The sequence below is a fragment of the Eretmochelys imbricata genome, chromosome 3, assembly GCF_965152235.1.
Source record: "Eretmochelys imbricata isolate rEreImb1 chromosome 3, rEreImb1.hap1, whole genome shotgun sequence".
Lineage (NCBI taxonomy): Eukaryota > Metazoa > Chordata > Testudines > Cheloniidae > Eretmochelys > Eretmochelys imbricata.
The window spans coordinates 46,080,715-46,152,803 of record NC_135574.1 but is presented as its reverse complement, the minus strand read 5'-3'; the positions used below and the strand labels follow the sequence as shown (position 1 = coordinate 46,152,803).

Below are 72,089 nucleotides of genomic sequence, written 5' to 3'. Positions count from 1 at the left end.
TTCCAACAAGGGGTTTCTCCAGTGCTTAGGGTGACCATATGTCCCGTTTTGGCCGGCACAGTCCCTTTTTTAAGCCCTGTTCCGGCCATCGCAACTTTTTTGGCAAAACAAAGTTCACCACATGAACAACTGCTTAATTGCTGCACTAAAACCTGGCCTTCTTGTCCCTGAACCCCCCATCCCAGATGGTGACCACCACCAGAACTCTAGGAATAGAATCCTTCAAAATTCCAGACTCCTTCCACTCATGGGCACACCAACACCCCCTAAAATACAAGCCAAAACCTATCCCACTTGTTGTGTCCAAATAGACCTGCAGGTTGGCCTAAAGCACGTAAGCATCCCTCCATACAGACGCCCATTTATAATGAGTGAGGAAATGGTGCCAGATTGCCTGGTCTTCCTTCATCTCTGCAGTGACCCTTACAGTTGGTGTCCCCCACTAGTAGCAGTAGTGAACTGCACACAGAAGGTGTGCAAAATTCAAATGGCTCAACAGGGATTGGCAATCCCTCAAACAAACCTTTTTTTTGGCCCTGGTGACACTAACAACCATGAGCTTGTCCAGAGGAAAGTGTTATGCCCCTGTACCATGTCAATCCAAATGCCCAGGAATGTCAATATGGTAGCAGGGCCCCAGTTTTTTCATTAATTGGGGGAACACCCAATTCGCCCGTCAGCTCTTGAAAAACTCAAAGCAGCCCCTCACACTCACCTGACCTGGCCTTCCCTGCAAACAGAAAATCATCCAGTTACAGTTACCTGTTGCCATCCTGCACACAGGTGCTTTTATTTTTCTCAGTCAGTGCTCCATCCCTGCTCCACCCCAAACTCCGCCCCCACTCTGCCACTTCCAAGGCCCAGCCCTTGCTCCACCTCTTCCTACCCCTGGTCTGCCCCCTCCCCAAGGCTCCACCCTCGCTCTGCCTCTTTCCGTCCCCACTCCCCCGAGGCTCCCTGCCCGCCCACCAATTGCTGCTCTCCTCCCTCCTGCGGCCAAACCGTGAATCAATGGCTCTGCCAAACACTTGTGGCTGGTGGGTACTGAGCATCCCATATTTTTTTCTATGGGTGCTTGAGCCCCAGAGCACCCACAGAGCTGGCACCTATGATCCTGTACACCTCTTAATCCCCCGCCCAGCACTGTACTGAATTTTAAAAGGGACAGACACAAAATAGCACAGCCCATGGGCATTGCTTTGTCCACCTAAAACTGACCATTGGAGGAAAAATCCAAGAAGGCCAAGTCCACTGGGTGGACCAAGAGGAGGTGGAAGGCCAAATTTATGTTGCTCTTTGAAAGCCAGGCAGCAGGACCATATCAGTGTACCTTGCCACGTCAAATGACACATAGTGCACAGAGCACAGTTTGGGGTCGATCACATTGTTCACTGATTCTCCTTTTGGGTATGAGAGATGGTGAATAAGGCAATACTCAACAGGTGCTTTCTTAGCTAATAAAGCCCCAGCGGGAGATACAGAGATTAGGCAACAGCATTTGCCAGAAAGGACCCACAACCCCTCTCCCTTTTTATTCTCATGTACTTATCTTTGTTAGTAAGCACTGAAGCTGCAACTGTCATTTTCAGCCTAAGCAAGGCCAAAATTCTTGCGATCCACGATTATATACCACAGGCAACTGGTTTAATTAACAAAGTACCTATGGTTGGTTTGTTGAAAGTACTTATTCAAATTGCAGGCAGCACTTTGTTGAGCCTGTGACTGGATTGCCCCCAGAGTGCCACCTAGAACTGGGTTACCACTGAGCCCACTGACCCACCAGCCTGGGCTCCCTCTCACACTGTATTGCTGTGACAAGCCGCAGAGCCCTCCAGCCTGCACTTTCACCAGCATTCATACAGGTAGGGACACACCCAGCTGCAGTTACATGCAGGCTTATTGACCAGCCCCTCCACAGGAAGGCTACAGTTAAGGCAACTCTCAGCTCTCCAGACATGCACCCCCTCTGGAGTATAAACCCAAAATTATACTGTCTTGTGCTGCACAGGGAACTGTACAGCATAAGCTCATAAAGTTCACCCCCTCCCTCAGTGTGGAAAGGAATATGCAACAACCTTTGCCCCTGAGCTATGATTCCCATACACGTCACCCCATACACATCACTACAACTCACTGGTTTAGATAAAGCAAAAACAAGTTTATTAACTACAAATGATAGATTGTAAGTGATTACAAGTGATAGCAAACAGACAAAAGCAGATTACCTAGCAAATAAACAAAAAATGCAAACTAAGCTTAATATACTAAATAGATTGGATATGAATTAGCAGATTCTCACCCTAAGAGATACAAGCAGGCTGCAGATTCTTAAGGGGCAAGCTTCACTTGCTTTACAGCTTGAAATCCCTTTAGCCTGGGTCCAGCACTTCCCACAGTTCAGTCTTTGTTCCTCAGGTGTTTCCAGGAGTCTTCTTGTGTGGGGAGTGAACATCAGCTGATGTCAGTCCCTGACTTATATAACTTTTGCATATGGCGGGAACCCTTTATTCCCAAAGCTTTGTTCCCAGACCAGTCTGTGGAAAAATACTGACATTCCAAGATGGAGTCCAGAGGCATGTGGTCTCATCACATGTCCTTGTAGAGTCATCGCAGCCATTACTTGGGGCATTGCTACACTTGCAGATGTAGCGCACTAAGTTAAATCAGCCCTCGGAGACTGCAGCAGGGAAAGCGCTGCAGTGTGTTCACACTGTCAGCTGCAAGCACGCTGGCATGGTCACATTTGCGGCACTTGCATTGGGAGCGGTGCATTATGGTCAGCTATCCCACAGAGCACCTCTTCCCAATCTGGGGCTGTGGCTTGTGGGAAGGAGGCAGGGGGGTGCAGGGCATTCTGGGTCCTGTCCCAACGCCCCGTGATGCATCGCTTTGCATCCCAGCAATCCCTGTGCTTCTGTCCACATTTGGTGCCATCTTTCAATGGTTTTTGTACTGTGCGCTCTGTCTTCCCTTTCGGTCTGTGGCAATGGATCCCGAACTGCTGAGGAATATGCTGATGGGTCTTGCCAGCACATCACAAACTGCAGTCAAGTTACTCCTTAAACTACAGACTGACAGAGAGGAGTCTGACGATGATGTCAACTTGCATAACGCATACGACACGAGATTGCTTGTGGCATTCACGGACATGCTCACCACAGAGGAATGCCGCTTTTGGGCTCAGGAAACAAGCACTGAGTGGTGGGATCACGTCGTCGTGAAAATCTGGGATGACGAGCAGTGGCTGCAGAACTTTTGGATGAGAAAAGCCTCTTTCATGGGACTGTGTGATGAGCTCAAGCCCCACCTTGCAGCACAAGGACATGAGATGGAGAGCTGTCCTACCAGTGGAGAAGCAGGTGGCTATTGCAATCTGGAAGGTGGCAACTCCAGACAGTTACCGATAGATTGCTAACCAGTTTGGAGTGGGAAAGTCAACCGTTGGAATTGTGTTGATGCGAGTTTGCAGGGCCATTAATCACATCCTGCTTAGAAGAACCGTGACTCTGGGTAACATGCATGACATTGTGGCTGGCTTTGCACAAATGGGTTTCTCTAACTGTGGAGGGACGATAGATGGCACTCATACTCCAATTCTGGCACCACCCCACTTAGCTTCTGAGTGCATAAATTGGAAGGGATATTTCTCTATGGTTCTCCAGGCGCTTATGGATCATCATGGCTGTTTCACTGACATTCACGCAGGCTGGTCCGGAAAGGTGCATGATGAATGCATCTTTCGGAACACTGGCCTGTTCAGGAAACTGCAAGCCAGGACTTTCTTCCCAGACCAGATCACCGTAGGGGAAGTTGAAATGCCCATTGTGATCCTTGGAGACCCCGCTTACCCTTTAATGCCGTGGCTCATGAAACCCTACACAGGAAGCCTTGACAGCAGCAAGGAGCGGTTCAACAACAGGCTGCGTCAGTGCAGAATGACTGTGGAGTGTGCTTTTGGCTGCTGGCGCTGTCTGTATGGAAAGTTGGACCTGGCCAATCACAACATCTGCATGCTGTACCCTCCATAACATTTGTGAAGGGAAAGGTGAAAGATCACTCAGGCGTGGAACTCAGAGGTTCAACACCTGGAGGCTGAATTTGAACAGCCAGAGAGCAGGGGTATTAGAGGGTCCCAGCGTGGGGCTGCAAGGATTAGGGATGCCTTGAGGGAGCAATTTGAGGCTGAAAGCCATCAGTAATGTTTGGTGCCCTGCACGGGAGTGAAGTGCCGTGGTTCCAATGTTAGTAGGAATCTGTGTTTGCTACGTATGATGCACTGACCTTCAGTGCCCATTGCTTTCCTGGGCTACGGTATCTTTTACTTAATTCAATATTAAAGAATGTTTTCAAAGCCAAAAAATTCATTTATTGAAAAGAAATACAACTGCTTGGGAAACAGAAAGGTCATGACACATCTGTGCTGTTTGGGATGACGGAAGAGGGTGGGGTGGGGAATGGGACAATCACAGATTTGCATGTGCCCTGTTGTTATACTCAGCCTTCCTGCCTGGAGTGCCCTGCAATGAGTGCTACACTTCAGGCTGGCTAAAATGCATGGTAATGGGGGTTGAGTGCTGAGGGTAAGGGTCGTAGTTTGCAGGGCTAGGTGAAGCTACAGGTGTTGGAGGCAGCTGGTGGCTATAAGAACCCAGATGTTGTAGAAAGTGGGTTGGCGGTGACATGGGGGCACAAGGGAAAGAGTTTTGGGACAAGGGCTGCAGGGGAGGGGGGCCGGGAACAGATGTGCTCCATCTGCATTGCTATGAGCGCCTGTATCAAGTACGCTTGGCACTCCATGATGCTTAGCAGCTGCTCCGTGCTTTGGTGCCGGCAATCCACATTCTGCTGGCGGACCCTTCTTTCACTCTCCCGCCACTTTTTGATTTTCATTAAGGGACTGCTGCATTACTTCATGCGGCATGTCCTCTTTGCTTCTACACGGCCGCTTCCTGGTTCTTTGGAGTCTTACAGACAGTGATAAGAAGGATGCCTGGGATCTCCAGGTTGCATCTGTAAAGCCAAAATGCAACACTTAACAGAGGCAGTATTGTTCACACCAGACAGAGCAATGATTTGGCCGTACTTAAAGACAAGCACAGTGTACGCAATAGCAGAAATTGCCTGTCCCAAAGTGAACACATAACGCACAGGAGCCCCAAAATGGTGAGTAAGCACAGGGGCAAGGGAAACTGATTGTTTCACAGCCATACTATCCTCTGGGGTTCTGTGCCTTGGGGAGAGCCAACAGCTGCAGGGGGCTCCATACTGAACACTGTCCCCACATTTTCCACAGGATGAGTTTGCAGTACGCATTCCACAGCTCCTTCACTTTAACCCTGCACTGCAGTGCCTCCCGGTCATGGCCCCTTTCTATCATGCCCCTTGATATCTACCTGAAGGTATCGTAATTCCTACAGCTGGAGGGCAGCTGGGACTGAACAGCTTCCTCCCGCCAAACACTAATGAGGTCCAGCACCACGCCATTGCTCCATATTGGGGATTGCCTGGTGCGTAGAGCCATGGTCACTTGGAAAGATTCGCTGAGAGCCCTCCACGCCTTGCTGAGCGAACAGGAAGGGGATTTTCAAAATTCCCAGAGAATTTAAAGGGCGGGTCTGACAGGTGGTCACCTAAGGGCAGCACAGTAGAGTTCAAAGTGATGACCAGAGTGGCTAGAACAGGCATTGTGGGACATTTCTGGAGGGCGATCAGAGTGCACTAACAGACCAGGGTGTCCACACTGGCGCCGGGGTGCTCCAGCTAGGTGCAGCAAGTGTTATGCTTTTCATGGAGGTGGATTACGAGGAGCGCTCCAGCCATGGAGTCCAAGCACTCTATGTGCCTTGCCAATGTGGACGCATCATGAGTTAGGGGGCCCGGGGCTGCTTTAATGCACTCTAACTCCCAAGTGTAGTCAAGCCCTTGGAGACTATCTGTAGCGTTTTCAGGAAGGCTTCCCCGATGGGCTTCTCCTAAGGCCTATTGCTTTTTCTTAATAGCCCATTGCCCTGAATAGGCCCTTCCCCACCCACGATCTAGACTGAAAGCATCTTGTCTAGTAGGCATTACCCAGGTGTAACTACATTTGAAATACAGATACATAGTCAATATTCATAACTTCAGATACAAAAATGATACAAATAGGATAATCATATTCAGCAAATCATAACTTTTCCAATACATCTCACATGACTTCTCTTGCATGAAATACGTTATAAATATGTCAGAATCATATCATAATATCACTATGAAGAATATGGGGTGCAGTGTCACATATCCCAAAACACATTTGTTTCTTAATGTGGTATGTACATCCTTCAAAATCTCTTTAAAACCAAAACAATTAACCAAGCAGCCCAGTTTAGGAAAAAAGAAGGAGTCTGAAAAGCATAAAGATGATGGGGTTCAGAGTAGCAGCCATGTTAGTCTGTATCTGCAAAAAAGAACAGGAGTACTTGTGGCACCTTAGAGACTAACAAATTTATTTGAGCATAAGCTTTTGTGAGCTTCAGCTCACTTCCTGAGGAAACTACAGTCCATCAGTGATCTTCCTGAAAACACCATCCTAGCCCCTATGGATGTAGAAGCCCTCTACACCAAACATTCCACACAAAGATGGACTACAAGCCGTCAGGAACAGTATCCCCGATAATGTCATGGCAAACCTGGTGGCTGAACTTTGTGAAAAGAGGTACTTGTGGCACCTTAGAGACTAACAAATTTATTTGAGCATAAGCTTTCGTGAGCTACAGCTCACAAAGTGAGCTGTAGCTCACGAAAGCTTATGCTCAAATAAATTTGTTAGTCTCTAAGGTGCCACAAGTACCTCTTTTCCTTTTTTATAAAGATGATGATGATTTAAAGTGCTTTTAGTCCAGTAACTACTGGAGCATTGGTATTAACACTTCAATAGGCCCGAATAGATTTATAGGATTGTCAGCTAACTCACTGAGGAAAATTTGGTGAGATTTGTTTTTTATAAATATTTTTTTAGCAGGAGGCACATTTCTGCAAGACTAAACTCTTTGCTAGAGTGTTACGGAAGCAGCACATCAGTTTACACTGGAAATGCTATCTTCTTCGGAATGGAAAGACTAGAGAGGTGGGTTTTTTTTTTTGTTTTGTTCTAAGTGAAAGCTTTGATTCTATGAGAAAAGAGCCAGTGCAAAACTGGCAAACAAAAGAATTACAGCGATGAGCTAGAAATTAAAAACTAGGTCCATTTATGGGCCACTACCTTTCCATATAGGTACTTAAACAAACAATCGGTAACACAAATGTTTAGAATAAGGCACAAACATTTCATCACTAAAGGCCTAGCAAGGGAGCACCATACCCTAAAACAAAAGCTATAAAATGAACAAAGCCAAACCAACCAAATAAGTATGTGCTTCTCTTTGTCTTTGATCACACCTGGCTTAATTTACATTAGAGACACAGTCCTTTGTCTGGAACAGGTGTGGCTTAGGTACTGCTTGCCCGATACAGTTAAAGAACATATTTCCAGAACATATGTATAAGTCCTTTGTGGGTTTATCATGCATGCATCACACAAGAATATTAATGTTCAGTACATTATTAGTTTTTTGGTGATATATTACATGTCACCTGCTGGGTATATATCATGTCCACAGTATGCCAATTAGCACTGATGTGCTCTTAGAGGCACACTCTTATATAGCATTTTGCATCAGTATTTCAAAGTGTTTCATGGTCTTTAATGTGTTTCTCCTCACCTGTGAGGTAGGGAACTATTGTTATCCCCATTTTACAGAGGGGGATATGGAGGCACAATTAAGGCTAAATGACTCGCTCAAGGTCACACAGGAAGTGTGTGGCACAGCATGGAATTGAACCCAGGTCTACTAAGCCCTAGGTTCCCACTAGAAATGGAATCTCCAGTCTCCTATGGAAACTAGATGCAAGTAACAAGGATGAGAATTTTTTTTCAAACTGTTGCTGTTCTCTCGCTCATCTTTCTCCTCATCTGCAAGAGCCTTTATTGTTGGTTCTCATAAGTGCTGTTGCCATACTGCATTCTAGAACTGTGTATATATCAGGCATGTAAACAATATCCAACAACATGTTCATGTTAAAGAACACAATTTTACAGTGCCCTTACTTAGCTCCCCTTAGGGGGTTGGGTAAAATCACTCACAACAACGTGCAACTGATGAAAAATCAATTGGAGCACATTTGATTTGACAGTTTGGGATGTGGGTGCATGGGGCCAGAAGTCATGGGGAGCTGAGGGTACCCAGCACTTTGCAATCCTTCCATAGTCTTTCCATAACACTGAACACTTTCTTACTGAATGTGTCTCAGTCAGTCTGTACCGTGTGTTTGTATCGTGCATTATGGACTACATTGTTTGTATTGCTTGTGAAAGTAGTGGGCATCACATTCAGTCAGAGCACCAGCAAAACTCCCATTGACTTCAGTGGGGCTAGGATTTCACTTCAAGCTCTGGTTTGCAGTTTACGAAGTTAGCCCCTCTAAGCAGAAAGATCTATTGTATTTTAAAAATTTAACAGTGATTTTAGAGCTACAGTCGTTTGTGGTCCAAACATTAAAATATCATACCCAACACAATGCATTTGGAGTTACAACATTACAACCCTTCCTTCTTACCACCTATTTACTTGGAATGTAAATATATTTTAATTACTTAACTTTCAAGGCCAGATCTTGAGGTGCAGCTAAACTGCAGAGAGCAGGATAGGAGTATGTATGCTAAAGTTGTATAAAGCTCACCTTTGTACTGCCACGATCCTGCTGGCATTCCCTGTAGGCTGATTCTCCGGTACCATATTAGAGCAACCTAACCTTTGCTGTGCTGCAAAGGCCACAGGGCAATGATAAAGCCGTTGAGGACTGACAATGCAGAGGAATGTCATGGCCATGACCCCTCTCTTGTCCATCCTTTGCCCTTGCTACACTGGCAACAAGATGGGTGATTGGCATAAGAGTCCTGACATTGATCCTCTGGTGGCATAGAGTCATTCTGAGACTGGGCAGATCTTAACTCTTAAAATAGCATTATGAACAGATTATGCTGGCAGTGTGGCACTGGAGGATCTAAATTGGTTGAATTGACTATAAATACAGCTGCGAAATTTGTACCCATTCCTGAGGGGATTGCCTCAGATGATATGCCAGCCAGGTAATTCTCCCCACTACCATTTTCACATGTCCAACAGAACAGAAAGTTGCAGCATTTGCCTACCCCGCCATGGAAACAGCAAGACAATTGTCATTAGTTCCTGCTAGTAGGAGATTTAATTGCATATGCAATATTCATTGTTAAATGGCCACCCTCAGCTCTGAGATACAAGGGGAGGGGGGCGGTGGAAGAGATCCTCCTACTGTTCACTAAGAAAAAAAATGTTATATCATTAAACAACATAAGCAAAAACTCAGAGCAAACAGTAGCAAATGCTTATTTCTGAATAGTCTGGAATTTACGTAGGCATCATTGCCACCACTGTATAGCAGGTGACCAAGCAATTCTCCTGTAGGTCATTTAAATGTGCTCTGGAAGGTTCACAATAAAAATCTGTACAGCATGCAGATCTGTATCTTCCTGAAATATGGAACAGCCCCATGTCTCCTTTTACATTAAATACTACAATCTCATTAATTTCTCAGTGCCTGACTAAGCTAGGTATCTGGCTCAAAGCCAGCTAGCTGCAATAAGATCAAAGTAATGTTCGCCAGTTGAGGGAAGTGTTAGAAAGTGTACACTGCCTCACTCCAGTCTATGTAGTGAGATTTGCCTAATTTTCACCTAGGTGGTTTGCAAGAGTCTTATTTAGATCCTTTTTTTTTTTTTTTTTTTAAAACTTACCCCCAATTTGCAGACAGATGTGGTGGCCTGTAATGCCTTTTTTCACCTTCATTGGCTGGCCATGGGTTTATGAGGAAAGGTCGTAAGAACCCAATTGCAGTTATTCATACTTTTATCCAGCCTAGACTCCTGCCAGGTGCTCTGTTTAAGAATACCAATGAGATCACTCAGAAGCTATCATCTAGATGACCTGCCTTCTGGATGTTTCTCTTATCACAAGAGTTCAGATTTGGTGGTAGCTGTCAGATCTTGAAATTGAACTTTCCAGGATGAGCAATATAGTGGGGTTTTTTGTTTGTTTGAAGAGAGCCCTCATTGGTGAAACTCTGTCCCTAGCGATAGCCTGCAGAAGGCATGGGTTGGCACCTTTCCGAGTCCAATCTAAGGTGTGTTTATTCAGTTCAGTGACTGGAGACTAGCTTACAGCAGGGATAGAGGATTTTGGGTAACCTATTCGAGATAGCATTGTTTTTGGTATTTGTATCATACTGAGTGAAATTCACACATGCACACAGTCAGCATGAGTCCCACTGAAGATTAGAAACCAGAGTTTAAGTGAGATTCAAGTTGTGCAGGGGCCTTGCAGTGGTCCTCTGCACAGGGGTGAATTTCATCCTGTGAAATATTTTACATTTGATTGAGGTTTAGGAAGAATTTTAGTTTGCTACTTTGTAATTTTTAGTATGATGGCAGTTTGTAAAAATTATTCTTTATCACTCAGCTCTATTAGATAATTACAGCTGTGCAAAGTTTTGGCACCTACCTTCTCTTTTCTCCAGATACTCATCTGTAGTGTTCCACGCAAAGTGAGTAAACTTCTTCCACAGATTAGAGTAGATCCTCTTCCCCCTTTTTCTTGAAATCCAAGCTTACTATAAGCGTTTCCCTGATTTTCAGTGTGATCTACCTGTGGGCTATGTAATACATTTTTTTTGATAAATGTTGATAGTTTTGACACACTGCCCTTTTGCTTGGTTGCAGCTGGGTTGGTTTTGCCTACTGCATCATCAAGGCCATCCATTTATCAATATTTTAACAAAAATAGTATTAAAATAGCTTTATTCCAGAGTAGCCAGCTTGGATTTTGCCATTTGACCAGTTATGAAATTTATTAGATAAAGAATGCAGAACAAATCAGAGATGATTATTGTTCCAGAGTTGTTCAGGATGGGATTTCTTGCACTTTCCTGTGAAGCATATGGCATTGGCCACTGTCAGACAGTATCCTGTTTAAATCATTTAAACAGGGCAAATCCCAAATGCTGAAAGTTAACAGGTCTAACTATCCTAGCTTGCAATTACCAAAAACTGAGTGGCTGGATGGATACTACGACAAGCTGTTGTTGACTTTCCATTACATGGAGACTTTTTTCATTTGTCAGGAATACCAGCACTGCTACTATCCATCCCAAAAATGGTATACGTGGCACACTGTTCAGAAAAAAAGATTTTGAAGAGCTAATACTTTGTAAAGTGTTTTTTCCAAGTGAGATCTTACATGCCCTCCTCAGTCTAGCCCACTGCTATTTTCAAGAGGTAACATCTTTCCCCAGATTTATTCTCCAATCAAAGTACAAAGGACTTACATGGGTATCTCCTATTAACACTCAAAGCAAACATTACCATCTCAATGTTCTGGTGGTATCAGGCTTCCCTAACCTTCTGAAGCATTTATATTACCACGTCTTAAAAAAAAAAAATCTCCTAGTTGTTCTGGCAGCTGTATAACACAGTATTTTATATTGAACGCAGGTGGGAAGATGAAAATTAAGACGGGCTGGTGTTGCTCCCTCTGAATAGAAGCAGTGAGTTCTGCAGTTTGCAAAACAAACAAACAAATGCACTGTGACATTTTTGAAAGCTTCCTCATGCTCTTTCAATTTTTTGCGCTTACTTTTTCCATAAATGGAAAGTGGCAGTCCATTGTTAGAACTCACAAGTGACTGGTTAACACATCCTGAATGAAGGCTGGTGTACTTTGCCCATGGTCCAGCCCCATTGTAAATCACTGGATTGTACAGAAAAAATTGATGTGACTATTAGCATGATGTGATTTTAGATTCCTTAGATATAAAATGATGATCCCTGAAAGCCTTTTAAAAATTCTCCCCTCTAGCAAATCTTCCTCTAATTTAACGGGTGCAAGCAAATGACATGGTAACAGCTCAACATGGTACCTGATTAAAGATATGAGTTCAGACATTAATCTCTGATCCTGTGTACTGCTACAGGCATGGAAAAGAACAAGAAAAGCCAAATGTGACTGGCCCATGAAGTGTCAGAGCGGAGAAGCAGCTGCTGTGCCGATTTGCTACTGAAGTGCACTTTTCCACAACAGAAATAGCACAGAAGACAAAATTAGTTGTTTTGGAAACCTGAAAAGAAACATCAGATTCCCTGTTAAATAAATATATTCCGGTAATTCCATTAGTTTCTAAACAGGGACTTTCCAACCAGGAAAGGGATTTGGATGTACATCTTAGGGCTGGTCTACACTGAAAAGTTATATCAGCATAGTGATGTTTCTCAGGGGTTAGAAAAATCAACCTCCCTGCAACACGTAGTTAAGGCAATCTAACCCCCATTGTACATGGAGCTAGGTCAACAGAAGAATGCTTTCATCAACCTAGTTACGGCCTCTCAGGGAGGTAGATTACTTACAGCAATGGGAGAGCCTCTCCTATTCGCATAAGTAGTCTTTACATTGAAGTGCTATAGTGGCACAGCTGTAGCCCCTTTAGCATTCACGGAGCAGCTGCATAAGGTGGACTGTTGCTTTTGGGCTTGCAAAAACAAACACTGAGTGGTGGGATCTCATCGTTATGCAGGTCTGGGATGATGAGCAGTGGCTACAGAACTTTCAGATATGGAAAGCCACCTTCCTGGAACTGCACGTGGAGCCTGCCTCAGCCCTGTGGCTCAAGGACACCCAAATGAAAGCAACCCTCTCAGTGTAGAAGCACATGGTGATTTCAGTGTGGAAGCTGGCAACTCCAGACTGCTACTGCTCAGTCACGAATCAGGTTGGAGTGGGGAAGTCTACCATTGAATCAGCATTAACACAAAAGTGTGCAGGGCTATTAATTGCATATTGCTACAAAGGACCATTACTCTTGGCAACGTGCATAAAACAGTGGATGGCTTTGCAATGGGATTCCCAAACTGTAGCGAGGCACTAGATGACACACAATTCTGGACCCAGACCATCTTGCAACAGAATATGTCAATAGAAAGGGGTACTTCTCTATGGTATTGTAGGTGCTTGTTCATCAAGGAGGGCATTTCACTGACATCAGTGCAGGGTGGTCTGAGAAGGTGCATGACGCCTGCATCTTCAGGAACACTAGTCTGTACGGAAAGCTGAAAGCAGGGACTCTTTCCAGACCAAAAGATTCCAGTGGGAGATGTTGAAATACCCATAGTGATCCTGAGAAACTCAGTGTACCTCTTACTTCCCATGAAGCCTTACATGGGAAAACCTGGAGAAGAGCAAGGAGCATTTCAATAATAAGCTGAGTAGGTGCAGAATGACCATGGAATGTGCCTTTGCCAGATTACAAGCATGCTGGTTCTGCCTTTATGGTAGGTTATATCTAAGTGCGGGAAACATTCCAATGGTCAGCTACCTGCTGCATGCTCCACAATCTTTGTGAGGCTAAGGGTGAAAAGTTAGCCCAGGAAGTGGAGTGCTGAGGCAGATTACCTGGCTGCTGATTTTGAGCAACCTGATGCCAGGCCCATTAGAGGGGCACAATTCGAACCAGGGAGGCTTTGAGGGAACATTTTGAGAGAGAGCACGAGAGCGCGAGAGAGCGAACACACACCAGTAATGTGTGCTTGTATACAGAAATCTGCCACGCTTCATTAATTGGAGTTTTGTTTGTTTGACTAACAGTTGTGATGATTCCTGAGCAGGAATTGCAGTAAGCAAAATGATTAAACTGCATGTATGTGTTTTGCTATGTGTAGGACATAGAGTGTTTATCTTTCAGAGAGTTTGCTTTTATTAAACAGCAATGAACACACACTAAAGACTTGGTGGGAAGGGAGGCAGCAGTGCAGAGCATTGAAGGCTCTCATAGCTGTGCATAAATCCAACTATCATTTTGGAAGGGGTCTGAAGGGGTGGAGTGAGCGGGATAGCAAGATGTTCCAGAAAGTTGACAGGAATATGTGGAAGGAGTTTGGGGAGGACATTGGAAAACAGTTCTGTATCTGTGTGGGTGGGGATGAGCATGCATCTGTTCTGACTGTAGCTTGATTAAGGACTTAAGCATCCATGACTTATCTGCTCATGGGCCTTTTGAATGAGCTCCTGACTCGGTCCCGCCTTCCATTTCTCTCCACTCCCTGCATTCTTTGTTCTTCCTCAGAGGATTGCAGCACCTCTTGGAACATGTCCTCCTTGCTACACTTTGGTCACTTCCTTATCGGGCGGAAGCACTCTTCCTATGTGTAGGGGGTTCCCCTGAAGGCCACATCTGCAGAATACACAGAAGCATGATTGTTAGTTCACGCACAGCATCGAATCATTACAGTAAAATACTCCTCTTACAACACACCAGTCACTGTCCAACTGACTCTTGCCAATCACACATCTCAGTGAACACCCTAAGCATGGTGAGTTTTGCCCAGGTGGGTGGAGGGTGTTCAAGCTGGGGAAAAAAAAAAGAGTGTTGCTGATGTTTCAAGGCGATCGGTGCAGGCTACTAGGGACAATATAGTAAATTCTGCCACCAGTTTCCACAGGTGGGGGAGTGGGGGTGTCCCTGAAGCAGATCTCATTCCTGAGAGTTCATAACAATGCAAGAGTGCATCTACTGCACACATGTGGCTTCAGACCTGGTCCTATGCTGTTTGTCAGGGACCAAAGCAGTGCACAGAACAAGTGATTGCCCAGTAGCATGGGAAAGTTTCCTAAAATGGGGGAAGGAACAAAGCAACTGTGTCAAGGAACCTCCAGCTCAGGATTGGCAAGTACCTCCAGGAAAGTTTCCAGAAAGCTCAAAGAGAATTCCCATTAAATCTTGGCGTGCAACACAATGTTCTGCCGGACTGCTTAGCTGCAATGGGGAATTTGGAGCACGCTCAAACACAGCTAGTATTGCACATTTCTATCCCTTCACCCACTTGTTCAGTATACAAAGCAAACTTAAAGTTGAATGTCATTTAACAGAGCAGCAGTAACTCAAAAAGATCACTTACCAGGAATCTCCTCTCCTTGCTCACCAGACAGGGACTGCTGGGACTGGCTAGACACCTCTGGAGTGAGGGAAAGTTCCTGACTTGTCACACCACCAGATAACCCTGCCATGGGCTCCACATAGTCCAACTCTACCTCCTCATCCACGACTTTGTCCTGGGTGTTAGGTCCACAGTCTGTTGCCTCCAGCCCCACCAAAGCATCCATGGGGCTCTTGGCAGTGGAGATGGGGTTGCTGCCAAAGATGGCATCCAGCTCCTTATAGAAGCGACAGCTCTTGGGAGCAGCACTGGAGTGACAGTTTGCCCCCCTTGCCTTCTGGTATGCCTGCCTCAGCCCCTTTATCTTTGCTTGGCACTGCACAGTGTCCCATTCGTAGCCCTTATCACATGAGCCACGAGAAGTCTGCATACAGGTATCAAAGTTCCTACAGGTGGAGCGAAGCTGGGTCAGGACAGCCTCCTCCCCCCATATACTCAGCAGATCCAACAGCTTCACAGAAGTGGAAAAGCATTTGCCGCATGGAGCCACCACAGTCACCTGGGAAGATGATATATGAGCTCTCCATACCGAGCAAACAAGTGGAATTTCAAAAATTCCAGGGCCTTTAAAGGGGGGAGAGGCGAATGCTTGTTTACCTAGCAGCAGAGTTCAACTGCTGACCAGAGTGGTCAGCATGGGGATTGTGGGACACCTCCTGGAAGCCATTTATAGTGACAAAACCAATGTGATGTCTACACTGACACTTCATTGATATAACTTTGCCGCAAAAAAGCTCTATGCCTCTTTTCAAGGGCGGGGGAGGGGGGGAGAGAATTATTTTGTTATCCAAAACAGGAGAGTTTTGCCACTAAAAGCAGCATTGTAGTGTGTACACCTCCAATGTTTTGTCAGGAAAAGCAGCCTTTTGTTAACAAAACTCTGTAGCGTAGACAAGGCTTAAGTCTACTGCTGCCACAGGCTGGGAGATAAGGCACATAGAGGTCACATTTTCCAAAGCACCTACGTGAGTTAGGAGCACAAGTCTCATGGACTTCAAACTGCAAAACCGTAAGGGAGGTTTGGTCAAATCTCAGTTTACCTGGTCAAAGAATTTCAACTTTTCTTCACTTGGTCGTTCAACATATTGGAAGGTGGTGTTGGTTGCAACTATATTATAGGCCTATTTGCTTATCAATTTTGTGCTTGAATTTATGTTGTCTCACAGTAAGGATGTTAATGAGGTCATGAACTTATCATACATGAGCATTAAGTGTGAAGCTTCTTAAGGTTAAAAAAAAATCTTAAATTTGCCAACGATTAGGACAGTAAAGAAACAAGTCCAAAACATTCACTTTAGCAGAGTGCAAAATCGGATAAGTGAAGAACTAGCAACATATAAATAAAAATCTAATTGAAAAAAATCTACATAAAGAAATTAAAAAAAACAATTTAAATCATGATTGACCCTGATTTAAATGTTATTTACTATTGGAATTCTGTTGTCATGATTATCTGGATGTTTTAGAATTTTACCAGCATAGTTTCTGCTAAAAAAAACAAAAAAAAACAAGGCAAAAAAACACGCCTCATTAATTATGTCCGACCATGTCAAAGTGTCAATAAAGGAGAATTGGTTCATGTAATTCACTCACAGTTTCAGAAAGCTTTTGAGTGATTAGCCTCCAGGAGGAAATATGGAAATTGAGTGGCTATAAATTGACATGTAGAGTTCTGTAATGGATTAGAAACTGGTTTAGAAATAGATTATGTATGCACTATGAGCTAGGGGTATGATTTCCTCTGCTCACATGCACATACCCACACTAAGGCCTGGTCTACACTAGGGGGGGTGTAGTGAATTATGTAGCTGAAGTCGACATACTTAGACCTACTCACCGCGGTGTCTTCACTGCGGTGAGTTGACTGCTGCCGCTCCACTGTCAACGGGAGAGCGCTCAGGAGTCGATTTATCCACCCTCGCTGGATCGATCGCTGACCACTGAGTAGTATAGATGTACCCTAGCTCTCACGGACAGCACTGGCTTAGCCATGCTGAATATAAACCCACCTGAAACTGGTGGGTACGTACTTGGCACAAATAAGCTCTGCCTCTGCTGCTGGCACCCATGCTACCATTGCTGCACTTCTATTGATACTTGCACTAGCTTCGCTCCTCCAACTTCAAACCATAGACCCCAGCAGAAACCAACACATCTTTCAACTAGATGTTTTTCTTGGGTTTAAAGTAGCAAGTCTCATGACAGCTCCAACTCCAGACACTTCACTCCCCATGCTGAGGCTGTTGGGGTTGCCAGAATTCCTGCAAGCTCCTCAAGCACCATCCCTAACAAATGGTACAAGCTCAAGTCTTCTAGTTCTCTGCTCTTGCTGTAGGTCCTTTGTGTGTTTAAAGGGCAGTATTACAATGGAACTAATTCCTATTATTTTTCATGACACACAGGTCCAGATGAAAACTAAAGCGGTTATCCCAAAACTGGAAAGTTGCAATTTTACACAGAAAAAGCAGACACATTTCACACAAAAAAATTTAGAAATTCCTTTTTCCCCAAGAATACTTTTGATAGAAAGTGTTCTACCAGCCATAGCTGGGACACTCTTCATCTGTCCATGCAACATCAAAATGCAAGTTATTTTTAATAGTACTTTTTGGGGCAAGGAGCAGCACTAATCATTTCCTCTGAGTTACCCATTTACTATCTCTATATTTCATGCAAGTCTAACCTTGCACATTTTCCAGAGATGTTTAGAAGCTACCAAAAGATTTTACTGTGCAGCATTCAAGACTATAATGGAATTTGGTCTACTTAAGTTTTTATTTTAAACAAATAGAAAAATGGGATAAATATTTTAAGTTCTGCATCAGTCACTGATGAAAAATAATGAAGTTCATATACAAGTCTTCATAATCTACAAAGGTCATTTATGAAATCGGCATGAACTTCCTTGGCTACAGATTGTTGATACTATTAGACTCCTGTGAAGTTGCCTTATTTCAATTCACTTTTGCTAATTTGTTCATGGATACAAAGGAGTGAGCAGGGGGTTGGGGATAGGGGAATAAAGGATTTAGATTTTATTCTAAATCACAAACCACTGTGTGCATTCTGCCACTTTATTTCATTGAAGAGACTATTTTAACTGAATGCAGGTTATATTCACAATTCACTAATTTATATTACATAGACATAGCATAGAATATGCAAATGTTAACATAAGTTTAAATCAGATATGCAAGATCCTGTTTTATCGTGGTCCAACTCTATTCTTGAATGCTTTCAAAGATTTTCTCATCATTGGTGCAATTTCTTCAAAGAAAAACATTTTAGTTAGGATTATAGTTGTATAATACTCAAACTCAAAGTGACTTTAAAAGTAATACAATTAACGATATTATCAGCCAAATAGTAAAGGAATTATTCTGCAGCTACTTACTTTTGACAGTTTTTTTTATATCCTGACTTACTCCACTTGAGTAAGTGCTGGAGCTTCCATTTGTTACATTGCTAGTGGTTGCGTTTTGGCTTGGTGAGGTGTTATTTCGGTCTCTGCTTTCTGGATTCTTTGTTCTATTAAAATAACCAAAATGGGGAGGGGGAGGGGGAGAGAAGAGAAGAAGAGTTCAGCTTAAAAACCTCACGGGATTTAAGTCATTAATACTAACCTGTTTAAACAACACAAACACAAACACCTTAAGATTATGAAACAGAATTTTCAGAAAAAAAGTCAGATCATATTGTTTGCAATAATCTGACCTACCTTGTCTTCAAGGGATTATAAGAACCATATTTTAACAGGAATGTGTTTCATCAGTACTTCATTCTTTCACCCACATTTATTTTCCACTCAAAGTTAATGGTAAATACAGGTAAAACCAATCACACTTCAATGACCACAGTTTATGTCAGACTGTGCAAAGATATTTAGCAACAGAATCACTTATGGCTTGTCATTAAGTCCTTTAGAACTAGTGCTTCAATTTATCATTCTTACAGTTTTTTGAATTTGGTTTTTTGCAGGTACTTAGTTAAAAGCAACTGTACACAAGTAACCCTATGCACTAGAAAGGTCAGTCCACAATGCTAAATGAAAGCTTTCCCTTTAGTGCCACTTTCTTACCAGCACCAACTTTAAATCAGTTTCAAATGTTAGACAACCTACAGAACAGATGCTTATTTTTTAGGCTGAAACCAATATGTTGCTAGAAAGGATATAAAAATAGAAAACTCAATAATAATGAGGGATTTCAACTATCCCCATATTCACTGGGTACACGTCACAAGCAAATAAAAGTTTGACACTATAAATGACTGCTTCTTGGAACAATTAGTTAGTCCTGGAACACACAAGGGGAGAGGCAATTCTTGATTTAGTCCTAAGTGCAGCACAGGATCTAGTCCAAAAAGTGAATATAGCCAAACTGCTTCGTAATAGCAACCACAATATAATTAAATTTAACATCAGGGCGGAGCGGAGTGTGGGGAAGAGGGAACACCAAATAAGCTCACTGCAATAGCATTCAACTTCAGAAAGGGGAACTATACAAAAATGAGGAAACTAGTTAAATGGACATTAAAATGTACAGGCACCATTGTGAAATGCCTGCAAGCCGCAGAGAAACTTAAAAAAAAAGCCATAATAGAGGCTCAAAATTAAATGTACATCCCAAATTATAAAACAGAGGACCAAAAATGTACTTCCATCATTAAAGTCAAAGAAGTGGTTATAGGCAAAAAGGCATCCTTTAAAAATTGGAATTTAAATCCTACTGAGGAAAAGAGCAAGGAGTATAAACTCTGGAAAATCAAAGTATAATTACACAGGACCAAAAAAAGCATTTGCAGAACAACTAGCCAAAGACCCAAAAATTAATTGAAATTTGTTTAAGTACATCAGAAGCAGGAAGCCTGCCAAACAATCAATGGGGCAACTGGATAATCAAGATTTTGAAGGAACACTCAAGGAAGATAAGGCAACTGCAGGTAAGCTAAATGAACTCTTTGGATTAGTCTTCACTACAGAGGATGTGAGGGGGATTACCACACCTGACCATTCTTTTTAGGTGACAAATCTGAGGAACTGTCCCACATTGAGGTATCAATAGAGGTGGTTTTGGAACAAACTGATACATGTAACTGTAATAAGTCACTAGGACCAGATGGTATTCACCCAAGAGTTCTGAAGGAATTAAATTGTGAAATTGCAGAACTACTAACTGGTATCTAACCTATCACTTTAATCAGCTTCTGTACCAGATGACTGGAGGACAGCTAACATGACGCCAATTTTTAAAAACAGTTCCAGAGGTAGTCCTTGCAATTACAGGCCAGTAAGCCTGACTTCAGTACTCGGCAAATTGATTGAAACTATAGGAAAGAACAGAATTATCACACAGATTAATATAGGAGATGTTGGGGAAGAGTCAATTATGGCTTTTGTAAAGGGAAAACATGCCTCACTAATCCATTAGAATTCTCTGAGTGGGGAGTCAAACATGGGGATTAGGTTGGCCTAGTGGATCTAGTGTACTTGTTCTTTCAGACAAGGTCCCTCCCCAAAAGCTTTTAAGCAAACTAAGCAGTCATGGGATAAGAGGGAAGGGCCTCTAATGAATCAGTAACTGGTTAAAAGAGAAAACAAAGGGTAGGAATAAATGGTCAGTTTTCAGAATGGAGAGAGGTAAATAGTGATGTCCCCCAGGAGTCTCTATTGGGACCAGTACTGTTGAACATGTTGATAAGTGATCTGGAGAAAGGGGTAAACAGTGAGGTGGCAAAATTTGCCGATACAAGAACTATTCAAGATAGTTCAGTCCAAAGCAGAGTGTGAAGAGCTACAAAGGGATCTCACAAAACTGGGTGACTGGGCAACAAAATTGAATTTCATCTGCCATGTTGATAAGTGCAAAGTAATGCACATTGGAAAATATAATCCCCACTATACATATAAAATGATGGGGTCTAAATTAGCTGTTAACACTTAAGAAAGATCTTGGAGTCATTGCAGATAGTTCTCTGAAAATATCTGCTCAATGTGCAGCAGGAGTCAATAAAAGTTAACAATATTTGAAACCATTAGAAAAATGATAGACAGAAAAATATATTGCCTCTATATAAATCAATGGTACGTCACTTTGAATACTGCCTGCAGTTTTGGTCACCCCATCAAAAAAAAGATATTAAAAATGAAAAAATTACAGAGAAGGGCAACAAAAATCATCAGGGGTATGAAACAGCTTCTATCAGAGGAGAGATTAAAAGGACTGGGATTTTTCAGTTTGGAAAAGAGATTATTAAGAGGGGATATGTTAGAGGTCTATTAAATCGTGACTGGTGTAGAGAAAGTAAGTGTTATTTACTCCTTCACATAACACAACCACCATGGGTCACCCAATGAAATTAATAGACAGCAAGTTTAAAAACCAAACATAAAGAAGTACTTCCTCACACTAGGCACAGTCAACCTGTGGAATTTGTTGCTAAGGGATGTTGTGAAAGCCAACACTATAACAAGGTTCAGAAAAGAATTAGACAAATTCCTGGAGAATAGGTCCGTCTATGTCTATTAGCTAAGATGGTCAGAGATGCAAACTCATGCTCTGAGTGTCCCTGATTGCTAGAAGCTAGGAATAGGATCATTTGATTGCCCGTTCTGTTCATTCCCTCTGAAGTACCTGGCATTGGCCACTGTTGGAGGACAGGATACTGGGCAAGATGGATGATTGGTCTGATCCAGTATGGCCGTTCTTATGTTTCTATTGACAAAAACCCTGGTTTCTTATAAATATAATGCAATAATACATAAAGAACATTTAATTGGGGAAAATTGAGCTATTGTCATATTGACATCCATCTGACAACAGTATTAGTCATTCATCCAGGTCAGAAACCGAAATATAAGGCCCATGGAGCAAAACGTAGAGTTGCAGAAAATCATCTTTGAAGGATCCTGTTTCCACTCCTTCAGTGATGAAAACAGTCCATCCCTACTGATTGGTAGTTCCAGACATTCCCTTAGCTACCAAAACAGCAACCTGTAGTCAAGGGCATCAACATCTGCTGTGGTCCAGCATAAATCAGAGCTGCCAGCTGAGTTAGCTTTATAACAGGAGATCACTTATGATTATTATGTAGGGTCATAACATAAAAGGAAGTTTGGACTCTATACAGAATATCAGGTAACACCAATGTGATCTGCAAAGAACAGACCCACTCTCCAGCTAGAGGAAGGGTGACCTCAGCACTGGAGTTTGAGGGAAAGGGATGAAGTTGGGGCACACTGCAGACACAATTCCTAAAATATAAGTTTATATTTCCTGTAGTTGAAATACTAAACAAAAAAACCACACACACCCCAAGCAATAGTTACAGTTTAGTTGCATTCTTTCATACAAAGGTTTTGCTGGTAACATTCATTTACTGACATGACCAGCATGAAGTCATCCAATATCAAATCACGGTGCAGCAACAGCGTACTTACTTGCCCTTTTCAACAGGGTGCAGCTGAATAATAGGTCCAGCTGTCCCATAGATCTCTTGCTGCCGCCGAACATTTCTGGGTGGTTTTGCCACACTGTGTATGTAAGCCAGTTTAACCTGTCGCCCTAACACAGAAACAAGGGGAAGGGCGTTTTTAAAGTTAAATATCAAACTTGACTCTTTCCAAGACAAGAAAAAAAACATTAAGATAACGATTGTGTGGCAATGTGATTTCCAACATTTAATGAAAAATGTTAAATATAAGAAAACAGTGAAAGGTTTACAAAACTTTACATCAAGGTACCCACTGAACAAGGACAAAGTAATATTACAGAACGTGCACACCTTTCTTCACAGAGACAGTGTCTGGGATGGCTCTAGTGATGGCCCATACAATACAGGAAACAGACAGCCTTGGCTCCCGAGCTCTAAACCATCGAGATCAGACATGGTCTAAAGCATGAATCAGTTACATGAATGAATCTTGTGTGCAATCTTTAAAAGCATTTGAACGCAAAGGAATAGCAATCACCTCTCCCTGAGATGAGTTTTTATTAACATTCAGTGCAATTAAAATAAAAGTCACTAAATCCCACACATTGCATTTCTGAAAATTAGAAAATTGGGAAGGGGGGGTGGTATTCAAGGAAAAGTTACCTGTAGACTTTACTTACCTTTAGGTTTCTCAGACTGAGCTGAAATAATGTTTTTCGTGAGGGTCTTCAGTTTTTCTTCTCTCTGACTGAAGAGCCGCACGTACATTTCACGCCATGACTCATATTCCAGGAGATGCTCGTTTTTAAAATCCTTTTGGCAGTGTTTCTTCCACAAATGATCAGACTCTTCTATAAATGTCTTGGTTTGAAGCAAAAAGGTATTTAACAACACTTAAAGACTTATGGTAAAATTTTCAAGAGCACCTATGGGACTTAGGCACCTAACTCCTATAGATGTTTAATGATAGTTTAGGATCCTAAGTCACCTAGGCACTTTTGAAAATGTTATCCTCCGTTTCAAGACTGAGGAGCAAGCCAAAGGAACTCTAGTAAACATCTCTTCCCACCATGTGCCATAATATTCAGAAGCCTAACAAGCCACATTCAGCAACATCTAATGTATCCATTGGTCAAAGATTAGATTAGGTTTCATTATACTGTAGACAAAGACGGTTATTAGTCAAAATTTTCAAACTTCAGTGCCTAAATCTAGGCACCTAAAGAAGCATGGCCTGATTTTCCAAGAGTACTAAGTATCCACAAATCCAGTTCAGAAATAGTATCATGTAATTGAAGCCCTTTCACCATACACACATGTAGAAGAGGGCAGAGTTGAGGTTATTGCAGCAAATTTAGCTTTGACATTTCCTGATTTGCGTGCTTCATTCTGCAGCCTTAACTATTTTTCTCTTGGGAATACATAGATGATTGAAATAGCTGGAACACATGAGAGTATTTGAAATTGGTTCTGTCTCCTTCCTTTTTTTATTTTAGGGGCAGAAGTAAATGTGTGTCCTATGCTGGCTTCCCTGATTCACCACTAGTAACTCCCCTGGTACTTCAGATCCTGGACATACAGTGAAGAAGCCAGGAGGCACGATAATGACAGTAAGACTAAGAAATCACAGTGATGGGTGATTAGGGTAGACTGTACAGATTCTCTTAACAGCTATAAGGAAGCCAGGGAAAGAACCTTTATTCCCTGCATGGTTCCAAGCTAAGACTAATAAAAGCAGGCTGCTTGCATCCTCATTCCCTTTTACTACCAATGGCTTCTCCAGCTAATAACCTCCCCAACTCACTCCAAACAGGTCAGTGTAGGAGTCTAGTTCCCCCTCCTCTCAGCTCTCACAGCTGTCTCTGTAGCAATGTGGAACTGTGTGGGAAGAGGCAGCTATCTAGTGCAGTGTCCTAATCTGTCAGATCCCCTTCTGCTTGGTCTGTCACAGTAGTATAAACAGACCCCAGTCCCTGCCTTCAACCAGGAGTTAAAGCAGGAGCTGGGAAAATGAAAATATAATAAAAACTATATTAAAACTATCCCAGAAACAAACGGTGGTCGTTCATTTAATTTTAAACTTCAAGCTAAGAGCCCATTCTTGTCCCCTGGACCTCAACAGGTACCAAGTTTCATCTGAAGTTTTGTTTTGAGCCCTTTCATGTTAACACTGCCAATGCCCTTTTTAACTTTCCCTTGGTGTAGAGAGGACATTTGTCCAGTGGGAGTAAAACAGTTTGAGGCTATGGTCTGCTCAATGGAGCGATGAAGGAGTTTAATCAGTAAAGGGCTAACTTCACTAGGAAAAAAGTAGAATATTGTAGGCAAGGACAAAGATAATTAGTGATGGGGGATAAAATTGAAGTTAATAGAACTCTACACATATTAGAATTAAAAAGTAAAAGGTCAAGGCAGAAGACAGGGAGGGTGACTGTAGTAAGTTATGTTTTGCCTTTTAAAAATATTCACCCCTTCTTCCAGCCCTTTGTGTGTTGTCAATTTGGATTACAAATGTTTTGATGCAGGGACCTGTCCAAGCACACATTATGTAAAGCATGTACCACACTTCTAGATGCTAATAAATATTCTTTACAGAGTTTAACTCCTAACAACTGTAGACAAAAAGTCCTACTATATAGAGGGTCTGATCAGTTTGTGAACTAGCCACTGGGTTGGGGGAGGGGGGGTGATACTTCACAATTTCTACTTTGTAGTTTGATTTAGTGAAAGTTAATTCGATTTTGAGCAGAAGCAGTCATGAAATAGGTTAAGGCATTGAACAAGACAGACTTTACCGGATTGCACTCCTCTATTCGAAACAACTGCTCTGGTGTACAACGTGTTAGCACGGGCTCAAGAATTTCAAAGGGCACTCCTCCTACTTCATGTAGTGCTACAAAGCAAAACAATATTTTAAGTATCCCACCTATATGTGCCCAATAAGATTCACCACTTACCCAACAAAAGATATAGGATTATTTTAATATATACCAGCAGAATATATGTTCTGAAGTCTGGACAACCTAAACTTGTAGATGAGCTGTTCTGTACTGACTATTAAAATGGTAGTCTGAGGAAACATAGTAGGCATCCTTGTCTACCCATTCCACCATCTCTACCCATTTTCTCTCTCTCTCTCTCTCACCCCCCGCTCGTCTGGATGCATTTTCTCACCCAGACACACACCAAAGCTCAGAATACTCACATGCCAATTAGATGCAAGGAGTGAATGTACATACCAAGTATTTTCTTGACAGTTCATCCCCAATTTATACCAAATACAGGTTTACCTCAGATTAAACATGAGACTAATAGCATCTAGACAGAAAAAAGCAAGAGGGCTTTTTTGGCTTTTGTTTCATGAGGTTTCTATTGCCATGGCATCAGACATCATAATGTAAAGTTGGAACTTCATAAGAAACTTAATTCTTCAATCACAAAAAATATGGTCTTACACTATTGAAAGCCTAGCACTATAATGCCACTCAGCCTGCTGAAACCCATATTAAAGTACTTACAATCAATGTTATTTTGAAGTATGCGGATGCACTGTTCATACAGGGTTAGCATCTTTGAAAGATAGACTGTTTTAGAGCCAGAGTAAACCTGCATTTTAGAGTTCAATCTCCGTCCTGTGAATTGATTTGCATCACTGCTTTGCTGGGGTACTTCTGCAACTGGTGCTACAGAAATTACAAACAAAACAAATCTCAAAAAAGCATTTTACCTATATACTCAGATTCATATTGCAGTTCTTTAAGGATGTTCAAAGCAATCTAGTTTCCTAAAGGCATATAATTAGCTAATTGAGAAACATGGCTGGTAGAAAAAACATGCAGTTCGTTTTTATTGCAATATAAAGTTCTATTACATCTATTCAGGACTTATGGACATTGTACGTGGAGCAAAAGTGTAGATTTAGTTTCAGCTGAGGCAATGAGTTTAAATGCCTTTTACCCATAGAAGCCAGAGTTCAAATGCTGACTTATACCACAAGTCAAAACACTCTGGTGATTTAGTTCTCGTAAACATTCGTCTAATTTACAAAAAATTGTATGATGGTTTGGTAAAATTAGTAGTTAAACTAAAGAAGCCAAGAGTTGTAACAGCACGGATATTTCAAGGCCAGAATGCAGTTTATCAGTAGAACTGTGCAGGGAAGCCCACACAGCATCCACCTGTACGTTCTCAGATCATATCATGCTCCACATTCAAGGAGTAGCATGTCTGTCAGTTATTATAAGGTTGTCACATCTGCAAGTTTCAGTATTTGTTTTATCCAAACAAGCCTGGTTAATAATACAGAGTGCTAGATTCTCCCCTACTAGGAGGTGCACAAGAGAACAATGAATAAATTGAGAAAAAAAGCCAGTGTGCCTGAAAGTACACTGGATCAATGTGGCATGCTCCCTCCCCTCAACAGCTTCTTCCACCCCATGGAAGACCCCCCCCTGCCATCTCTGTACGGTTTGAATTCCACAAGCATTGAAGGCCTTGTCGAAGTGGGTGGAACTGGGGAATTGGCTCCTGTATGCTACGTTCTCCCTTTAGAGTCTAGTGGATCCCCTATGTGGGAGCCAGTGCAGAAGATGAAGTGCTGCACTAGTACAAAACACTGGCATGTTCTTTGCGAGGGTGCAATACAGCCCACACTCACCAGGACTGCTTTGCTAACTGAGCTCATTTTAGTCTCATCTGTAACAGTCTTGCATATTACTTACCTTTGAACTCTGTAGAATATGGGGGAGAAGATAAGGATATCTCTGGCAGAAATTTAGGCAGTGGAGTATTAAGTAGCTCTTGGAGTGATGCTGTCTTGGCCTACATGCATTCAAGGAAACACTGTTACAATATCCCTAATTCTTATTGAAGATAAAGAATTCTTCAAATACATCAAATATTAAAGCAAAACCAAAAGGGTAACTGGACTTGTTGCTTTCTCACACTAAACATTACTTCACCATAACTATGAATTACTTTTCACTTTATCCATTCACTCATCACCAACACTATACTACATACAAAAACCCAATAGGTCACAGGTCCCTTGCTACAATCTGTGCACAAGGTGGGCTTAGAAATGAATCACAAGGGTGTAGTAAATGAGGCTTTCATCAATAGGATGCTGGTCCAAATCATTGGAGAAGTTGCAAGGTGGATAGTGAATGAGGGGACTGCAAAAAGAGAAGGGATGGTTGTATGGTTAGAGGACAGTTGAATACTGTCCTGGGGAGGCAGGGAAAGGGACCTTACACCTGCCTCTGCCATGGACTTCCTGCATTTTACTGGGCAAGACAATTAGTCAAAAGTTTTCACAGATGGCCACTAATTGTGTGTTCCTGCCCAACTTGAGGCACCAGGCTCCTGAGTTTTCTAAAGTGCCAAGTACGTACTACTGCACGTGAAGAATGGGAGCTGCATATGTTATATGGCGATACTCTTTTTTAAAAAGTTAGGCCCTGGGTATCTTCAGTGATTGGGCATATAACTTATCACTCAAGACTTTCTGCAAATTTTGGGCTTAGTCTCCCTAAGACTCATACCCCCATCTCTAAAAGTCTTCTACTCCCACTCAATGTTGTGAAGATAAATTGTTTTAATGATGAGAATCAGATATTTAGGATGAGTGCCATAAGAAAGCCCATGAGGAGTTCCACACTTATTTGGTGCCAGTTCTTGATGTTGTGCATTAAGTAAGGTATGGAGCTACCACACATTGAGGAAAAATTACTGTACAGCTACCTCATTACTTAACCAACTATCCTGTCCATAAGGCCCTGATTCAAGGAAACACTAAGTGCATCCCTACTCAGAAAAGCACTTCAACCGTGTGTTTCAATCCTATGGAATCCAAAGGGACTTCATGTTCTTAAAATTAAGCACATGTTTAAGGGATTTCATCAACAACACTTTCCTGAGTCAGGGCCTAAATAAGGCAGAGTCCTGTGGAAGAACAGTGTAATCTCATCATTAAAGACTATCATAATCCATATGCACAAGGAGGCACAATTAAGGTTTCAAGGGTAATCTCAAATCTGCAGTTTTATTATTTTGGCACTTGACTTTGCAATCTTAAACATTTAAACTTTTACTCATTATTTGATCCAAGAAACAAACTACAGTCCTATTTCTCTGGGTCAAAAATGATTCCCAATTATTAGTAACCACTTCGGTGTGTGGCTGATATGTCAAAGCCACGCAATCTAAGGTTTGAGTTAAAACATACGGAATTAAACTGCAAAATAAATTTGTTAATATATTAACTATTAAATTAGCACTTTATTTCATGTTAGCTTGACTAAATAGTTTACCTTTTTAGTGGGACTTTCTGACTGATCATCTTCTGATTTGGGTGGTTCTTCCTCGCTCTCTTTCATGACAGGGGATATGGAATTTTTCTGCGATAACGAGCAGTTTTTCTGTTCGCAGCCCTTGACGTTTTTTGACTGTTCACTTGTAGCGCAAGTCTTCCTCTTTCTTTTACTTGAAAATTGATCATAATTAAGATAGGATTCAAAAGACATAACAGGGGGCTCAAAGTCCTCATCACTGGGCAACTTTGGTTTGCTTTCCATACTAAGTGTTTGTTTTAATTTTCCTGGGTCCTCAGAGTTTCTCTGTTTGGAGAGATCCTTACAAGACCCTTTTGTTGGAAATAGATCTTTTTTGTTGGCTCTAGGAGAATGGTGCTTTTCTGAAGGTTTTTTGCTGGCAGCAGAGGTTGTTTCTTTGCAGTCACTTTTTGTGTTTTCAGGATTGATGTTTTGGGATGTATTTTTAGAACTACTGGAGCTATGTATTTTGCTTTCATGCCCTTTATAAGACTCTGTATCTTTACTTCTTTGCTTATTCTCTGTAAAACTATACTCCTTCTTCCATTTATCAGATGTGGGAGATCTTTTACAATCTAAGGCTTCAGATGTTTTTGTCTTGCCAGAGTGCTTATTCTCCTTACAAATTGATGTTTTTGTCTTGTCTTGTTCGTTCCTCTTGTCTGTGTTCTGTTTTTTCCCCTTGCGGTCACTGAAATACAAGACAGAACCAAAACAGACTCCAATTTAATGCTCAGTTACCAAGAGTGACCTTCAGACCTTTTACCAATGTTATTAGTAAAAGGGAACGTTTTAAAGTCACATGCAACATGCTTCAATGTTTGAGTTGTTTAAAAGTCTTCTAGAAAAGTAATGAAGACATTTGTATTGTTATGAGCTGGATGAAACTTTGTTATGAGTTGACTTCACATCTGTCAATCTCAGCAGGAGGTTAACTGTAAGTATAAGCCCCCCACCTAAAACAAAAAGAGGTGTGAATGTGCCCAGAGCTTTTGGCTGAGTATTGTTTTGGGTAGTGTATGTGTGAGAGTGAGAAGGGAGATCACACAAAGGGAGAAAAGACAAGTGAGGCAGTCAGGGAGGGGGAGAGAGAGGTTAGCCAAGAAAGCCAAGCAGGAGCCTCTAAGCAAACACTGGTTTCAGAGTAGCAGCCATGTTAGTCTATCCACAAAAAGAAAAGGAGGACTTGTGGCACCTTAGAGACTAACACATTTATTTGAGCATAAGCTTTCGTGAGCTGCACCCAAAGAAGTGAGCTGTAGCTCACGAAAGCTTATGCTCAAATAAATGTGTTAGTCTCTAAGGTGCCACAAGTCCTCCTTTTCTTTAAGCAAACACTGACAACTCCGAACAAAGCTAGTGCACGCACTTTTGGCTCTGGTGTTGGCTAAAGAGGCTTGGGAGCTGTAAATTAAGAAACTGCTCCTTTTGTTTTTGGTTCCTTCTGCATTCAGAGACACAGGACTTCATACGTGCCTTTTAAATAAAAAAGATTGCAAAGAAAATACCAGACTCCATCAATCTCTACTTCTAGCAGGAACATCCCCCAGGACCCCAAACTTTAACTAGTCGCTCAGTCAAAAAAGGGCAACAGAATTAATAACTTGGTTTTCTACCATGTAAAATTTTCACAAATCCAAGTGTTGGACTTGAAACACTTGTCGTCCCTTGAAGCAAAAACACTAGTTCCAGTACTGACAAAGCAGCCAAGTTCAATTTCAAAATCCAGGTAGTGCTCCTAAAAAAGGGACTTCTGAGAAAATACAAGTGTGAAAAATGGTGTGTGTGTCTTTAGAGTTTAGTAAATGCAGCTTTAGAAAACTGTGCACACCTGTTTTCCATTAGTGGGGCAACCGATATAGACAGGACTGCATGAAAGCAGTCTGAGCAGTGTCTACACTAGCGCTTACAACTGCACGGTTGTTGGAAAAGGAGTACAAACACATTTTAGTGACAGGGCCTACAGGGTCAGGTGTTTGATATGAAATATTTCCTTCAATCTATTAAGCACCTTTGATACATCCGGCTTTTCTTCCTTTTATTTGCCACTTCAGCAGCTAGAGTAAATCCTATCTGAAGGCACCCCACAATCTCTCAGCCCCTACAGATTGGCATGCCAGGAGCAGCAGCTATCAGCAGATGGCCAGATGCAGCACCTCTCTGCTTGTTCCCACGGCAGCAGATCTCCCTTAACAGCATGCTTTGTTAAACGTACCAGAAATCCTAGTGCTGTATAACTCTTCCACATTAGCACAGGGTCCCAGTGAAGCAGAATATGGGTCCAACCAACTAGCAACTGCTGCCACCAGAAAGTGAGAATAAGCAAGCCACACAATTGTTTCCCCAGCATGCTTCCTTCCAGAGAGGAACAGCAGCCAAGTATTTATTACCTATTTCAATATACACTGAATTCACCCCAGATTCTGGGCAGTTTAGTGATATTAAAAAAACATTCAATAGAAATTTAAGATGTAAAACTTACAGTTCAACTAATAATGTACCATGGATTTTTCCACAGCAAAAACAAACCACGAACAAACTACAGAATACCTCTCCCACCCTACCTGACCTACCTAACCCCAAATCTACTGGGACCTTCAGCTCTCAAGCTATCAGCTTCTCTCTGTCCCAAAAATATCAGGTAAGGAACTGTAAAGGGCCTAAAACACATCTGGCCTGATGAGGGCAGCAGTGGCTGTATCAAGGAGACGGAGATTATGTCTATTCAGTGGAGCTAGTGAACAGGAGCAGCAAACGCGAATTTTGCAAGGGAGCTCTCCAGGTGAAGGAGGAGTGTGACGTGACCCTTGGGGTGAGTTGTCTGTTGTGTGCTTGTGGCTGACTGTAGCATGTATTTATATACATACACATATATACACACATACATACATACACATATATACACACATACATACATACACACACATATATATAGTTGGTTGGGGGGGGGTCGAACAGGGGGGCAGGCCCATGTGCTGAGCCTAGAGGCCTGTTAGGAAAGGCTGAGAGCTTCTTAATGAGGCTTTGATCCCCTATCCCTTTAGGCTCCACTAACCAGGGGGCAGGGCTAATCAGGGAAACCAAGGGTTTAAAAAGGCAGCTCTTAAGAAACCATAGGAGCTAGTGAACAAGAGCAGCAAACAGTTTTGTGAGGGAGAGTGACACCCAGATACACCAAACATTATCCAAATCAGTAGTCACCAACCGGTCGATTGCGATCAACTGGTTGATCCTAGAGGATCTGCCAGTCGATTGTGATCTGTCTTAGCACAGCAGGGCTGCTGCTAAGACAGGCTCACTGTCTGCGCTGGCCCCATGCTGCTCCTGGAAGCACACTGCTCCTGTGTGCAAGCACCGACCCCGCAGCTCCCATTGGCCGGGAACGGGGAGCTGCGTCCAACAGGAGCTGTGGGGGCAGTGCTTACAGAGAGGGGCAGCACATGGAGCCCCCACCCCCCCAGGAGCCGCAGGGGCACCTTGGCCCCTTCCGGGAGCAGCATGGGGCCGGGGTAGGCAGGGAGCCTACCTCAGCAGCCACACTGCACCACCAATTGGGAGCCGCCAGCGGTAAGTGCTTACTGCTGGAGGCCACACCCTGAACCCCCTCCTGCATCCCAAACCAGCCCTGAGCCCCCTCCCAGAGCCAGCACCCATACCCCCTCCTGCACCCCACCTCCCAGAGCCAGCACCCTGTGCCTCCTCCTGCATCCCAACCCCCTGCCCCAGGCTCAGCCCAGAGCCCCCTCCCACCCTGCGAACCCCTCAGCTCCAGCCCAGAGCCTGCACCCCTTCCTGAACCCCAACTCCCTGCCCCAGCCTGGTAAAGTGAGGGTGGGGGAGAGAGTGATGGAAAGAGGAAGGGGAAATGGAGTGAGGAGGTGGGGCTTTGGGGAAGGGGCAAGGGCAGGATAGATCCTTGGTTGCCCTTACATTTAAAAAAAAGCGATCTTGGACGTAAAAAGGTTGGAGACCACTGCTCTAAATTTAGACCAATCAACATCCTACCCAGCCTCCTCCCAACCCCCCCAAAAAGCTGCAGGAGTAAAAAGAGTGCAGGTAGAAGCTCAGCAGCAGAATGGGGGCTATCTAGTTTATTGCACTGAACGCAGCATGAGCAGGTAGCACGTGTGTGCATTCAGTGTCTCTCAGAGAGACATAAGTTCTTTGGAGAGTAAGGGCTTGAGACCAGAGTGGCTGAACTGGAAGAGCTAAGGGAGACCAAGAGGTACATCGATGAGACATGTGGCGACACTGTAGAGTGGGGACAAAGTGTGGTCCCACTCCCAATCTGATAGCCTCTGTGCTGTTGAGGCAGATGAAAGTCTCAGGAAAGGAAAACAAACTGGAATGGAGGGAAATGATCCCATAGTTGGGATGCTCGGATGTCAGGGCATCCCCTTTCACTGAGGCTATTTCTCCAGAGGAGGGAATCCCAGATATTAGGAAGAGACAGGGAATAGTAATGGGGAGATTTGAGCGTAAGGAATACAGATAGCTGTGTTTGTGATAACTAGGAGAAGCACATGGTCAATTGCCTGCCAGGTGCAAAGGCTGCAGATCTCCCAAGATGTCTGAGTAGCATGGTGTGGTATTGCCACCCTTACTTCTGCGCCACTGCCAGAGGTGGGTCTGACTCAGCCCTGGGGCACCCTCAGTCCTGCCCCTCCTGAGCGCTTGGAGGTTAAAGGGGCCTTGGACTGGCTGGGGGGCGGGGAGGCACAGCGCCCCATGCAGCCCACCTGTAAGGCTGGCCCCTTCCTTTCCCCCAAAAAAGTGACCACCCTCCCACACCATGACACCCTCACTTCTGCATTGCTACTGGCAGTGGTGCTGCCTTCAGAGCTGGGTGCCTGGCCAGCAGCCACCACTCTCTGGCTGTCCAGCTCTGAAGGCAACAGCAGCGCAGAAGTGAGAGTGCTATGGCGACAGAACTTGTCACTTTTTGAGGGAGGGGCAGGGGCAGCCTTACAGGTGGGTGATGTGGGCAATACTGTGACCTCCCCCCCAACAGCCAGGTTTCACAAGGGAGACCAGATTTCACAGTCTGACATATTTTTCATGGCTGTGAATTTGGTAGGGCCCTACATATGAGCAGTGCTGGGGAGTGCCGTGGTCGTGGTACATGTAGGTACAGTGACATAGGAAAAGGTAGGAGAGGTCCTGGAGGCCAAATTTAGGCTGCTAGGTAAGAGATTAAAGTCAAGGACCTCCATAGTAGCATTCTCTGAAATGTTTCCAATTCCATGTGCAATCAGAGCTACAGGGTCTCAATGTGTGAATGAGACAATGGTGTAGAGAGCAGGGTTTGGGGTTTATTAGGAACTGGGGAGCCTTTGGAAAAAGGAGGTATGGAACAGCTTCCATATGAGGAGAAATTAAAAAAAAGACTATTTCAGCTTGGGAGACCACTAAGGGGGGGATAAAATAGAGATCTATAAAATCATGACTGGTGTGGAGTAAGTGAATAAGGAAGTGTTAGGTGAAGCTGTAAACACAAGAACCGGGGGCACCCAATGAAATTAATAGGCAGCAGGTTTAAAACAAAAAAAGTACTAATTAACACAACACAGTCAACTTGTGGAACTTGTTGCCAGGAGATGCTGAATCCAGTTTTGGCCTTCACAACAAAGAACTAGGTAAGTTCAAGGAGGATAGGTCCATCAGTGTCTATTAGCCAAGATGGTCAGGGATGCAACCCCATACACTGGGTGTCCCTGCTAGATGCTGGGATAGGACCACAGGGGATGGATCACTCAATAGCAGCCCTGTTCTGTTCATTCCCTTTGCATCATCAACACTGGCCATTGTTGCAAGACAGGATACTGGGCGAGATGGACCATAAGTCTAACCCAGTATGGCCGTTCTGATGCATTTGCTCTGTATGCAAGTGGGAATCAAAAGTCAGACAAAGAGGGAGAATTATATAGGAACCTCATATAACTAAGCCACGGTACCATTACAATGCCACAGTACTCAGAACAGTTTATAGTAAATGCCACTGAAGTCAGAACCAGCAAGTATCAGGAATGGCCCTCAAATACATTAACTTGGAGCTAACTTGAGATGCTTCACACATGCTCCACTTTTTTGTTCTTCTTGAGGAATATTTCATGTACGTTAATAAGCTTGAAGTTGTGAGGTTCCTCCTCTTCCTCTCTTGGAAGTAGCATGGTCAGGGAAAGGAAATCAAATGACTGGAGGTGTGATGAGGAAGGAACAACATTTAACCAAGTACCACCACATTAGCTCCCTTCCTGATCTGTACTTGCCACTTCCCTAAAGAATTAGACAATGATACCCATTCGCTGGATTAGTCCAGCCTTCATCAAATCCATGGGCTGAGGACGGGCTGTTTGTCTACAATTGGTCAAATAATTATTTGCAAACAATACTGTTGAAAGTTTTGGCAATATTTTACCAAATAGCATTCACAAACTAATCTTCCATTCTATCTACTCTATTTCCAAATATGAACTTTTCCTATCTGTCTTATCATGCTAATTTCATTATATAAAAAAACAGTCTGAACAGATAAAAATATTATATTGGACAACAATTTATCTCAAAATTAAAATTAGACTCTCACCTACCTTTCATTTTCTGGTGGAATAAGTTTTTTCCAGTGGTTTACCAGAGATTTAGCTATATTTCCAGCAGTGGCATGTTTCCTAAAACTGTTAACTGTTTTTCCTACTCCAGTTTCCTATTGGAGACAGTGCAAGGAGGACAAACACATGACCAACATCCCAAATATACTTTTTCTACTAACTAATTAAATTCACACAACAATAAGTTGGTAGTTGGAAAAATCCTTTGACAGATCACTCAGATCATAAAGATCATTTTTGTACCAGAAACAAATATTCCAAGGGAGCCAAAGCAAAACCACACGTTTATAACCCAAAATACTGAGTATTTGTAATGTGAGTATCTTGCTATATTTAAGTTTTATGAAACTTCAGCAGAGAAATTAAGTTACTTCTTATCCTTTAGTGGTCTAATTCTAGCAGTTCACTCACCTTGAACATTTTTGTCAGCCCTGTCTACACAGGCACAAAAAGCATCTCTCTCAATAGGATTGGGTTAGATTGATTGACACCCCGCTATTAATACTGACGTAGACAGAATTTAACACCTTTAAGATCATTTGAACTGGTTGTGTTGTAGCCAGACTTTATCCACACAGGCATTAAGGTATGTGTGAAGTTTTACTAGAATTAAACTATTTGAACTATTTCAATTGAAAAAACCTACACTTTTTTGCCCAGGTAGACTGGCCCTTGAAAACTAGACTGTTCAGGTTCATTTTCTGGGACTCAGTACAATTATTATTCATATTGCAGTCGTGCTTTGGGGCCCCAGCCATAGATCAGGACACCACTGTGTTAGGCACCACACAAACTGTCCTTGTCCTGAAGAGCCTGTGGTTGTGGCCACACAACATTGCAGGCGAATTTTCATCATGAGAGCATATCTATTTATATTTGGTTACATAGCCCCCTCTTTTTTAAAATGTACACAAAACACTAAAATGGTCCTTGTGACACTGAGCCAGAAAGGGTTAAACAACCACCAGGCTAAGTGACCTAAAGATCACCCTTTATGCACATATTAGGGAAGTACTGACATGGCAAACAGGGCCATTTCTTGTAGATTGTTATCAAAGCCATGTAAGTAGACTAAATCCTTTGAAACAAGTCTTTTTTGTAAGATAATTAGAAGTAATTACTTATTGTATTTGTCTGTGTTTACCTATATCTGTTAGAAGCCTCACAATGTGATTTCATTAGCTGGTAGATGATACACTTCTATTCCTGTATGTTACTATATTCTATTGATTCAGAGACCAAAAGGAATATTAGCAATTAGATGAAATGTGTGGTGTAATAATATCATCTTTATTTCTCTCTGAAGTTTGTAGTAAACTACCTGTGGATCTCTGAATGATTAATTGCCTTATGCTCATCAAGGCAACTAATTACCATATTCAACTTGGCTGTCTGGGTGGGAGCCCATGGTTGGATTGCTTTAGAGGAGCTGTATTTTGGCTTCTGGGTAACCCATAAGGTATTGCAGAAGCTGTTTTGTTGCTGGCTTGGTGAATCTAATTATTAGAATAAATCACCAATTTGGGGGATTGGCTGCCCCATTCTTTGGGGTTTGCCCTGATCAATCTCATTGAGGCCCCTCCAGCAACCATAGTAAGTCCTACACTAAGTTGACAGTTACCTCTTAAAGTTCTCTCCAGCTAAAGTGACAAGATATTCCTGTGACATCTGCAAATAAGAGTTATATGTGCTTTTCCTGCACAACCAGCTGTCCATCTGGCTGTTCAAAAAAATTATTTCACTTAACACAGAAGGGGCTTCAGTGACATCATCCAATACTTTTCAGCAATGCTTCCTACATGTATGATAGTTCCCAGTTTGCTTGAAATTCATACAAGAGAAGCTCTAGCTTTTCCTAGGATTAATGTTTGAAACATCTCAGGATATAACAGTACAATAAAATTATATAGAATCCTTAATTGTAACTATCACCCTCTTTTTCCACTTCACTTAAAGGATCCCAAATGGCCTGTCACATTATTATGAACAATGTCAGAGAACTTCAGTTAAATAAGTATCCCACAGTGCTTTCTGATTTTAAATTATCTAATCACTACGTGAAGGGGATTATTTTATCCAGTACTGAAGTGCAGCAACACTGCACACAGGTATGAGACAAAGTGAAGAATACTATATCCACATAGAACTGAATTTAGGCATGCAAGATGCCATGAGGAGATTTGGAAATTGGACAGGATACCTAAGAGAATACATTTCCTTTCGTGAAAAATATCAGGGCATCTTCACAGTCCACAGGTGGTTAGGACCTTGATATGCAGAACTCCGACACCAAGATGGAGAACTGGTTTACTAGTGACTGCAAGGAAGAAAAATGCCACCACCTAAATACCTAAACTATGCCCTATAACGCAAAGGCATACCTTGGAAGTCTCCCATATACGTACTGACACTCCTTATCACAGAAAATCTGATAGGATGTGAGATGTTTTGAAAAATAAAATACTAGCAGAACCAAGAGCATCATTAACCTGTGACTACTAGGATGCTTGTTCTAACTGCAGAATCACAATTAAAAAGGGATTTTGTGTTCCTTGGAGGAATGGAAGAATAATCACGGATCTAAAAATATGAAGTGGTCATGTTTGTTTCATCTTAGGTACAGAATCAAAGCACCAGCACATGTAAATATAAAATATAATTGTGTGAGCACACAAACCTACTCCATCATATTGGCACAGAGGCCACTGCACTTGGAGGAAAACCCAACCAGCCCGGGATTCTGTTCTCTGGATACTCAGTAGAAGAGCCTAATATTGTCACTATATGCCATGCTGCCATATTTGCTAGACAAGGCAAAGTGCCTCTGGGTGGTTTTTGGGAAAAGACTCCATGGTCCCATATAATTTTTTATATTAAAAATGATTTGGGATTAGGATTCAGGATTGCAAGGTGCAGTAACTTTCCTGGCTTCTATGGTCGCAAATCACTGAAGATGCCACAGATAACTTCATAGATGAAGGCTTTCAGCACACAATTTGTCACTTACCACTAGAATGTCCAGTGAAATATCCAAATCCTGAAGTCCCTTAAGTGCTTTTATAATCTGGAAGAAAACATTATGTCAGTCTACAAGTAACATTTCATGAATTTTCTCCTATTATTCTTACCCTCTCCTTGTAACGGAGATGCCACTTGAAGAATTCCTATCCTAACCTCTAAATTGATACTTGGCAATCTCAGTGTGTTTATTAGGTTAGAAGTGCACATACTAACTCAGAAAAAATAAAAGCAGCCCTGTGCTCCCAAGTATATATGAGAACATGGAAGAGAATTTCAGATTAAATATCTCTTCCACTTACTTCCTTAGTTTTGTGTTTCTGACATTCCAATCTTCTTCGACTGGTATATTTGATCTTGGTTGAGTAACTTCTATTTTACTGAGAGTTAGCAGTTTTGGCCTATTGATTACGAACTCTATTCTGTTGCCCCTTGAATAATCTTTCCAGCCAAGGACAAGTTTGGCAAGTTTAGCTGTACAGCTCCATAGAAGTATTTCAGCTGCACCCTCCAATTTAGAAGGTATACACAAAAGTCCAGTAAATATCAGTGGCATCACTGTAGAAATGAGGCCAAACGAGATCCTACAATAGAGACTATTTGCATATTCATCACCACACCTGGCTTGGAGATCTCCAGTCACTGATACAGAGTGTGTCATATGCCAGAGTAGTAAGTTTCCCACTAGATCTCCCCATATGCAAATTACTGACTCTTCCTCAATCAGACAGGGGCACAAAATTACAAAACTCCCTTTTAATTCAAAGGAAATGTAGCCTGAGTTAAAGGTAGGATAAGGCTCCAAGTTTTTATTCCAAGTTATTGTTTCTTTTTAGGAAGAGGGAGAGCCATTGTTATTCTGTTTCACATGCACATAGCATATCAGCCCTGTTCTGAATCCAAATATTTTTCATTGGCATGCAAAGCAGAAAAAACCCCACAGCTTGATTTTCAGATAATAAACTGAGCTTCTTGTCAATTCTGGCCCAAAAACCCCAAAACTTTGTTTAGACTTGCAAAAAAGAACAAAAAAAATATTATTTTAAGCAATTTGATAATACAACTCACAAAAGTATCATTCTCAGAGTCACTTTGCTAGCCATAACCACACTTTAAAAACAACCTCCCTGCCCTTCCCTTTCCAAAGGCCTTTTTTCTTGTACTATATTATACCTGTGAGGAAAGAATTAATGATGGACTCCAAGCACAAGCTTCAAATCTATGCTTTTAACTCATCCAAAGTTTGGGAGTATTTGAGCTATCCTTTTAGTCATGCCCATCTCTACAGGCAGCAGATTACAAGAGGATTTTGCCAGGAACATGTACAGGTGCATAGATCATGAGGTAAGGTTCAGAACCTGTTGGCAGTAGCAGACCCTTGTATGTGAACTATAGATTAGCTGACATTTATAGTTTTAGATTAAATGTGGCTACTCAAACCCTGTCTCACATTTTATGGGCTTTTTAGCTACTCTTGTACCAGCAAAGTTACTATACACAAAAGACTAGCAAAAAATATTGTGTCTGGTTTTTTCCTCCTTTGATTTTACTTTGTGCATAGTCAGTTTCATTCCGTCTCCTGTATACTGTCAGTCTCCCTGTCTGCATGGATCTTTTATACAGTAAAAAGGGGGAAACATTTTAAAAGAAAATAAGTACACTTGTAAAACCACGAGTTGGTAGAGGGACTCAGACTGGCATAGTACCTGAAGTTGTTACTTTACATTTTTTTTTTTAAAAAAAAAAGTGATTTCAAGATTAGTGTCCCTTTAAAGGACTATAAATTTCCTGTATGTAATTCTAAAATTGCAAAAGCAAACTGAAGTTTTAATTAAATAATTAACAATAGGGCTTCCGGGAGCCAACAGAAGCAGCATCATATATAAAAGACTCTAATTTTGTAAGTGTGTATGTAGTTTGTATCTCAAAAGGTGACAATAGTATTTTTCCTTACAATACCCCATCCCCAGTGCTTGGCCTGATTACCATTCATTTAGTAGATCAAACAGGTAGATCAAACAGTTACAGAGTTGAACTTAGATTAGTTCTCTTCCCTAAGTAACCCATCAAAAAAATCTGATGCACCAGTGGTTACAAAGTAAGGCATTTGTTCATAGGCCTTCACTCAAAATTATTAGAAATGAAGTTAGCGATATTTAAAAATATAAATATATATTATATATAGTTTCTCTAATCAGTATATAAAAGTAAATTGCATAGCACCACTATTTCTTTTAAATTTATTTTAAGAGTCAAAAGAAGGACATAGCTCAGACATTTAGCCATATAAGATGACTGGACACTCAAACTAGAACTTATTCCTCAAACTTTGTAAAGGAAAGGTCTTCAGAGTCAAACCTAGAGTCATGGTAAAATTAAGTGTTTCGATCACTAAGAACAGAAAAGGAAGAGTTTAAAGACAGTTCAATTTTTTATAGACTTCTGAAAAGTAATTTGGTTTTGTGAATTAACTTATCACAAAGGATCTACAGTAAGATTTCAGGGAATACATATTGTATTATCGGCAACGTCAACATCAAATCTATTGGACACACCACTTCAAAACCAGCAGACCAATGTACCACAAGTGCATGTAGATGGCAAGCAATTCTGATAACATACCAACATATTTTAATAGGAGATTTAAAAGTTCTCATCCCCAATAGAGTTACTATACCAGGGCTGCAATATCAATTTTGCTTCCTTGAAATACAGGATACAATTAGGAAGTTAACACAAGAACCAACCAATTGCATTAAAAAAATCTAAACTAAAAGAATAAATCAGATTCCCTGACAATCCTTTTTATGGAAAGCACCTCCTGTTCACTAGAAAGCATGGGACGGCTGAGTCTGCAGTGAGATCAGTCACTATGTATGGGAATACCAGAGGACAGACAGCTCCATTTACTTTGTACTATAAATGGGCAACGTAAATGCCAGCAGCGAGTCTAGCAATAAAAAAAAATGGCTGACCTCACACTCCAATACAGGAGAGTGCAAAGCATGAACAGTGACAGCAACACACACGGATGCAACCGTTCCTGTCTCATTTAGGAGCCAAACATTCATACAGGTATGACCAAAGAAGAAGAAAATGTAGCTTATTGAACAAGCCTGTAGTTTCTGAGCTGTCATCTGAAGAAATTTGCTATCTAGTTTGCCAGACAGCTTTTATTTCAGCTTTTTCTTAAAATCTGATTTTTACCTAAGTAACCATGATTCAATGCCTATCAACATATGGCCTTTGCCAAAATTAGAGCATACAACAAAGCATAATAAAAATACACTTAAACTTTTCATTTGACAGCCTCAGAGCTCTCCACGATCATGAATTTAGTTCCAGAATACTCCTTTGGTATTTCTTTATGTAAAGCAAACTAAGGCAGAGAAATTAAGTGATTTGCCCAATATCTCAGAGTTATTAGCAGGTCTTCAAATAAAATCTGAAGGTCCTAGTTTCTCTGCTTTGCTCTAACAGCTATGAGAATGCAAATTATGGCCTAACTATACTTCACTCATGGGACTGTACTCAAAAATTGATGTAGTTTTTCCCATAAATATTTTATTTTATAGAATGTTATTCCCTCCACTGTTTGTTATAAAATAGCTTAAAGGTTTTATCTTTACAAAGTGACATTAGCTACATTCTTATGGAAAGTCCCATACAATTTGATAGCGATCTACAGAAATTCTTTTTTAAAAAAACCTATAGAAGGTAAAGAAAGCCTATCAATAAAAAAAATAAAGTTATTTCCTAATTATCTGTATTATGGCAGCACAAGAGGCACCAAACCAAGATGACTGTACAGTGCCTAGAACAATCACAAGTAAGGGATAGGGGAAGGGACTAAGATCTTACAATTTAACTAGTGAAGACAAAGGGAAGGACAAATGGTTGAGACATATGGCCAGAATGACGGTTGGCAAAAGTCATACTAGTTCCATGATTTTCTTTCTGGCTTTTGTGGCATGTTTTTTAAATGAATTTTCGAATCGGAGATAGAATAACTGGGGAAAGTGGGAGGAGGATGTGTTAGCAAGAGCAACAGTGGAAAAGAAAGGAAGAGAAAAGGAACATTGGATGTGTAGAGAAGAGAGACAAGAAAAGCTGGTGAAGAGCTTGAAAGACAAAGACAGCAGAGGGGCAGTAGGGAAGAAGAGGTGGGAGCAAACAGCCAGCCAGCAAATAGAAAATATTGTTCAGAGTCTAAACTGAAGGCACAGTGATGACAACACCAGCATCCAAAGTGCTATAATGGTCCAGGAGTGAGGTGGGCATCTCTTATTGGAAGAGTATGGCTACTGAATTCTGCCTAGCTCCTGGGCTGGTCTACTTCCCAGCTGGTGGCGCTTTTTCTGTTTCCCCTCATGTAAGGCTGGATGGGGACTAGTGCCTCAGGGTCCCCCAAATCTTGTCTGTTCAAGGGAAGCCCTGACTCTACCTCTCATCTATCCCTAGTGCTGATGGTGCCCATGGCCCTGCACGGGAAAAGAAGTCTCTAGCGCCTAGAGGTCGCTCCACCATCAGAAACTACTAATTTTAGTCTCCCTCAGCCCACATGGGGAGGGAGCTCCTTGGCGACTGGTATCCCTGGACAGGTTGTGCCTCACTCTGATCTGGGGGTGGTATGAGCAATGGTGGATCCTTCATAGTTTATGGGATTTTTCAGAAGGGACATGATGCTAATTTTTAAATAAATTCAGATTGTTGTGCATTAAGCATTAATTCTTCATTTGGGTTCGAGATTAACTTCAATTGTCCTGCACCTCAGATTAAGACACCTGACGACCACCAAATATTAACAAAACAGCTCTGTAAGGACAAGGTGCTGGTTGCCGTTACAGTAAGGGTGAAGTTGAAAACTGCAGTTTAAGATTCTTCTCAAGGTGTTTTAGGGTCGCTATAGCCATTATACCCTTCCCTTCAAGAGGTGTGCTTTCATTATGTTTAACTTTAACCAACAATTACCACAGAGTTTAAAGACAGAAGAGACCATGAGATTAAATTATTATAATCTCCTGCATAACACAGGCCCTAGAATTCCTGTATTAAGCCCATAACTTCTGGCTGAACTAGAGCATCGCTTTTGGAAAGACATTGATTTAAAGACTTCAGGTGATGGACAATCCACCACATTCCTAGGTAAATTGTTCCAACTGCTTAGCGTCCCTTACTGTGTGATTTACTAAAAATAACTGTGCCTTACTTTTTGCTTGAACTTGTCTAGCTTCAGCTTTCAACCACTGGATTTCACTGGCCATTTTCTAAAAGATCAAAGAACCCGCTACTATCAGAAATCTTTTCCCCATGCAGGTACCCCCAGACTGATCAAGTCACCTCTTAATCTTCTTTGAGGTTCTTTAGTCTCACATTAAAATAGGTTTCCAGACTTCAAATCATTCTTGTAGCTCTTTTGTGAATCCTTTCCAATCTGTGAGCATCATTTTGTAACTGTAGCCCCACCCAGAACTAGACACTTTTATAGTAATTATCTCACCAATGCCATATACAGTGGTGACAACATAGCTCTATATCTACTGCTTACGTAGCCAAGGACAGCATTTGCTCTGTAAACCACCACATTGTATTTTCATCTCACGATCAACTGGTTATGCACCATAAGCCTTATGTCTTTTTCTGAGTAATTGCTTTCCAAAATAGTCCCCCCTGCCCCATTCTTTAAGTGCGACCTGCACTCATGGTTCCTAGATGTAATCTTGCATTTAGCTGCATTAACGTGTGGTGTTCAAGTGAGCCCAGCTTACCATGGGTTATGGATTGCTCTCTAGAAAGGCCCTGTCATTATTTACCACTTCCAATTATTGGATTATCTGCAATTTTTACCAGCAATGTTTTTATGTTATCTTCCAGATCAACAAATTCTGAATAGCATCAGGCCAAGAACAGATCCTTGGCACCCCCAGTAAAAACACTCCCATTGAATGAGGATTCCCTATTTATAATTACTTCTAAAGATTTAACAGGCAGTTTTTAAGCCACTGAATATGTGCTGCATTGATTTTGTACAGTGCTAATTTAATTATCAGAGTGCTGTGTGGTAATAAGTCAAATGCCTTAAAGAAGTCTAAATATACTATGTCACTGTTGCGTTTGCCACCAAATTTATAACCTCATGAAAAACATTGAGTTGGACAAGATCCATTTTCCATAGAAACATTTTGATTGCTAGAATTATGCTTCCATCCTTTAATTCTTTACTGATTACATCCCACATAAGCCATTCCACTATTTTGATGAGGAAAAAATGTCCAGCTGATTGGCCTATATTTTCTTGGGTCATCATCATTTTACCCTTTTTAAAAACAGGCACAACATTAGCTTTTTTTTCAATCCTCTGAGATTTTACCCAATACTCTAAGCCTGGGTAAACAGCTAAATCAATTGCTCAAAGCACCTCGGCCAATTCTTTTATTACTCCTGGAAGCATATTATGCAGATGTGAAAGTGTTTACTTTTAGCAACTTCTGTCAGAATAGACCACATTTAATTATCACTGTGAGCTGTGATAGTCTTCCAGCTTCTTCCCAAATACAGAATAGAAATATTTGTTGAACTCATTTGCTTTTCTTCTGCATCATCATTGACAATTTTACCATCCCTATCTAATAACAGATCTAAAACGTTGTGATAATTTCTTGTGCCTCATATTTTAAAAATTCCTTCTTATTGTCTTTAATCCTACTGGCCATATTCTTATGGATATCTTTAGCTTCCCTCAGCAACTGACTGCATTTAATGACCGCTAGCATATAGCCATTGCTGTCAGCTTCCCCTTTTTCAATGTGTTATATACTTTCATTTTGCATTGCTGTTTTTCTTTCTTAACCAGGAAGTTTGTTTTGAAAACCAACAAAGATTGTTGTGATTGCTGTACTGTTGTTCTGGGGTCAATTCGTAAACTCCCAAACATCGGTCACATTGATTGGGAGGAAAGATGTACACAACAACTTCAACATCAGGAAATTAGCCCTTTTAAAGCACCATGTAAAGATTACTGGTCAGGACTCTCTCTCTCTCACATGCGGAGGCACACACCTCTCTCAGAACACTGTACATTTACTAATTAAAAATAATTTTAAATTTGACAGCAAATCCTTTAAACAGTAAGGCCCAGATCCACAAAGGTACTTGGACAACTAACCCCCTAGAATTAGACACCTAAGTCTGGTTTTCAGCCACCACTGCAATCCCCAAAACCCTTGTTCATCTGCCACCTAATTCTGTAGGTGCCTAAACTCACTCGGTGCTTAAGTTTTTCCAGTGGAAGTTTTCTAGGTGCTTAAGTTTCTGTCTCTGGATGAGCACACCGATTCCTCACCCTAAGCATCCGGAAGCCTATCTCCTTTCTAACCCCCAGCACAATCTATGAACTAGGAGAAGATGGGCCTTTGCCTTCCTAGCTCACCCATAGGGCCCAATCCTGTAGGTGTGCTTAGAAGCTCCCTACCAGATTGGGTCCCATTCAAAATCTGTCCAGAACAGGAGGATGAGGTGAGAGGTGGGGTGGGGGGGGTCATGTAATGTAAGGCACTGGGTCGCAGCGGCGCTAGTCAGCACCGACCAGGCCATTAAAAGTCCCGTCACCGGTGCTGCCTTGCTAAGTCAGGCTAGACCCTACCTGTTCTGACACTGTGCTGCACCCTGGGAGCAGCCAGCACCAGGTCCAGCTCCTAGGTGGGGGCGCGACAGGGCTCCATTCACTGCCCTTGCCCTGAGCACTAGCTCCGCACTCCCATTGGCCGGTTCCTGGCAAATGGGAGCTGGGGTGGGGGGGTGCTGCCTACAGGCAAAAGCCATACAGAGCTGCTTGTGTGCTTCTGCCTAGGAGCCAGACCTGCTGCTGACCGCTTCCAGGGCACAGCGCCGTCCACCATGCCAGAACAAGCAGGAAGCCTGCCTTAGCACCCCCGCTGCGCTGCTGACCAGGAGCACACGCCCCAACCCCGCACCCCCAACCCCCTTCCCCAAATCCAGAGCCCTCCCCAAATCCATAGCCCCCTCTGGCACCCCACCCCCCTCATCCCCAGCCCAGAGCTCTGACCCCCTCCAACACCCCAACCCCCTGCTCCAAACCCAGAGCGTGCCCCCCCCCCACCCACACACCCCAAACCCCTCATCCCCAGCTCCATTGGGTCACGGACATCAACAATTTTCTTCAGCTGGGTCGCCAGAGAAAAGTTTGAAAACCACTGGGTTCGAGCACTCTCGTGAGAGGTGAGGGAGACTGTCATTCAAACCTTCTTCCTCCAGCTCAAGCTGAGGGGGGAATTGAACCTTTGGTCTCCTACATCCCAGGAGCAGTGCTCTAGCCACTGGGCTAAAAGTTGTGATGTGGGCAGCACTTCCTCCTCTCCCCACCCCCATTTTGGGTGGCTTGCGGCAGGTGCCTTACTCATTTTCACAAGAAATTACTTAGGCACCTAAGCTGCCTGATTTCAGGAGAGGGGTTTCCCAGTTGTGGGTTACAAACAGACAGGCACCACCTGGCAGCCTGGATTTAGATGTCTAACTCCACGAGAGGGGCAGGACTTAGGAAACACCCCTCTTGTCAGCATCTCCCACCATCGACTAGCTTAGGCAGCTCTCTGCCTAGCATGATGGCTTTTGTGGATCGCATTCTAAGGCACCCGTCTCTCCTCATGTATTGTATAGCGGGCCCAGGTGCTTAACTGGGCTTTACAGATCACATTGTTGTTCCAATGTTTTTCTAGATGCCCAAGACTTGTGACGCTAAGTGATGCAATACTTAAGTCCCTTTGTGGATCCTGGCCAAAGTTGTGAAGTTCCCCCCTTCTCCCCCCAGTTATATAGACACAAGTTTTAAAATTGCCAGCCATGCAAACTCAGCCAGGGCTCTGAAAGTCAAACATGATCCCCCCTTCTGATCTTCCATCACCAATAATAAACATTCCACAGGGCAACTAAGGCTTGCAGTCACACCTGTGTCATGCCAGTAATGATTAGTGAGTTTGAAGAGCTGAAAGTGGGAGCATAATTTGCAAGCAACAGTTGCACAGGTGTCACTGAGCATATGGCCTGCAGAAACAAAAACCATTCAGCACAGGAAAACAACCTGCTACTTTGACTCTCATAGCCAGCACATATAGCAAATAGCTTCACTTATATTTCAAGGGTAAGACACAGGTGTCTAAATAAAATTATGAATTTTTATATTATATATAAAATCACACACAAGAGAGGGAAGACAGAAAAATGTAACCATAAATGAGTTCCAAGTTTTAAGTTCAGTAACCACTGATTGTTATTTAAAAATTATTATAGCTGTTCTCTGCATACAACAGCTATGACAGAAATTGAGAACTTTAACCTCTTACTACATTCAGCCCAGGCTTGTAACTTTCAACTATGGTGCCTGATTAAATGTTATACTTCGGACAGGTCTACACTGGGAACTTGCATCCAAAATCCACACCCCTGAGCAATGGTCCCTCTAATTTTTGACAGGTTGTGTTTGCAAAAAATTTCTTCTGTGCAAATTTTTGTGTGCGTGGTGTTTCACCTTGTGCGCTGGGTTTAGGATCTGTGTGCACACGCACAGCTTAGAGGGAACAGTGCCCCTGAGACAGGTAAGTAGGCTGACCTAACCCTTGGTATAGGCAGTGCTAGGTGAACAGGAAGATTCCTCTATTGATTCTTGACCTATCTGCTGCCTCTTGGGGAGGTGAATTACCTTCAGCAATGGGAGAACCTCTCCTGTTGGTGTAGGTAATGTCTTCACAAAGCTCTACTGCTGTAGCGTTTTAAGCATAGACATACCCTCAGTTTCCTTTAAACATGAGATTGGATGCCGATTAGTTGTCAAGATATTGTGACTGGTAAAGGGATAAACAGCAGCCAGTGGAATCTTGCTAATCTTCCCTCTCAGGTCTGGTTTCATCTTAGTTTGCTTTAGTGGTCAAATGCTGATCCTTCAGATCAGACAGATCTGCGTTTGAGGTTTGGTTCTGGGTACTTTCCATCTAGTTCTAACTTCGTAGGACTCCTGGGCAATCCTGCTATCTTACTGGTTACTGGATTCCTTTTTAAGTTTAGGAGCAGCTTTGTCCTTCCTGCATGACTGGAATATGTGATAACTTTCTTACACTGACAGTTCCATTCTCTTTGTTGTATAGCATTAGCAAAGTCATAAAGGCTCATCTGTCACACTTAGAACCACTATCAAATACAAAGTAGTTTGCACCCCAGAAGCTCAACATGTTTTAGCTTTCTAGTCTGAGTGCCAAGAAGCCTTCTGACATAAACACTGTCTGTTACCTTGGGCTTGTCTACATTACCTGCTGGATTGACTGGCAGTTATCGATTTATCGCATCTAATCTAGATACGATAAATCTACCGCCGAGCACTGTCCCGTCAACTCCGGTACTCCACCAAGGCAAGAGGCGCAGGTGGAGTCAACGGGGGAGCATCAGCCATTGACTTATCGCAGTGAAGACACCGCGGTAAGTAGATCTAAGTAGCTGAAGTTGCGTAACGGAGATCGACCCCGCTCCCCATCCCCCAGTGTAGACCAGGCCTTAGATGAGTTTGCTTTAGATGCTCGGTTATATCGAGGTCACAAGTTCTAATGATCTTCTCACCTTTCTGTTCCTTATTATCATAAACCACCACCGCTATTCTAGAGTCTCCTGATCTAAAAAAAAGCATCCCCCTGTAAACTGGATAAAATTACCATGACTTGCCCCATTCCAGGTCAAAATAACCAAAGAGAAATTACAACAAAGGCCAACTGACCTTGGGCAGCTTTTCAAGTTTAATTCATTCATTAATGATTTGGAGGATGGTGTGGACTACACCCTAAGCAAGTTTGCAGATGACACTAAACTGGGAGGAGCGGTAGATATGCTGGAGGGTAGCAATAGGATACAGAGGGACCTAGACAAATTGGACGACTGGGCCAAAAGAAATCTGATGAGGTTCAAAAAGGACAAGTGCAGAGTCCTGCACTTAGGATGGAAGAATCCTATGAACCGCTACAGACTAGGGACTGAATGGCTAGGCAGCAGTTCTGCAGAAAAGGACCTATGGGTTACAGTGGACGAGAAGCTGGATATGAGTCAGTAAGCCCTTGTTGCCAGAAAGGCCAATGGCATTTTGGGCTGTATAGGTAGGGGCACTGCCAGCAGATCGAGGGACGTGATCATTCCCCTCTATTCGACATTGGTGAGGCCTCATCTGGAGTAGTGTGTCCACTTTTGGGCCCACACTACAAGAAGGATGTGGAAAAATGGGAAAGTGTCCAGCAGAGGGCAACAAAAATGATTAGGGGACTGGAACACATGTCTTATGAGGAGGGGCTGTGAGAACTGGGATTGTTTAGTCTGCAGAAGAGAATGAGGGGGGATTTGATCGCTGCTTTCAACTATCTGAAAGCAGGTTCCAAAGAGGATGGATCTAAACTATTCTCAGTGGTAGCAGATAATAGAACAAGGAGTAATGGTCTCAAGTTGCAGTGGGGGAGGTTTAGGTAGGATATTAAGAAAAACTTTCACTAGGAGGTTGGTGAAGCACTGGCATGCATTACCTAGGGAGGTGGTGGAATTTCCTTTGACGTTTTTAAGGTCAGGCTTGACAAAGCCCTGGCTGGGATGATTTAATTGGGGATTGGTCCTGCTTTGAGCAGGAGGTTGGACTAGATGACCTCCTGAGGTCCCTTCCAACCCTGATATCCTATGATTAGTTTATGAAGTAACTCATTACAGATATGTTCTTACAGAAGACCTCCCCCCCTCAGTCATCAGAAGGCACCCAAATTTCAGAAAGTATCTTGTACTGACAGGTCAATCCTTCTATTTCTGAAGTTGGAGAATTTGCTCCTACAAATTAGCTTAAAAAACACTGAGACTCAGCACCACTGGAATATCAAAACAAATGAGACAGGATTTAGCTAAAGAAATGATTCTTCAAAAACTTCTAACCAAGAGTAATATTATGCAATAGAACCTCAGAGTTACGAACTGACCGATCAACTACACACCTCATTTGAAACCAGAAGCAAGCAATCAGGCAGTAGCAGGGGTGGGGTGGGGAGACAAATACACTCCACTACCGTGTTAAATGTAAGCCACTAAAAAAATAAAAGGGAAAGTTTTAAAAAGTATTTGACAAGGTAAGGAAACTGTTTCTGTGCTTGTTTCATTTAAATTAAGATGGTTAAAAGCAGCATTTTTCTCCTGCATAGTAAAGTTTCAAAGTTGTATGAAGTCAGTGTTCAGTTTTAAACTTTTGAAAGAACAACCATAACGTTTTATGACTATTTCAGAGTTATGAACAACCTCTGTTCCAGAGGTGTTTGTAACTCTGAGGGTCTACTGTACATGTGAGCACTCCCATTAAATTCAACAGGGCTACTCATGTAAGGCAGCACTGATGGAACGGTCATTTCAAGATCATTGTTATACCATCATCATGGCTTCCCTTAGAGATATTAAGCACATAAATTAAATATAAGAGGCATGGGAATAAACACTGAAGTTTGCATCAACATGAGCTTTAATACATAACTGAAAGGTAAAAGTTAGATCAGATAAATTTAATTAGTTAAAAGTAAATTTCACTATATACAGTGACTTTATATTTTGCTTTCAAAAGTACATTATAAAACAAATGCTTAAGATTTTATTCCTATTGCTTTTTAAGCTTGTTTGTAGCACCTCCCTCTAGGCGTCTTTCTATTAGACTTGCTGTGCACGTCAGACAGACATTGGAGTCTCTCCAGTAGGCATCCACTCATTGCAGAGGTGGACAAACCACGGCCTGTGGGCCGCATCCGGCCCACGGGACCATCCTGCCTGGCCCTTGAGCTCCCAGCCATGGAGGCTAGTCCCCGGCCCCTCCCCGCTATCCCCCCTGCCTCACCTCTGTGCTCCACCGCTCCTTCTGGGCAGCCTGGCGGTGTGGTGGCTCTGGCTGGGTGGCAGGGCTGCGAGCTCCTAGTGCTCTGAGCACAATGGTAAGGGGGCAGAGGGGTTGGATAAGGGGCACAGGTCCCGGGGGGCAGTCAGGGGCAGTTGGAGGAGGTCCTGGGGGGTCAGTTAGGGGAGCAGGAGGGTTTGGATAGGCATGGAGTCTTGGGCGGCCTGTCAGTCAGGGGGCAGAGGTGTGGATAGGGGTCAGGGGGAGGGGAAGTTGGATGGGGTGGGATTCCAGGGGGCAGTTAGGAGCAGGGAGTCCCGGGAGGGGGCAGGCAGGGGACAAGAGGCAGGGGTGGGTGGGCGAGGGATTCTGAGGGGGGCAGCCAGGGGGCAGGAAGTAGGAGAAGGCAGATACAGGGCAGGGGCCAGGCTGTTTGGAGAGGCACAGCCTTCCCTACCCGGCCCTCCATACGGTTTTGCAAACCTAATGTGGCCCTCGGACCAAAAAGTTTGCCCGCCCCGACTCATTGCCACAGGCCTGCAGCAGGATAGCTTTCCTTTTTTTGTCAAAATGGCTTTTTAATTTCTTGTTCAGGCACTTTAAAAAATAGCTCTGCTTGGACCACGCAGGCCATTCAGCACTAGGCTGCGCAATGCTAAAGCAGGGGAAGTTTCAGGCCTAACAAGTGCCATGGGGGATAAATGGATCTAGGTGCTCCTAGGATGAAGCAGAAGCTTAAGTGAAAAGCAGCCAGGGGTTATCAGCTGAAGGCAATGAAGTCAGTGAAACCACAAACTCGCCTTGCAGGGGGACCTGCCAGAGGGATCCCGCAGCTTGTGTGCGGGAGTCATGGGGGGGGGGCAGTCAGCCAGAAACAGCCCCCAGCCCAGCACCCCCCGCAGGGCGCTGACTCCAGCCTCCTCTCCCGGGGCGCGGGAGCGAGGCGGTACCTTTTGGGGATCCTGAGTCTGGCCGAGCCGCTCTTTCAGATACAAGACCCTCGGCACCACGCTCGCAGCCTCTGCCATAGCAAAGCCCTGCCGCGCCCAGCAGCCCCGCGCCCGCGCAGCTCCGAGCTCTTGGCGGGCCGCGCCTGCCCCCCGGCGGCGCCTCTTATAGCAGCGGCCGGGCCCGTCCCTCCGCGCCCGCTGGCGGGGCGGGGCTCTGAGAGGCGCCTCTCCCCGGGCTCAGCCCTGGCAGCCTGGGCCGCCCGGAGCCCCGCTTGCTGGCCCCGGCCCTCACGGCTTGCTGAGCCCGCCCGCCCGTCAGTGCCGCCGCTTTCCACCCGCTCTGCCTGGGGGCGCCCCTTCCTCCCCGTCCAGCCTTTCCCCCTCTCTCGGCACGCCTCTCCTCCCTTCCCCGCCCCCGCTTCGTCCACCTAGAGCCCCAATGAATTGTATTGTCAAGTCCCTCTGGTTGTGGGCGGTGCTGTCGTAGCCCGGTGGGTCCCAGGATCAGAGAAGGGCAGGTGGGGGAGGGCTGGGCATAGCATTGCAATTGGACCAACTTCTGTGGGAGGAGAAAGCCGGAGATGAAAGTGGGCCAGTGCCGGGTACCGGTAAGAAAGTGGCCGCCAGTACAGGCCGGCACACAGCCGACGTTAAAGCGCTCTGGCAGGGCCGCTGACGCGGGGGCAAAAGGGGCAGCTGCCCCAGGTCCAGGCGATTTAAAAGGGCCCGGGGCTCCCAGCAGCGCAGCACAGGCCAGGCAGCGCTGAAGGGCTGTCTGGGGAATTCTGGCCCCAGCTCCGCCAGTTCCACCCAAGCACCCTCCCCTTCAGGGGGCCCAGAGCCACTCCTGCAACCTTGCCCAGGACCCTGGTCGCCCTGCATTGGACCAGTAAGTTCTTTAAAAAAAGAAAAGGAGTACTTGTGGCACCTTAGAGACTAACCAATTTATTTGAGCATGAGCTTTCCTGAGCTACAAGTTACTTTCACCTTTGGAGAGAGCAAAGCTTTGGAGCCTGTACAGAGCTCAGCTGCACAGCCTGCTTCTCTCCCCCAACTTGGGCCAATCAAAGCTATGTCTCTCCCACAACCTAATGGAACATTTTCAGGAAAACTCGGCTCTGTTGTTGATGATTTTATTTTGTCCTCACATTTTCACCCAGCTCCAGTTTGTCTTTTCTCCAGCTTGGAGGAGCAGAGCCCACATGGACACCCCCGACCCCTTGTTAATTTTGGGCTCTCTCGTTACGCTCTCTGGGTTAAGTCTGCGACTCTCTAAACAGCCCATATTCCTCCCGTCTCTTCTCTTATGCTCCCCAGTGACTGGATGAGGGGTTCTTCCAGTATTGTTTCTATTTAAGGAGCAGACATGAAGAAGGCAAAGCCTTTGCTTGCCTTTTTCTTCTCATCCACCACCACTACCACCATCGTCACTATGGCGGGGCTTAATTTGTGTGAGGGCGTGCCAGAACTGAACGCTGGCACCACAAGGCTTGGCTTGGCAGTTCATAGCCAAGTTCAGTTCTGGGCTTGCTTGGCAGTTCAGTTCTGAGCTTGCTGCATCAGTTAAGAATGTAAAAAAATTGCTTGAGCCCTATCATGTAATTGCTTGAGCTCCAACACCCCTTTTATTACAAATTAAGCACTCTTCACGCCCCTCTCCCTGGCAGGGTTTATACCCAGGCAGTGGTGGAGGATGTTCTGGCTGCTCTTGCTACCACCACCACCAAAGCAGACCCTGCCCCGTCCACCAACCATTAAAACACCTAGGAAGCTTTGAAGATGCCATGATTTCAGAGACATTGATTTGTAGGTGCCATCAGTGCTTAATTTGTAATGAAAGAGGTGCTGGAGCTCAAGCAATTAAATGCTAGGGCTCACACAATTTTTTTACGTTCATCAGTGATGCAGCAAGCCCAGAGGTGCTGGGGCTATGAACTGCCAAACCTTGCTGTGACAGGGCTCAGCCCGGGAAAGCCTTAGCACAAATTAAGCTCTGGATGAAGTTAATTTATGTAGTCCTACCATCTTCAGCATGGTGGAAGGGTGACCTAGTGGATTGGGCACTGGACTCAAGAGAGCAGGGTTCAGTTTTGGACTCAGCCACATACTTTCTGTGTGACCTTGCTTAACCTGCACATCAGTTCCCGTTTAGTGAAATGGAGATAAGGTTTCCCTATTTCACAGGAGTAGTGAGGACAAAAATCCATTAGGATCTATGGTGATAATAATTATATAAAGTACCTAGAGAGAGCGAATTTGGTGGTCAATTATTTTTATAATATTCTCATCATCATGAAGTTTGTTGTCGTGTCTCCCTATGATAGCATTCCAGGTTTTCACTAAACAACAAAACTCCTCCAGTAGAGGGTGCTAGAAAGGACAAGTCCAGACATGTCCAAAAATAATATTATTATTCTGTAGCAAACACAGGTGCTTCCTAAATAATATGAAAGGACATGATCCCTACTTGGAAGACCTTACGCTCTTCAAACATGACATGAGAGGTGAAGGAGAATGAAGGTGACACACAGTAGGGTAGGGGATGGGGAGTAAGATGAGAGTTGCAGCAATACAGTAGTACAGCAACTCATTTTAGGCATATGTCCTTATTGGTGGCTCTGTTAAGCATTTTTTATTATCTTATTTCTTTTTTTAATTTTTATATAATTAAAATTATATAAAATCAATTTTATATAGATCCAGATCCAGTCCAACATTAAGATTGCTTAGCTGGCCACTGGAGAATCCTCCTTGCCTATTAGAATCCTCAGGCGGCGTGGCATAAAGTTGTTGTAGTGAGTTCTACTGTCTGGCATGGCATGGATGATGTGGGCCTGAGGAAGCGGTGTGGCTGGAAGTCCCTTATGCCCCTGTGACACTGCACTCCATATTCTTCATAGAAATATTGTTATGATGTGAATATGGCATAACTAAGATATGTTTTATGCAAGATGGGTCATGTGAGGTATCATTGGAAAGGTTATGATCTACTGAATGTGATTATCCAATTTGTGTGTATATATCATTTCTGTATCTGAGGAATATTGACAATGTAACAATTACAACTGTGTGTGTATTTGGGGGAACACCCACCAGACAATAGGTAATTATCCTCAATGGGCCATTAGGAAGAACAATAAGACTTGGAAGATACTAATCTCCCACCTTCCTGAGAAGCTCACTGGCTTTCTGCTTTGACACTACAGGGTCAGGTGATCGGGTCACCTGGTATTAGACGCCCATCTGGGGCTTTCAGTGTTTTTCCGTTAAGAGGAGGTAAGGGGTCAGACTGGGAAACAAAAGATTCCCACTTTATGTAAATTCTATTTAAGGCTGGGAAGTAACGCAATCAGGACTCTTCTCCATTGCCTCCCAGTCCAAGAAGGAAGATAGCTAAAAACACTGAAAGGGAAAGGGAAAGGCAAGGGCTGAGTCCAGGAGGAGATGGGGTCCAGTCTGTAAAGAGAAATAACTGGAACTCTAAACTACAGAAGCTCTGCAACTTGCCTAAAACAACATTTAGGGTGAGAAATCATACTTTGTAACCTGTTTCTTAAGTGTATTAAGCTTAGTTTGTGTGTTTTGTTTTATTTTCTGAGTAATCTGCTTTGTTCTGTTTGCTATCCCTTATAATCACTTAAAATTTACCTTTTGTAGTTAATAAACTTATTTCTTGTTTATTTCAAAACCCAGGTTTTGCAATTCATATCTTCAGGGAGTAAAAAGCTGTGCATAGCTCTCCACATTGAGGGAGAGGGTGAATTTTTATGAGCTTGCGCTGTGCAGCTCTTTCTATACAGCACAAAACAATATTATTTTTGGTTTATACCCCAAAGGGTGTGTGCACATGAGTGCTGGTCCTTCTCCTAGCTAAGGGCTCCCACGCAGAGCTGATTCCAGTCTGTGTCTGCATCTGGGTATGGCCTTACCTGTGTGAGTGCTGGAGAAGGCTTGAGAGCCTAGCACATCAAGAATAGGGTGAGGAAACCCAGGCTAGTGGAAAGGGAAGGCTCAGAGAGATCCCAGCACATCAGGTGGCACCCTGGATGCGGGGGCTCCAACCCATCACAGGACCCCCTCCCCCCCATCTGCAGAAGGCCACAGCCACTGTTTACCAGGCTGCAGCCTGGTGGATGGATAATTCAGGAGCAGTTGGTCACAAAAGGCACCTTTTCACCCTTCTACCCATCCCACTTCTTCAAGTACTACTCAGCCACAGCTGAGGATCTGGTCCACTCAACAGATTTTACTCACTTATTGTGGGTATCACGGAATAAGAGAATTTTCAGAAAACAGTAGTGACTTGACATATTGGTGGAAACGCATGCCCCTATATGAATCTATGTGTGATGAAGAGTAAATGCTTTACTTTATTTTACGTATTTTTCTTAAATAAACAGTGCATTGTTTAACAAGCAGATGTAATTAGGGTTTGTCTTTTGAATTGTGTCGGAGGGGGAAAGCTGCACCTTGTGCCAAAATGTCCTGGAAAGGCTCTGTCCTTAGGGTGGGAAGAGTAAAACCGTGAAGTCCACCAATACATCAGTGCCAAGGTCACATAAATGGATGAGGAGTTTCTCTCATAAGAGGTGCTACAGATGATGGACTGGAACCAATGCTGGCGTTGGAAGCCCAGCGCACTTACTGATACTAGGGTACAACAACCTGCTGTTATAAGTTGTTTGGCATTTTTGTTACCTGATAACACAGCAACAGGACAGAAGGTTAAATCCTGACTCCATTCTGCCTGTGGTACTTATATGCCCCCCATCTCTGTAGTATCTGAACATCTCCCAGTCTCTAATGTATTTAGCTTCACAACACCCCTGTGAGGTGGAAATGGGGAACTGAGGCACAGAGAGATTCAATGACTTGTCCATGGTCACATAGGAAGCCTTTGGTAGAGCAATGAATTGAACCGAGGCTTCCTGAGTCCTAGGCTAGCACCCTAACCATTAGACAGCTTTCCTCCTGATGGGAGTTTTGCTTCTGAATTGAATGGGGCCAAGCTTTCCCCTAAATCTATGAAGCTGAATGACTCACTCGCAAAAAATGCTTGAGTTCATTGTATGCAGTGGATTTTAAAAAGTTAATTTAATTATAATGAAAATTGCTATAGTTATATAACATCTTTCATGTTTTAAAGAAATATTAATAAGGGGGTTAAAAATTAATGTATCAATTCTATTTAACAAAGGGATTTTTAGGTAGGTAGAATGGAATTACCATTACATTTGAATTGTCTTTCCTACTGGGGTTAATGCTCCTATTCTTGAAAATGTACCATGGAATATTTTTCTGATGACAACTTGTCAGAGCCTTGGTTTTGCATACTGCACATCTTATCCAAAAGATGGCAGCTCTAGCCACACAGCACACCCTAGCACTATGATGGGGATTTGGTTCAGTATGAACTCAGGGGAAAGAGCACCATGTACTGAATGGCCAAAACCACATCCTGATGTACTTGTATTTTGCTTGGACGGCTCTCATTGTGGAGGGGTTGTGACTGTAGTAGGGCTATCACTGATGAAAGTTGATGGACCTCAGGAGGCTGAAGTTATCTTTTTTATCTACGGTATAGAAATAAAACCGATAGAGGCATTGCAAGCTTCCCTGAATCACTACCTTGTCAACTGTATCAACCCTACTCTGGAGATACTTCTTGCAGAAGTGAAAGGATTCTGTGTCCATTCAGTATCTGAAAAATGTCAGCTGGTGCCAATCATGATGGAGATTTGTTTGTTTCTGAGATGTGGTCAGCTGTCCAGTAGGAACTGAACTCAGTTTACACAAGTCACTTATGGTAATTGTTCTTGGTCACTACTGGCTTGAAGGACATATTTCACCATCAGGCTTGCAAAGAAATCCTCTTGTTCTGGGTAAAACTCAGTGGCAGAATCATGATCTATGTTTGAACCATTAACCTATGAAGGGTTCAGTATCCCATTACTAGTCCCCCTGGGATACTCAGTACCCCTTGTCTTGTAGGGAGAAGGTTATCTGCATTTCTTTGGAATAGGAATGCAGTTATGTTATTGTGGGAGTCCACAGCACTTTTGTGATGATGATCCTCTATCTGAATAAGATATGTGGCCTGTATTTACTTAAACTCATAGTGACAGAAAGAAACCTACACTGTAGATGGTGGAGAGAAGAGGTCTGAATCAGGTTGTATTTTGTCCATCTGGGACAAATAATACAGTTATCATAAACAATTTCTCCCCGAGAGGTTGGCATGAGGGTGGACGGGAGAAGAATGTCCTTTCCAGGAACTTGCCCTATATTTCCCTTGCATATCTGTGTTTATATCTGAGAGACAAGTTTGTTCCCTTCATTTTTAAAAGTTAGGCAAGCAAAGGAAACCTAACCTCCCTGGGTGGCAGAGAGAGAGAGAGAGAGACGAGGAGGAGGGATCACTTTAAAGGGCCCCAGAGCGCAGACACCAGCCTCTTTTATTCACTGTGACAGCAAAGGGTCACGCTAGAAACTGCAATTGCTGGGACTTGTCAGGTGGCCTCTGATCTCTCTCTCTCTTTATCATTCTCTCTCTTCTCATTCTTCCTAGGAACGGACATTCCTACTGATACCTAGTTGGACAGCTGTAGACAGTGCATTGCTGAGGAAGGTAAGGTTGCTCCTGCTGTTGCCATTGTTGGTCATATTCATCATGTTTCTAGGATAGTTTCCCCCCCGCCCCGTATCTAGTACATTTTTGGACCTGGAATGTCCTTTGTCATGAATTATTCCTCAGCTGAAATCAACATAGCCTCTTCTATCTATGGAAAGGAAAAAGTCTGTAGAAAACCAAATCACCCGAGGCTTGCAAAACTTAAAAATAAAATTATGATATTTTCATGGTGTGGTGGTTGATATGTTTCTTTGCTTTTGCATTTCCCTTTGCTTTTCCTTCAAATGCTTTTGCATTTAACTCATTGGCTGCTTATCAAATAAACTAGATCATTAAATTTCTGTTGATAGAAAAGTACATGGTAATGAAAACTTTGGAGAAATATTTTTTATAACAAACAACATTTAAAATTATTGGATCTAAAAATAATTCTTGTTTTCATGAACAAATGGTGCATGTGTTAAACTTTATAAAGTTTAAGTATCTCTGAAAATATTTAAAGCCACAGTTATGCTTGCCAAGGTAATATTATCTAGCCATCTATAAAGTTTGTGAATAGAATATGTAAACACATCCAAAGTTTGGTCTCTTTTTTCAGTCTGTAACAATGAAATATACATTGCACTTTCTGTTTAAATAGGTTGCAAACTGTCATTTGAAACAATCAAGTGTGTCCAAAGTGGCAAATACACCTTAAATTGAACCTGTCTTAAAATGGCAAGCTGCTGTGTGAGTGTTACTATTCCTAGAACTGACTCTGATAGGTTTCAACAGATGCAGCTCTTGGAATGCAGCCGGGGTGGGCAGGGAGAAGGGGAGCAGCTGACCCACCTCTTTGGCAAGGAGACATTTTGGAATCTCAGCTCATTCTGGCATGCAGTGACACTGAGACACTGACGTTTTCGGCACACATGGGCCTCTCTCGCACTGCACATAGTCATCACCAAGCAGGAAAAAAAAAAAGCCTGGTTCTTACAGCGGAACTAACCATTCCTTTCTATAATTAAAATGCTGACTTATTATAAGCTGCATGCTTTGGGGAAGTTGAATATGATGAGATTTTACAAGGAAATATTGCTGGAGAGGCTTAATTATTAAAAAAATCTAGTAAATGATGCCACTGTTTATTTTATCGTTACATAGCATTCCTCCATGTTCTATCCTTGTCTAGGAGGTTAGGACTAGAATATGACGAAATGGTGTCAGAATGCAAGAAAATAGTGTATCTTAGGTATAATGCTGTATTTGATTAGTATCAGTGACTCATTTCATTGATGTATTATTCCAGACAAGGACCTTTCTTTAATGTGTATTTGCTTATATTTTGTAAATGAAATAACTCCTCTGAAGAACACACAGGGCCTTCCCACTGAATTCAGCAGAAGTTTGGCCACTGATTTCAGTGGGAGCAGGAATTTGCCCATAGTTTATATGCATAATTTAAACAATTAATCTAACATTATTATATAAAAGTGAGGATTCTCTTCACACAGAGAAATGGCTTCTTAAAGCTAATACCTGTTGCTAAGTCTGTATCAATTTGTACACATTCTTTTACAAAACAAAGTTAGCCTTTTTTTCTTTTTTTAGAAATACCCTCAATAATTGACGCTGAAACTTTAGAAACCATAATTTCAACTTATGGACAGTATGATATAAATATGGGAAAGCTTGTGAAGTAAATTATATGTAGAAGGGCATTTGTGAATGGCATGGAAATAGTATTCCATAAGCCTAATAAATTTAAAGTCGCAATCCTGAAAGCACTCAGGCTCAGATCCTCAGTCTAAAAATACAGAAAACCATGACAAAAATACACTTTCCCCCAATATGTTTCATACTCTTTAGTTGTGGAAAACTTTCCACATTTTTAATTTCCGTGTGTCAGATTCTGAACTCATTTACACCACTGTAAATTGGGAATAACACTTCTGAAAGCAAGAACAGAATCAGATCCTATACCTTTATTGTTTGTTTGTTTGTTTGTCTAAAAAAATTATAGGTCTGGGTCCTGATTTTAAAATATTATTCTATTTTTAAAAGTTTATACTTAGCCAAACTCATTTTACTTCTGAGAAATAGAAACTATTCTAAATTTGGATTTAGGGAACTCCTGCAATTCCACTGAATTTGCATCCTAAACTCATTCTTGGAGAAACTTGATTTTTGTGATCTTGTTATAAACAAGAGTTAATTTTAAATGCATTCTTTCTATATAACTATCATTCCAGAAGAATCATATTCAGTATTTATTATTAGCAACCACACTCCAATGCAGGCCAATAAAACACACAATTTTAAGTCTTCAGGCAGTAGTAAGATATGTTACTTTGTGTTCTGTTCTTTCCGTGGTTCCATTTATTGATAAAGTTTAAACTCTGTTGGGTCATCAGTCAGATGTTAAATACTTATAACTGAAATGTAATTCTAAACTTTATCATTGTATTTTTCAGCAAGCTCTTGGCTGTGATATTCCATTGCAGTCATGGCACCTAAAAAGAAGAATGTAAAAAAAAACAAAGGCGATATCAATGAGATGACTATAATTGTGGAGGATGGCCCCCTAAGTAAACTAAATGGTTTGAACGGGTTCTTAGATGGAGGAAATGGTTTCAGCTGCATCTCAGCTGAGGTTTCTGATTCTTCTTATAGCCCAAATCTCTTGGAAGGGCTAAGCAGAATGAGGCAGGAAAATTTTCTTTGTGACTTGATTATTGGTACCAAAACCAAATCCTTCAGTGTTCACAAGGTGGTGATGGCTTCATGCAGTGACTACTTTCATAACATTTTAAAGAAAGATCCATCTACTCAAAGAGTAGATCTCAATGACGTATCCCCATTGGGCCTAGCCACTGTTATCACTTATGCTTACAATGGAAAGCTAACTCTTTCACTCTACACAATAGGTAGTATAATTTCCACAGCAGTCTATCTTCAGATTCACACCCTTGTAAAGATGTGCTCTGATTTTTTGATGCAAGAAATCAATGTTGAGAACTGTATGTATATTGCCAATATTGCAGAGACATATGGACTAAAAAACACCAAGGAAGCAGCCCAGAAATTTATTAGAGACAACTTCATTGAGTTTTCAGAAACAGATCAGTTCTTAAAACTTACTTTTGATCAGCTCAATGAACTCCTTGCAGATGACGATTTGCAGTTGCCTTCTGAAATTGCTGCATTCCAGATAGCAATAAAATGGCTGGAATTTGACCAAAAAAGAGCAAAGTATGCTGCAGATCTCTTGGGCAACATTCGTTTTGGTACCATCTCTGCTCAAGACTTGGTCAATTATGTTCAAACTGTACCAAGAATGATGCAAGACACAGACTGCCACCGACTTCTAGTGGATGCCATGAACTATCACTTGCTTCCATATAATCAGAATACACTGCAGTCTAGAAGAACAAGGATTCGTGGAGGTTTCAGAGTCCTAGTTACTGTTGGGGGACGCCCAGCATTAACAGAAAAGTCCCTTAGCAGAGACATCTTATACAGAGATCCTGATAATGGATGGAAGAAGCTAACTGAAATGCCTGCTAAAAGTTTTAATCAGTGTGTGACTGTGATGGATGGATTTCTCTATGTGGCTGGTGGTGAAGACCAGAATGATGCCAGGAACCAGGCCAAGCATGCTGTCAGCAATTTCTGCAGGTAAATGGTTATTTACAAGGGAAGGAGAGGCAGATTCCACATTGTGCAGGAGCAAATCCAAGTTTGAGTGCAAAACTTAGCAAAACCAGATAACATCTTTTTTCTTCCCTGCTAATAATTTTATTAGATATTTAAAATTTTAGCTATTACAAACGTACGACTAAAGTCATGCAAAATATCCATCCATAATCACAAATGTATAAAGAACAACACCTCCAAATCAGAAAATCTACGTCAAGCCAAAATTAAATGAATAATGGCTATTTAAATATTAAAACGCAGGAAAATTGTAAGTAGCATTAATATTGTGACAGACCAAACAAGGCAAGAATTCTTCAAGTTCAAGAGCTGTTGATGCCTTGTGGAAAATTTTGAAGAACATCTTTTAGAAATGATTGATTCTTTTTTTATTTTCAACATTTTTTCTATATTTCATTTATTTTGGTCTTTATTTCTCACGCCATAGGTTTAGAAGCAATATCTTTGCTTCTTAAATGCTATGTTGTTCCCATCTGGGTCAAATACACAAAATGCTGCATAGTTTCCAAAGACTGCGGTTCCAGTGCACTGTCCCCCTAGAACTACATGAGTGGCGGTAATGTAGAACACAAAGAGATCTCAACCTAGAGGCCTCAGGTCAAATTATTTTAAAGGGGAACGTTCTACTGATTTTTAAAAGTGTTCTGCCTAAAAATTAATGGCACATTATGGCCCCAGAAATGGTCCAGAAATGGGAAAACTCATAGATCTCAGTATATATCTAATAATAATAATAATAATATATGAGCATAAATTGTATGCCTCTCTTTGAGCAGCTTCCCAGCACACACAGCTGTTACTCTGCTGCTGTTGAGGACAGCCCCCACCAGGAATGCCCAAATAACCCCTCCTAGAAGGGTGGTCAGAGAGTGTACAGGGAGAACTAATGCAGCACTAACTTCCTCTGTTGTTTGGTTGGTCGATTTAGTCATTTATGCCAATTTCCTAGAGAAAAACATTGCACAGAGGAGATAGTCCCCCAGCTACCCCCCCCCACACACCCTTATTTCAGGCCCTGCCTGACCTTTACGCAGCAGAACTCAGCCCACAGATTATTTTATATGGACTGCATGGTGGAAATTAAACAGCAAGCTGGAATAATACCACAGTCACAGAAGTCAGTGTGACCCAACATGAATTCTATTCCTAGCTCTGCCATTGACCTTGAGCAAGTCACTTCACTTCTCTGCATTTGTATAATTGCTTTCAGAGATATGGATGTAAAATGTCAGACAAGACCTAACTCTTACTATTTATATATCCCTTCCAAGAGGTTGTCCCCAGCTCCTTTTTTATGTGAGCTCTACCCATCTGCTGGTCTCTGTACTCTCTGAAGACAGGAACATGTGGGCCTAGCAATTTATTTGCTTCACCTCTTATCCTTCCAAAGAAGTCATAGTTTTCTATTTGTGACCTCAGAATTGATTGCTGTGGAGATGCTTAATGTTTTGAACAGAGAATGTCACTTCCAGCAGGCAACTGACCTGTGGAACCAGTTGAGGTGTTAAGAAACAAAGATCCTAGTTTCATTTATATCTTATTTAAAACGAATAGAATGAAAGGAAATACATAAAATATCATAGATATTAATATGCAGAATCAATAATAAATGGAATGTTAGAGACTTTTTCATAATGTGAAAGCAGCCCTCAGAAGCTGAAGCTCTTCCTTGTTTTCTCCTGTATTGGAAAATTAAGTACAACATCATGAGTATAAAACAGATTATCAGCTTTAGCTTTGAAATACCTTGCTTTGGCTCATCTGCATCATGAGCCTAGGGTTATATGTACCCCTCATCTCTCTGTGCCTGAGCATGTGGCATGACCACTGATATCCACAGGATTTGCATTGCAAATCAAAGGTAGTTTATGACCTTCAGTGTTATGTGTGTTTTAGTGTATTCATCAGATGTTTGATCATTTTTAAACACTTGTTTGCATCTTTGATATAATGCACTGTAAAAACTCTTTTGTATAATGACCTGATCCTACAAATTCTTACTGATACTAACAGTCCCAATGAAATTAATGAAACTTTCTCTGAGTAAGGATTTTTTGCCTTAATAAGTAGTTGCCAAGTTGGCCCTAGATATTTAAAATGCATCTTTTTACTGACACAACAAATATACAGTTTAAAATGCTTGTATAGTGCTTTGAAGATAGAGAGACTTACAAAGTGCCATGTAAATTCTCAATTATTACTGCCAAAAGGCCCAATATGTCACACATTGGAGTGTTTGGCAAGATTCCTATTAACTTCAGTGGCAGCAATACATGGCTTTAAAATAACGTATGACCAGCTACAGTACAGATTGTATGAGAACAAATTTAATAAATACATCATTGTATTTATTACAAAGGAGCCACTATGTCACTTTTAAAGACTGGGCATGTAAAATCTTGAGATGCATATTACAAGACGCATTTGAAGTTAAATTATAAAAAATAGAAAATTGTATTTGAAATTAAATACTGTACAGGCACAATAGTCACTTTCCAAGGTTCTTAGGAGGTTGATTTTTAAAAAAATCAAATTACTGAAGGTAATTAGATCAAATTATATGCTAAATACATGCCAGATTTAATTGACAAAACTATTTTTGAATTACAAAGATACATTTTTCACCTGTTAAAGAATGAAACCTATTTTTACTGAAATTTAGCAAAACTCCAACTTTCAGTTCAAGTGAATTGTAATAGCCCAGGGGTTCTCAAACTGGGGGCCTCATGGGGTCATGAGGTTATTACATGGGGGGTCACGAGCTGTCAGCCTCCACCCCAAACCCCGCTTTTCCAGCATTTATAATGGTGTTAAATATATTAAAAATTGTTTTTAATTTATAAGCTGGGGGGTCACACTCAGAGGCTTGCTATGTGAAAGGGGTCACCAGTACAAAAGTTTGAGAACCACTGTAATAGCCAGACAAGACAAATTAAACAGTGATTTAGAAGCCCCCACAATTTTAACTATAGAGTGGCAGATGTGACGTTGTAGGCCTTCCCATAGAAATATTTGAGTATTTTGATTGCATCAGTTATTCTCTTTTCTTAATGCTTGCAGATATGATCCTCGTTTCAACACATGGATTCACCTGGCCAACATGAATCAGAAGCGCACCCATTTTAGCCTGAATGTATTCAATGGCCTCCTTTTTGCAGTGGGTGGTCGCAACTCTGAAGGGTGTCTATCCTCAGTGGAATGCTATGTGCCGGCAGTTAACCAGTGGCAAATGAAGGCTCCACTGGAGGTAGCAAGGTGCTGCCATGCCAGTGCAGTCATAGATGGTAGAATCCTGGTCACAGGAGGTTACATAAACAATGCTTACTCCCGCTCTGTGTGCATGTATGACCCCAGCAATGATAGCTGGCAGGATAAGTCCACCCTTAGCACTCCAAGAGGATGGCACTGTGCTGTTTCCCTTGGGGAGAGGGTCTATATCATGGGTGGGTCCCAACTGGGAGGTCGAGGTGAAAGGATTGATGTCCTCCCTGTTGAGTGCTACAATCCTTATGCTGGCCAGTGGAACTATGCTGCTCCCCTGCCAACTGGAGTGAGCACTGCAGGGGCTTCCACTCTGAATGGGAAAATTTACTTGGTGGGTGGCTGGAATGAAATAGAAAAGAAATATAAGAAGTGCATTCAGTGCTATAATCCAGATCTTAATGAATGGACTGAGGAAGATGAGTTGCCTGAAGCCACAGTAGGAGTATCTTGTTGTACCATTGCCATGCCCAATAACAAAACAAGGGAATCCAGGGCTAGCTCAGTATCTTCTGTGCCAGTTAGTATTTAAACATTATAATTAGGTGTCAGCAAGAATAAATAAAAAACTTCTATTTACACAGCTGTGTAGTTAACCCTTTAAGCAGCCTTCTCTGCTTATGTGGGGCGGGAAATTGCCATTGTAAAAATTTTAATTTTACAAAACTGGCCAATTTTCATGATCTTTAAAATACATGGTGTGAAACAACATCTTTAAGATACAGTGAATTTACTTAGTGGGGATATAATGTTGTGCCACAGTTAGAACAGGGACTCAGTCCCATCCCTAACTTTGCCACTGACTTGCTGTGTTACTTTTGGCAAATCACTTAACTTCTCTCTTCTTCAGTTTCCTCATCTGTAAAATGGGGATAATAATCAATTAATGTTTTTAAAGTGCTTTGAGACTTTGGGATAAGAGGCACTAGGGAACAGCCAAGGATTATTATTAATAAATCTCCACATATTAGTAATATGCCATGGCATCATAAAGTTGGTCAGTTTTGTTCTCTTTAGAGATTTTATATATGGTGAAAGATATTTAATGACAATTTATTGCACATATAAAGTATGAAATATATATTTTTCCCCTCTGGGTAGTGATGTCCACAAACAAGTCCTCAAAATTCTCTCCCTCTATTAGAAAAGAGGTTCCCATGATTTATGATGTAGACATTTAATTTTTATAGGTAGATCTGTGACAGGGATTTCAAGAGCCAAACTGCAGAAATACAGAAGCTTATCTGTCCATTATAGGCCAGTCCTGAGGGCCTTGCTCAGGGCATCCTCCACACACACACAAAGGGAAGATTTCACCTCTGTTACATACTCACTGGAAATCACTCCATGGGGACTTTGCAGTGTACAAGGTCAGCAGAGGTGGAAGGGGCAGGCCCATCAATAGTCTTGCTTCTACCTGCAGAGGAAGAGGAACACACTACAAGTTAATATACCCCAAAACAGTCTTCTGTGCTGTAAAAGAAACCCACCCTAGAGGTGTCCGGGGCAACCACCATATTGAGAATCCCAGGAAGCAGAACTCCTGCTTGGAGCTAGCCGGAACTGCTGGTGCCAAAAGCAGAGTGGATACAAAAATTATCTTTTCTGTTCAGTCCAACAAATTCCCATTGGATTAAGGAATAAGGACTGAGTAAAGGCTGCAGAATTTGGTCCACCGCACAGATATGGGTAGGGAAGAATCAGTCGTAAGGTAAAACTCTGGACTTAAATGGAATAGGTTTTCCAGACTATTAATGATGGGATGTTTTGATGCCTCCATTACCAGTCACAAACACAGTATTCCCAAAACTAACCTTTTCCTGGCCTTACCTTTTGTATATCATAGAAGTGTAGGATTGGAAAGGACCTCAACAGGTCATCTAGTCCAGTCCCCTGCACTCAAGGCAGATCATTAACTAGATCATTCCTGACACAGCTCCTTGTGTTGCCTTGAACACAGCTCTTTGTATAATGTGACTTTTTATTGCATTTTTGCCAAAGACTTAGGATGAAATCTTGGCCCTGTGGAAGTCAATGGAAGTATTGCCATAGCCTTCAGTGGGGCCTGGATTTCATCCTTACTCTCTAAGAATTGCTACCTTCGTTGCAGCACTGTGCATGGACAATTAAGCATGTGGGTCCTGCTTTTGAGCAGGGGGTTGGACTAGATGACCTCCTGAGGTCCCTTCCAACCCTGATATTCTATGATTCTATGCGACTGCTGCTAATTTTCATTGAAAATGGGACATGCACACCCAATTTCCTCTGCAACGTGCCTAGAATTGACATCTAAAGATCCTGTTGTTAATAAAGATTTATACACCCTTCAGCTGGGTGGAACTAAGCCATTAAATGAACTAAAATGATTAGGTAAGAAGTCACTCAAAACAGGAAGAACACACTCTTATACAGATTCATACAGCCTTCACATACAATTTTCTCTGAATACAATGAACACCTCAAGGGGGCAGTGTCCATTAGAAGGCAAAGTCAAGCAGAAAGCAATGTTTACTGGTCACGCAAGTGCTTTACCCCAGTCACAAAGGGAATCCTTTCAAACTATCTGCAAATGCAGGCATTCTTCAGCCAAACATTTGTAGCACTCTCATAACCTGAGCGTTCTTTGGCAAGTACAGTTATATATTAAGCACTGGCAATTAACATGATATTGTGTTAGAAATCTGAGTTGCATAAAAGTGAGTCACCCAGTCAACTGGGATTAAACTGAGTTTTGCACAGTCCGGTTTTCCATTTGGTGTAATATAGTTAAGGATCATGACTACATCTTAAGTAATTCCTAATCTCCACATTCTATTTTTGAGTATTGTGCATTATTAGGATATACTGCATTGTACTGACTTACAGTCAGAAGTCTTATTACAGTAGTGTTATCACTGTCAGTATTGTATATCATTTAGTTTGGCTAATTTAATTTAAATACAATTACATTTACACTTTATATTGTATAGTTTAAATAAATAACTCAGATCTACAGTGATTTAATCTAACAATGTAAAATTGAGTATAATTTCATTTTAATATAACAATGATGTTCTTGCCCCCTTCAATCAGCAGTAACATTATTTGATTATTTTGCTCTTCTCATATAAGATCCTGGACACACAGTTTATGTGAAACCATTTAAGTGGCCCTTTGTAAAATCTTTTTGTCTGCTATAATAATTCTCTGTAAAGACTACAGTTATCCTTTTGTTAAAAGTGGGTGTTCAGCATCCGTGCCAATGCATATAACACATAGACATCTATGCACTCATGGTAGGGGTGTGCTAGGTATTTCTAAAACTCATCATCGTAGTAGTATCTAGGTAGTAAATAACTAAAAATACAGATAATCATTTTGGTGTTGAATTGTGTTTGGGAGAAAATTGTACCATGGAAAAACATAATTTCACTCTTTTTTTCCTTTTGGAATATCAATTCCAAAACTAGATGTACAATAAAATGTAGTCTGTTTTTGCAAAGTTCTCTCTCATGAGCGGATACTCCCCTATAAACAAACACTGATCTGCTTTCATTTTGCAAATGAAGTTATTTAGGAACTATGGGCTAAGTGTACTGGAACTACTCTTATGCTACTTGAAGGGTTAACCATTTGGGGCCAAATCCTGTTCATCTTGCTTATACAATTTTGAATAAGGTAAATAGGATTTGGCGAGGTGAGGCAAATTCTGTCAGAATATTGTACATAGGTACCTAACAAAATAATCCATTCCCAGAAGATGGAACACTATCTCAGTCCTTAGACTGCCTCCACCCCATCCCCATGCCCCCCACAAATCCACAAGAAGTGTTGTGGGTGCTAGGTCAAAGGACATTTTACACATGTTGCCAATCCAGCTATGGTCCCTACATTTAGATTTGCTCAAATTATATGTGCTTCAGGCCAGAATAACCAGTACATGGGTGAGTGTGCAGGGGTAGTTGTTACCAGCATCGGGGTATACCGTACTGCTGCTCTTGCAGTGTGTATATCTATACCTGCTTAGGCTACAACAGCACACTGAACCTGGATTTGACTCTTAACATGTGAAAGTGTAAGGCTGAACTTAATTTCATCTTGATTACACCAAGTATCTATTATTGCTTAAATTGTGACTTTTTATATAATATTAATTAGAACTGTGAAAAATGGTTTGTACATTACACGTGGAACAATTTTCTATCATTGTCCTGTATGGTATTTTTGATCCCAAAATATTTAATAGTAACAGCTAGGTTGAAACTGGAAACATTGTATATTCCTAAAAGGGACTTTAAAGAATGTAGTTTAGGAAACAGAGTATAGGATAAAATTATTAAGAATACAAACGATCTTCCATCTGAATAAAATACAGATTGTTAAATTAACACAACATCAGAATTTGACTTTGCTTTAATACTATAGATGTAAAAAAAAAAAAGTAATTAAACTAACCAGATGAATTTGAAACTTCTAACTGCCTATGTACTTAAGAGTTCACATGACTAGTATCTGTGTGCCTCCCAAGAACTTAAAAATAGAAATAATTTTTCTACAGTCTGTAAATGAAATAGTTGTATAGGTTTATAGTTTGCCTGCTTATTTCTCTTTGGGTGCGTGAGAGGCTGTGTTATGGGCCTGTGTGTCAGAAGAATGTACTGTGGGAAAACTAAGTTAGAAAGGTAAGTTTTGCTTTTAATTCTTGTCATGATGAGGCCAATTGTCATATTCATTGTCAAGTTCTGAAATTAGTTTTGGGAGAGGGATTAAGGTAAAAGACTGTAGATAAACCAGTGGTGCTCACTTGAAAGTGTGGCATTGTCCACAGTACTGTCTTCAGAAGATCTCAAGGGAATAAAAATAAATGTATGCAGTATCAGATATCTGAAGCTTTCATCCAAGTTCATATGATAAGGTTGCAATGTAAAAGACTAGTATGAAGATATTGTCACTGAGAATTAGAGTTACATTAAAACTGTGATTCGTTCACCAGTGACCAAAAGATGTTGAGTTGTGGGGAATAAATGGCAGTATCTTTCAATTGATCAGAATGGGGATACATAATATAATGCAAATTAAACTATGCATTGCCTTGGCTATCTAATTGTTGTAAATACTTAAGAAGTTTTACTTATTTGTGCTTATCAGTTGCCTATTTCATAATTGTTATACCTACTTCTTAAACAAATACATTAATTAAATACAAATACTTTCAGGGTGGAATGCGATAATTACAAGGGAACACATTTCAATAGGAAAAGATTGTACAATTCAATGTGATAATTTTATTACTAAAAATATAGAAATGTGTAACATGGTGGATGTTAGTAGGAAGTCTATAGTAGCATATTAATAATTTTTTCATTGTTTGCTTATAAATTAAACAGCTAACATACAGAGAAAACATAATTTATTCTTATTTTGAGTTTCATGTGAAACTGACTTCACATGTTCCTATATGGTTAATTTATGATTATGATACAAAGGTTTTGTTTTTTAAACCCCTTGTTTGTTCTATATTTAATACCAGATAATTGGAACATTCATTCAATTTTAATTGTAAATTCAGCATTGGATTAAATTGTATTGTAAAACAATAGGGGCCAATCATGTCCTACCTTTTTCATTTCTTTTCTAACAGAATTTTTTGCCAGTTTTGTTTTGGAAATTGCACTCAGTGATTTATAATATCCAGCATGCCTGACAGAGGATGGCAAAGCTATCTGGATTATAAATTTCACATGAGAAATATTAGCAATGCATTAGAAATAAAAAATCTAAATTGCAGAAGAACTGCAGGGCAAATCCTGGAGTCAGTGGAAACTTTGCCATTTATTATTATACACAGTGTCAAAAAAGTGTGCTTGGTGCTTTACAGCTAAAATACTTCTGGAGGGTTTGGTGCCTCTGTACCAAAGTTTTCTATTTTCTATTTTACTGCCAGTGGAAATTTATCCCTGACTGGATCAAGATACCACAGTTGGATTTTTAAGCAATGACAAATGTTGATAAAAGCATTGAGACCCTAATTCAGCAAAGTACTTCAGCATGTACATAACCTTAAGGCTGAGTAAAATGTTATGCTGTAAAGACTAGTCTGTGAGATCTGGGTGATAAAGTTCAAACTTATTTGTTCTCAATTTGTAAGAAAGTCAAACTGTTAAAATGAAAATTTTAAATAGATGCAGGTCCAG

At 41.9% G+C, this 72,089-nt stretch overlaps 2 protein-coding genes across 2 annotated transcripts; one reads left to right on the top strand and one right to left on the bottom strand.

Moving 5' to 3' along the window:
- Window positions 1-18,168: 18,168 nt before the first annotated feature.
- Window positions 18,169-52,406, bottom strand: LOC144261996 (elongin-A-like). Its single transcript, XM_077811582.1, has 11 exons — window positions 52,329-52,406; window positions 38,470-38,526; window positions 35,445-35,557; window positions 28,834-29,545; window positions 27,244-27,343; window positions 26,041-26,205; window positions 25,318-25,415; window positions 23,203-23,383; window positions 22,530-22,653; window positions 18,486-18,619; window positions 18,169-18,358 (listed from the first exon to the last, which is right to left on the bottom strand). The coding sequence occupies exons 1-11, from the start codon at window positions 52,404-52,406 to the stop codon at window positions 18,297-18,299; spliced, it is 1,824 nt and encodes a 607-aa protein (XP_077667708.1). The 3' UTR covers window positions 18,169-18,296.
- Window positions 52,407-61,444: 9,038 nt separating this feature from the next.
- On the top strand, window positions 61,445-66,448 carry KLHL31 (kelch like family member 31). The gene is made up of 2 exons (XM_077811581.1): window positions 61,445-62,616; window positions 65,716-66,448. The coding sequence occupies exons 1-2, from the start codon at window positions 61,445-61,447 to the stop codon at window positions 66,446-66,448; spliced, it is 1,905 nt and encodes a 634-aa protein (XP_077667707.1).
- Window positions 66,449-72,089: the final 5,641 nt, after the last annotated feature.

What these genes read in the sequence shown, in the direction of transcription:
- LOC144261996 (XM_077811582.1), bottom strand. Translation starts at nt 52,406, where the DNA reads ATGGCAGAGGCTGCGAGCGTGGTGCCGAGGGTCTTGTATCTGAAAGAG. An exon ending in GAATAGAGGAGTGCAATCCG is followed by an intron (nt 23,384 to 25,317) that starts GTAAAGTCTGTC and finishes CTTCAAACCAAG; the next exon opens with ACATTTATAGAAGAGTCTGA. An exon ending in TCAGTCTGAGAAACCTAAAG is followed by an intron (nt 22,654 to 23,202) that starts GTAAGTAAAGTC and finishes TTTCTGTGTTAG; the next exon opens with GGCGACAGGTTAAACTGGCT.
- KLHL31 (XM_077811581.1), top strand. Translation starts at nt 61,445, where the DNA reads ATGGCACCTAAAAAGAAGAATGTAAAAAAAAACAAAGGCGATATCAAT. An exon ending in GCTGTCAGCAATTTCTGCAG is followed by an intron (nt 62,617 to 65,715) that starts GTAAATGGTTAT and finishes TAATGCTTGCAG; the next exon opens with ATATGATCCTCGTTTCAACA.